Genomic DNA, 65,630 nt, shown 5'->3' with positions numbered 1-65,630 from the left:
AATTCACCATCTAACAAGACACAATACATCATTTTTTTTTGTACATTTCAAAAAAGAGTCACTATTCTAGCTAGTTTTTAATATTTTATGCTCGCTTATTTATAACAACACATATAATACCTTAATATTTGGAAAATATATTTCAATATCGTTGTTATAATGTCGTCACCTATATTTAACTACAACATTAATTTATATGACAATAATTCAATTTAATACTTAATGGGCTATATCTTTTTTATTGAATAAACTTGTTAATTTTACTTGAAATAATTTCAAATGATATGTTCTCTAATTAAATTCTTGTGATAATTTCCGACTTATGTATACATTAAGTGAATCCAAATTGTTTATAGCACGTGTGCCAGCACGGCACAGCATGGCACGTTTATTCGTGTGATGTGCCTGTGGGCTGTGTTGTGCCTAAGTTTTGACTACTAAAGCACACCACAGCACAACACGTTTAAATCGTTGGCACAGCACAGCACAACACGGTGAACCCTGATTTTGGGCATTACCAAAATCTTCCTAGGCATACAAAGCACTAGTCCTAACTTGGGTGACCTTATAAGGGGTAACCTATGGGGTGGTTCAATTACCTATATGCCCTTAAATCCTTTAAATTACTAATCTATCCATAATCCTAATACAAAAACCTATAATCAATAAGCCTAACATCAGTTTCATATCCCTAACCCCTTCTTCTCTCTCCTCCACAACAGCCGAACCCTTCTTCTTCTTCTTCCTTTTTTTTTCATCGTATCATCGCGGAAATTTAATCGTCGATTCGTGAAAATTTAGTCGACGATTAAACTCATCTATATAATGGGTCTTCGTAAGCTAGTATCTCGTTCAAATCGATCGACTGAACAACCTACTGAAGAAGAAGAAGATTTAGAGAGTGAAGAACAAACTCAAAATCACCCACAAAATCAACCGGAAGAAGAGATTGAAGAAGAACCAACTCCGGAAATGAGAATAAGAAGGTTAGTTCTACAAACCCATCTCGTATTTGATGTTTTAGATTGGTTTGGTCGATTTAATTCGTCAAAATCATGTTTATGCGGCGGTTACAGTGTATAGTTCGGCGCAAAACAAATCTTAGATGTGCGCCGAGCTGTTCTTGAAACTGAACCCTGAAAGCGCATATGAACGGCTCGGCGTAAATCTGAAATCCGTTTTGAGCCGAACTTAGTGACACAGAGACTTATATTTAGGATCGGCTTATTCGATGGTGTTAGTTTTGTGCCGAGTATGTTTTGTGAATTTCAGAAATTTTGCATGTGCATAGGATCGGCTTGTATGGTAGTATTAGTTTTGTGGCGAATAAATGTTGTTTGAATTTCAGAATTTTTGCATGTGCTTAGGATCGGCTTGTAGGGTTGTATTAGTTTTGCGACGATTAATGTTGTTTGAAATTCATGAATTCTTCATGTGTAGGATCGGCTTATTTGTATGAAACCATTTTGCGTCGAATAAATGTTTCAATTCATAAGTCTAGATTCGGCTTATTCGATAGTATTAGGGTTGCGCCGAATATCATTGTTAAAATTCCATAAATTTTACAAGTAGGATCGGCTTATTTATATGATATCATGTTGCGCCGAATACATGTTTGAGTTCATAATCATAGATTCGGCTTATTCGACAGTATCGGTTGTGAGCCGAATATATAGGATCGGCTTATAATTGTTTTGTGGTATGAGACGATCCACTCTCTGTGTAAGCTAATAAAAATTTCAAGATATGATTCTGCTCATATGTGTTATTTCGGGTAAGCCGAGCCTTCTTATTTTCTTACAAGTTTTTGGCTTTCCAAATCCCTTTGTTGTTCGAATTAGTCTTATAACTTTCATACTTGTGTCAGGACCAATGCAGCTACAAAGAGGAAGAAGATGGAGGTAACACCTTCTACTTCTAAAACTCCCGATCCTAGAGGAGGAGGTAAGAAAAAATTGGGAGCGGGAGGTAAAGGAGGAATTTTAGAAGAAGAAGCTGAACAAGTAAGAATTGAAAGACAAGAAGAAGGAATATCTGAAGATGAAGAAGTTGATGATAATCAAGAAGTTCATCAAGAAACACAACCCCAAGGAAAACCCAAGAAAGACAAGAAAGGTAAGAAGGTGGCAGAACCCGAGAAAGAGAAGGACGATGATGATCGACGGATCACTGGTTTACACATTCCTGATGAAGATGACGTAATTACACCTCGATCAGATGGTTTGCCTCATGGTCTTCCAGAAGATGGAGGAACTGTGTTGATTGGTTATGTCGATTCTTGGGCGAAGAAAATTTATGAGAATCCTGATCACAACCGTGCAGTCCGAGTATTGAGACACCAGAGGGCATCGGAATGGAGTCTTGATGAAGAGGTTCCTGAGGTGATTCCTGAGGTTTGTAACAATCGTTGCCGAATATAGTTCACTTCATTTTCAGGGGGCACCGGATTATTCCCTTCCATAAAAGGACCAAGTTGTTCCGCCGTGACGTAATAACCACAATTTTCATCGCCTTGCACGTCGTCCATTGCTATAATATGCTCATGAATTATTGGCGATAGATCTTCCAAGTAGTTATCGTATATAAAATTGATAGGCCTCATATACTTACCGGACTTATCTCTTTTGGGTCCTCTCATCCTACCAATTTCATGTACGGTCCTTTTCTACTTTATCTTAGTGTGTGAAGGATACATCTTAGCCTTCCCCTTGACATCCTCTTTACTATCCTTAGCTTGTGACGGACAATCATTATCCTTCACCTCTTTGTTACTTGTTTCCGATTTTTGAATACTTGGACGACCTCGTTTTTTTGGAACTTTGACTTCTTCCTCCTTCATCAACTTCTCAATTTCTTTATTTGTCTTTTCAAACCTTGCATCATGGTACTCAACGCCAGATAGATTACTTTTATTAGCCAATAGTTCCTTGTTGGCTTGTCTAGTTTGAAAATTATTCATTTTCTTACTCTTCCTACCTTTCGGGTCACTCTTCTCCGGTTCCAAAATATTTTCTTGGGTGAAAGGATACATGACCGGCATCATGTTGTCCCGTAGGAATTTCTTTTGAGGTCGGGACATATTCCTATACATCTCCGCCAATTTTTTCCCATTTGTCGTGTCCCATATCTCTAGATCATCCTCGTCGTCTTCGGTTGGGAGAGGATCGAAGCTTAATTGTTTCCAAAAATGATCAATATCCTCAAATGTTATGATACCATCCTTGTACCGAAGTAGGTCGTGGCGGCATGGAAGTCCCATAGATTTCTTCTTCATTGTACAAACACACTCTTCCTCCAAGGTGGCGCCTAATGTCTTAATCAAATCCACTTCTTTCATCAACAAGTCGATGCATAGATGGGAGACTCTATAAGTTAATTCGTAGCCAATTAGTACCATAATTCTTGTGTCTAAACATAAGGTCATGCTCGAACGCGGTTTTAATTCTCACAACATCACTTTTGAAATATTCATCAATTGCATCAAAAACCGTGACAAAAGTGTCAACACAACCAAAAAGGTTCTTCTTCAACCGATAATGAGCCGACTCTACCATACTTGTGGCTTGGTTGTCGAAGTGTTTGTGCCGATTTGTGAAACAACTCACGAACCTTTCTTTATTAGGTTCCAACACATCTTTGACCAAGTAAGTAATGACATCGGGGTAGGCGGTCTTCCAATGCTTAATAAGCATTTTAAAATTTTCTTCATAGACATCCTCGGTGATTGACCATATCAAAGCTTCCCATTCGCCTTGGAAAGAAGCCCACAACATCTCATTATGTTCATATGCTTTCAAGAATTCCTTCTTTTTCTTTACTCGTGTCTCCAACGGTAGCTTAGCAATATTCTCTAATTCTTTCAACTTAAGTGGTTGAATTATCGGTTGCATTTTTTCCTCACATTGCACCATATGTGAAACGTACAAAGAAAATTGAATGCATCCGGAAATACCTTCTTAATAGCATACATCAACGATGAATCTTGATCGGAAACGAACACTTTAGGAAGAGCACCCTCCCGGAAGATTAACTTCAATTGTTCTAACCCCCAAACATAACTCTCTTTCTTCTCGTTTTTCATGAAACAAAAAGCCACGGTGAACGGTGCCTTTGTCGAAGTATGCCCCACAATGTTCATCAACGGCATCTCATATTTATTAGTCTTGTACGTGCAATCCAATATAATAACTTGTGGGAAGCATAGAGCCAATTGGGCGCATTCCGGGTGGGCAAGGAAAAGGTGTGTGACTTGACCGAAGTCATCCAACTTCTTTTGGCAAGCGTAGTTATTCTTCACCCCTAACCACATTACTTGTTGCATCACCATCCTACCTTGCAAATTGAGTCTTCTAATCTTTTGTCTTGCATTGTAGATAGTTTGCATAGTCGACTTGTTATTCTTGTTGTCCGCCTTCAATTTGCTAAGAATCCTAGAAGGTGGCAAACGTGCTCGTGTCATTTTATCCACTTCTAGCATCTCGTCGGGTTTGAGTCGCGCTACTTTCGCATGTCCATGAAGGTCTTTGGGACGTGGGTGGTTATGACGACAATCCATATCTTTATTCATTATCCAATATTGATCTTCTTTGTTCATGGACTTATTCTTGAGGTTGAAAACGATCTTGAAAGGGAATTTCTTTTCTTCGTCTTCGTCCTATTCTTTATCTGGTTTCTTGCCCAGCTATCGTTTATTTAGCACTAACCTTTTAACCTTGCTAGCGCTGGTTCCACTACCCTCACAAATCATTTCAAAACGATCCCATCGGCTTTGTTGTCCTTTAACTAGTACACAATTTATCTTCATCGCGTGTTCCTCAAGCCAATCCAGAACTTCTGGTTTAGTTTTCCATATCTATGTTCATTCCAAAACAAGTAATTAGTAAGAAAAACTTTGGAATATTCCGACAACATTAAGGTAAACAAAAGGTTCTTACATACCAAATCATTTTGGAAGTGATCCTCGGTATCCTCGTGAATTTTGTCTACTGGATCAGGTTGATTTTCCATGGGTCCAAGCACGATCTAGAAAGAATATCACAAGGTTAAACACTAGAAATGGAATATAATAACAAGGTTCGGCGCATTCGATAATCACATTATTTGTCGAAATATAAACATTTACAGGTTTCGGCTTATACGATATCCTCAATATGTGCCGAACCACGAACAATATTTTAACCCAAAAATTAAAAAATTCATGTTCGGCTCAGACGATAATCATATTATGTGCCGAACCTTGAACATAAGAGGTTTCAGCTGATACGATATTCTCCATATGTGCCGAACCAGTAACAATATTTCAACCCAGAAATTAAAAAATTATGTTCGGCACAAACGATTTTGGATATATAAGCCGAATTAGTAATGATTCTATTCCGGGCTATTCAGGATGTTGTTCGGCTTACTATGAAACTTTCATATAAGCCGAACTAGTATCTAACAAAAGGGTTGGAATTGGAAATTATAGGTTCGGCGCATGCAGTAAACAGATTCAGTAAGCCGAACCGTTCATCAATTGGTAGGTTCGGCTCACATCAACCTGTTTCGCTGAACCATGATTCAAAAAACCTAACTTTTGATAATTGAGAGCTATAGAAGTGAGATTAAGTATAGGATATAAGTGTACATGTGTATTAGAAGCATTGGGTTCGTCATCAATGTCTTCATCATCTGGATTTGGCTCATAAAAATCATCATCTTAAGTTTGAGTTTGAGCTTGTGTAAAATCATTCCCATAATCTAAGAAATTAGCCATTTCTGGATCATTGTTGCAGTTGATATGTATTTTCCTAGGTTTTTTAGATGAATGATGACCCTCCTCATCCTCCATTGAATCAAGAATTAAAATTTTCTCACTTTCTCCTTCTCTTTCTCTCCTTCTTAACCAAACCAAAACTTTGACTTTTTTTTCCCCAAATTTTTCATCTAAACAACTCTTATAACTTTGAAAATTATTTTAATCATTAAACAAAATATTTAATCACTAATCAAGATTATTAATACTAATACGTAAAGGAAAAATTTGTCATTAAAAAAATTTGGGTTAAGGGGTTATCTGATTTTGCTATTTCACAACCTTTTTTGTCTTCATTCAGTATGCCTTGGAAGATTTTGGTATGCCCAAAATCATAGTTCAACACGGCACATAGCACGCGATTTCGTGTGCCGGACCGGCCCGTTTTACATCTCTACCTATCGAATTAAGAATCACTGAACTACATTTCCTTGCAGTAGACAAAAAAGGATGGATTGACCTTGATGTTGACAAAAATTAATTAATTATGAATTAAAAAAACCTATTTTCTTTCAAACAAATTTTTAATGAACTAAATTCCAACTAAGATACATACAAGTAAGAATGAGCTAAGAATTTCAACTATATACAAATAGGAAAACTACATTTTACTTACCCTGCATGCACATGAGCCTGCACAAATATTGGATCATGCATCCAATGGGAAACCTCTTAACTGAAAGTCCACACACCGACCATTAAAAACCTCATAAAGTGATTTGTTGTTCACAACTGACACTCAACAAAAAATAAAAAATAAATACTCAAAAGTTTTGACAGTTAGTTTTTCTTTGATTAATTTACCCATGACTAAAAGGAACTCAACAAAATGAATTGAACCACTTGGCTAGCCTGGTTAAGCTAGGCCATGTATCCGTGGCCTAGCTAAAAAAACTTGTTACCGGAAAAAAAAATATTGTCAGGTAAAACAAATATGTGTTTTTTATGGGAATTTACATATAAATGAAAATAGTAGGTAAAAAGTTTAAATTATAAGGATCGGAAGTCAGCTCAGCTCATTCAGCAAAGTCCCAACTTCAATCCTTGCCATGAGAATGCTATGAAGCTAATTAACATATTGGCTAATTAACATATTGCTATTGTAGCTCTTATAAGGTTTGATTCTTAATTCGCCATCAATAAACAACTGTACCATCATACTACTAGTTCACTGTAAAAAAAAATAAATACGTATTTAGTTCCATATTTACGGATCCGAGGTGGGAATTGGCTATTTGCGGATCCATGAAGGGAAGCTCTAAAGGACCTCATTCATTAAAATAATGAAAGGGGTAATTTTGTCCTCCTACCATATCCAATAATTGGTTCACTGTTCATCTTCTTTCTCAATCCTCAAGGACTTAATTAGTAAGGATGAGACATTTTCAATTAATAAAAAAAAAAAAAAAAAACAAACTTTTATTAAAATTCAAAGACTGATTACATATATTGATCATTACAGTAAAAATCAATAACAATAATAACAGATAAACAAATTTTATTAATTACCCTATAATAAAAATTATTCAAAATTAACCCAATGATAATAATTGAAATTAATTAACAATAATATCTATAATTAATACTTCTATTTTTTGTTTGTGAGCAAATCTTTGTATTGCATAATTGAATCAAGTCTTTGTAACTTCAATTGATTCTTGAATCTATTAATGAAATCATCAGCTTTAGCATCAACTTCTTCATCAACAGCTCTTTCCTCTTCATCATCTGAAAATTCTTTCTTATGATGATCATTCATTGATTGACTCTTCTTTTCTTTCGCAGTCAAGTTTAATCTCCTCTCCTCTTCTTCTTGACGAGCATCGAACTCTCCAAAATGACCAAGAACATCTGATTTTGCACTCATCAATTTCTTCTTATTCTTTGTAATCGGAGTCTTCGTCACGGACTTTTTCTTCTCAAGAGTTCTATGATCAAGAAAATCATGATCATCTTCAGGGAGTTGATCTACAGGTTGCTTTTGAAAATTAGGGATGAAATCTTGATAGAGATTAATGGATTTAAGACGTTCTAAGATCGATGGAGCTCTGGCTAACTGCGGAGGCGGCGGCGGTGCTCTAGCTAATGGAGCCGCGGCGGCCGTTGGTCGCTGTTTTTGAGCCGGTGATCTTGGTGATTGTTTCTGTTGAGTGTCATGTTGTTGGACTACTTTCACTTTTCTCTTCTTATTCTCAAGAGCTCTATGATCAAGAAAATCACGATTCTTGGAGTTTTTGGAACTAGATAATTTCTCTAATTGAGCAGTTTCCTCTTCATGATGCTCTAAATGATGATTATTCGAATGAAATGGATTAAAATCATCTGCTTTATAATGATAAAGATTGATCGATTTCAACCGGTCCAAAATCGACGGAGCTCTAGCCAATGGTTGCCGTTGTTGTTGCTGCTGCGGTGGTGGCGGTGGCTCATAGTGGTTTTGTGATGAGACAAAGCCAGAAGAAACTGGTTCCGGATCAGGTTGTTGAAAAGTATGGATGGAAGAAAATGGGTTTAAATCTTCTGTTTTAAAATGGTAAAGATTTATAGATTTGAGTCTTTCAATCACTGTTGATGGTCCTCTAACTAGTTGTGGGTGTTGATAATTAGATCCTCCTCCTCCTCCGCCTCTACTTTCTTGTTGTTGTGGTGGTGGCGGCTGAAATCCTCTGCTGTCATGTTGTGGTTGTAGTGGTTGATGTTGTTGTTTGTGTTTGGATCCAAAACTAGAAGTTACAGCAATGATTCCAATGACTAAGTTTAAGGCAAGAAAAAGAAAAGTTGGTGTAAACCAACTTGAGATCGTAGGTATTGTTTCTTCGAGCATCGTATGATTGAGAATGAATCGGAGTGGAAGAAGAAGAAGAAGAAGAGAGCTCAAGAATGAAGATCTGAGGAATGAAAAGAATGGCTTTCTCCTCTAGATTTTGAAGAGATCACAAAGTTGTAAGAATCATTTTAAGAGAGGAATATGGCCCTATGATATGGTCCATATGGGGCATCATATGGTTCCTTTATGGGTAGGACCAATTGAGTCAAATCAAGATCAGAAATAAAGTCCAGTTTTTGAATCATAAGTGTCACGTGGCGTTATCTGAATGGAGAAGGTTTGGTGGAAGGCAGATGTGAAACCAATAAAAGAGCTGAAATTGTTCGAATTTGTTTAGCGGAGATATCAACGATTGATGTCTATTGGAAAACACGCTGTCAAGTTTCTCAAAGTTTCGTCCCCAAGGAATAGGATTTTTCATTATTAAACTTCAGGTCCTCGAGGGTGGAACCTGGCGACATTTCTCCGTTATTCGATGGTAAAAGGCTTAAAGTGGAACCCGGCATTTTATCACAGTCGGGATAAATTCAACTGAAAAAGCAGCTGTATACTAATCACTTTCAAATTACTCATCCTTTAATCATTTTCGAATTGCATCCTTTTAGCGTTTTTGGATTATGGCCAGCAGTTGAGATAGGAATAGTTATGTAGATGGCACAAATAGTTGAACTCACCATTGGTGAGGGGACAAGTAAACATCTATCAGTTGGCCCATAAATTGTCGTAGCAAAAACCAATTGTGCAAGTTATTTAAGAATGATTTTTTAGGGTCCATGATTTTTTTGGGACCATTACTTGGGATATTTGGTCCAATATATCGTTCTTATTTAAGCTAATTTTCGTATGGCCCATAAATTAAAAGTGATTGGACGCTTTTTTTCAAATATAATTAATGGTAGACATCATTCTACAAACAAATCAATTTGAGGATAAAAATAGCTACCAATGTCGAGATTGTGTTATTGGTTCGGTATTTGGTTAGATACCACCATCTGATAAAAGCTCTTCAAATTTTGAGGCATGTCACTAACAAACAAAAGGATCATTAGGAAGTAATTTCCCAAAAATCCCTAACTAATTATTCTCTTACTATCTATTTTATTCCTAATTATTTAGTGTCAATTAATCATTTTAGGCATTAATTAGCCGTATTAGATATGAGTCAACTAATGTAAATCGATCTTTAAAGTAACAAGCAACTGGAAATTTTTGATTTTTGTTTTCGAGAACACTACCCAGAATCGGTTTATATTCATCCACTTGTGAAATTCTTCCAAGTGATTAAACTTGTTATCTATTGTTCAAGATACGGATTCTACAAGAAACAAGTCTTTTAATCGATCACGATTAGATGAACCTATCAACTAAGATTAAATGTGTACAACTTGTATAAATTCAACTATAAAGGTAAACAATATAATGCGGAAAAGGAAAAACACAAGACATGAGAAATTTTGTTATCGAGGAAACCACATTAGTAGAAAAACCCGGGAACCTCGTCCAGATTTGAACACAAAATTGTGTCAAACCGCTACTAACACTAGCCTACTATCAGACTTCGAATTAGAATGTTGTTGAGACTCAAGCTACCCTCAAAGCGATTAATTTATAGTCGCGCTTCTTACATCTCTTGAACCTCGCAAGGATCTACGAAATTGATTCCCTTATCTGACATCCTTTACGACGTAAGAGTTGCTTCAGCCGAAGTGAAGACTTTTGATACCACTCTGCCTACAACAGATAAGCCTATTTGATTTCATTTTTAATCAGAGATCAAGGTGAGGAAATCTGTTTAAAATAGACAAAGCTAGCAAACCTCACAAATTCTGAACTTACAACTCCCGAAGAGAAGCCTAGATTCTTAACCACCTCTCAAGAAAAATCTTCAAAAGATCAATTAAGATCAGTTTTCAGATATCAATCTTGAGTAATCAAAGTCTGAGACGAAGAGAACTTTGCGATTACTATCTATCTTTCCTGAAAGAGATTACATAAACTTCGATAAGAAAAAAGCAAAATTAGGATACAACAACTATCAAGGTAAAGAACCTGGGTTCACGAATCCTCAATGTGAAGTCTTTTAGTCGTGGACCTAATTATGTTTCTCAGAGGAAACCTATGTCTATAGAGGACGATTCTAGAATCAACTAGGACACAAAGTTTCAAGAATTTCCTAGTTCAAAGAGCATGTATGTTTATAGTTTTCAAATACCAGGGGTTGCTTAGAATTCAAGCTAAGATAATTTCACAATCAAGCAAACACTTTTAGGTTTTGAAAATACAATAAAAGAATATATACTAGGAACCGTGTGCAATGATTGTTCAGTTTAGCAAGTATGCCAAATATCTAAAGCAATTTGAGGTTCATTTTAACACCTAAGAATTTAATTATGATGCACACACAAGTGTTTAAGTGATCAATGAAGTCTAGGTTGGTGTTTTGATATTCACGAAGGAAATCAATAATCGGTTAAAATATGCGTAGATACAATCCGATTCTCATGATCTAATTTTTTGGCTTCATATATAAACCGATTGTTTCATTTTCGTAAGATTTTTTTTTTCATTCATACTTTCATTCATTTCAAATCTTCTCATTTTCGTAGAAATCAATGATGCACTTAGCACGTGCATCAAGCCTTTGAACCCCTAAGCAACCCTAGTGGACGAGTTATAGTCTCGTGAGGGTTTACATATAGAGATCTACCCACAAAACTCCTAAAACTATCAATCTTTGTCCGAGAACTCCGAGGCTGATTCACCCAACATAAAGCTTGGTGTTTTTGATACTATGAAGTAATAGATATCATCAATTGTGAATGCTTCTCCCTTTTCCTACAATCGGTATTTTGGATATTGATTGTAGGAGCACCGAGATCAAAGAAAATTACTACCCAGAATCGGTTTACGCTAATGCAGTTATAAACCAATTATGGGTAAAGTCTTTTTATACTTCGATTTCTACCCAGAATCCGTCGATGCAAATCATCCTGTAAGTTGATTCCTCTGCATGCTTTTCATGCAACGATGAACAAAACCCAGAACCGGTTGATACGATAGATCTACATAGATCGATTCTGGGGAATCAAAGATTTTCATCTTCTAAATTGACACTTTAAACATGTAAATCAATGATTAAATGTTAATAACAGAATGGGATTGATGGAGATATACCTTTTCTTCGCTGGATATGAGATCGTCGAAAGTGAAGATCAAAAGAAAAACAATTGATTAGGGCATATGGAATTCAGAAAGATTAGATGATTTTTTTTTTTTGTTTTTTGTTTTAGGTTTTTATTGAAAATGGTTATGTATTTTATATTTATATGGGCTAGTTTTTGGAATTAATTTAAGGCTAGGTCGGTCTTTTTGGCTATTTAAACACCCCATAGCCATTTCCAAAAGTTGGGAGAAAAAATCTATAGCCCTCAAATAATACTCCTTGGACTCAAACTAGAAATGTAGTAAAAGTAAAAGTGTAAAACCCCGTCAAAGTAATAATTAATAATGTTAAATCTGTGTCTGTGAACCACACACAACACATGTACTTGAAGTATGAGTCAGTGAGCGGATTATTCTCATATGTGCATTGCTTTTCCATTATAGAATACGTGACTATGGTCAAGGCTTAGTAACACTGTAAATGTAAGAAAGACATCAAATAAAATGGACATGTACAACTTTTTTTACCTAATGATTGGGGGAACCAAATGGGGATGCTACTGATACTTTTGATTTTGATAGCAAACAAGAGGGGGAAGAAAAGAAAACAGAAATTGATAGGAAATGGCCCTGGCCAACAGAACATGAACTAAAAAGGATGGAGGAGAGTCTCAGAGGAGATTTACTTCTCCGAATACAGGTGGGTGCAATTAGCACCCCCAAAAAGCTCCTAAGACTATCACTTATTACTGCTACATTGGTTTTGTCGTCAGCTCCATCAGTACTTATCTAGTTATTTACAGGAAGACGTCACCTAGATGGTCTGGTTGGGTTTGCCACCAACAGAGCTCAAGGAAATCATGGATGGACATGATTTTTTCCCAGATATACATCATATATTAGGAAATTTATCTTCTTCCGTATCTCCCATGGAACAAGCCTACCAATTCTGAACATATCTCTCAACTCTGAAATAGACAACCATAAGCCTGAAACTTAAGGGGGGCGCAAAGAGGATGGCTTGAGTAAATTGTCCTATGAGAACAGGTGATTGATGTCTTCAACTAGTTATTCCTAATTTTTGTGTTAGTACTTCTTTTACAGTATTCAAGCTTACTACAATGCTTTAAACATATATACTAAAACTTGCATTATTGTCTATTTTTTGATGAATTTTCTTCTTAGTTCATCGTGGTTTTCTTAATTTTTTTATTTTTTTTAATCTTTGAACATGGATTTTGTGTTTTTGCCAAATGGTGTGGATCTTATGTGTTATAATAGTCATAATGTCTGTATAGCTATCTCCATATTATTAATGTAAGTTGCGTGTTTATTTTCTTTTTTTGTTATATGTAAATTTTATGTTAATTAAAAGTTTATAAATTTTTTTTTCTAGAGTATAGTACAATACACGTGCTATTTTTCTTTAAGCATGACAAATTTATTAGAATTAATCATCAATTACATGAGGGTAGGTATACCCAATTATGAATCATCCATTACAATTTGATTGATGCACAGTGGGATCATATGGTCCCAAAATAAAATTATAAGGTTCTCCAGTTGTCTCTTTGTCTGCCGCCAAATTGGCCAGACAAGAGCTATTTTTTTATCGATATAACAACCGCTCCAAAATGTGTTTTTGTATATATGATCGATTAACTTTGTGTAACTGATTGTTATAATAAACGATAACTTGTCTCTCTGCTTGAATTCCTGAACATGATTCTTAGAAAATGAACAATATTTTGAAATCCGACTCAAACCCTTGTTAGGAATGTTTCTTCCAGAATTTTCTTATTCGTCTGAATTTTTTAAGGAACTTATATTTATTACAAAGTAAACCCATTCATCAAAATTATCAATGTGATCACCATTGTATTAGAAATCACAAAAATAAATAAATTGTGTTTAATTTTATTCCAAAAGAAAATTACAAGGAAAGTTTTTTCTTTAATCTTTAGGTATTTTAGATAATTGATAAAATTTAGAAAGAAAATATGAAACAACGAAAATGTAATAGTTATTTTGGGAAGTACGATTATATAGTGTTATATTTTAACAATTTAGGTTCTTTTTGGAAGTCCAAATTGTAAACAATTGTTATTTAACAATTGAGTTTTTTTTTTCTTTTTTGAGATGCAAGGAAGTAAATAAAAGCATGGATGACGAAAGAATACATGGAACGCCAAGAGATGTCATGGATTGTCCTAGTCAGTGCGAGAAATCTTTTGGATTGATTAAGTCTCCTTAAGAGAAAGTGATATGATTTCATTAGTTTTACATACTTATATAAATAGAAAAATGTTTTTTTTTGTTTCTTGTTAGACTTTGATGTAATTGTGTGGTACATTCATTTCCTCATTAACAAAATTTCCGGTGTCCTATTTTTTTTATGTATTATAGTCTATATTTATACTTAAAATATTAGAAGTGGTATGTTCAACAGCCTAAATAATTGAACTCGTGAGTAAAGATCCTGTAAAACTTCATCTGTTAAATTCGATCTTGTGACATAGATCATATATTCATCTAAGCAAAAAATCCAATTGTTTTAATATCAGACATTCATCTGATTCATCTAAGCAAAAAATCCAGTTGTTTTAATATCAGACATTCATCTGCGAAGAATATTATCGCTTAAGCGTACAAATTGATATTAAAATATGTAGATGTTAATTTATTCGTTTATTGAGGTTATATTAACCTCGTTTAATTGGAGCCCCAAAAAACAATTAGGAGCCCTGACCAATTTATACCCACCCTAAAAATTAAAGGGGGAGTTCAAAAAGCGGTGGAAATACCATTATGCCCTTTCTACTTAATAACCTATTTACCCTAAACATAAGGCCTCCAATTCATTTCCAAAAAAAAAAAATAATCATAAACTCCTCCCCTCCCCTCCCTCTCCCACCTGACTCTCTTCATATCTTCTCCCCATTGATGACCCAATCTTTTTCATCGTCGCAATCATTAGGAAGTAAGTGAACTAAAGACCATTTCCGCTTTGATATTTTCTTGTTACTTTGAGGTTTTCATCGTGAAATTGAGTTTCAGATACGAAAAATTTAAGATACAATATATGGATCGTTACTCTGTATTGTCTTAAACATTAACGATTTTTCATATGCATGTATACACGATGAAAAATCGTCAAGGTATATGATGTTTAGGTTAAAGACCCTAATTCTGCTACTACAAATTTTTGCCCTAGATAACGACCATTTTTTTGGTTTGTAATAATCCCTGATAAAATACGAACATCCCCACTGTCACAAATATTGGAAGTGTCGTCATTAGATGTATTCGAGTCGTCATTATACTCTTTTGCCCTAGATTAGAGTCGTTACTTTTTTATAGTTTCATATGACGATCATAGGTAGGAGAGATTTCGGAGAGGAATAAGTGACCGAGTCAAAATTTTATTCTCATTTCTTCTTAGGCGTGTGTAACTGTAGTGATTTTGATCATTGCGAATCTGTTGATTCAAGACAGTGTATCAGTTTCTATTTAAATCAAAGTTCTCTTTTGCAGCAAAAAAAAAAAATGACGATCCTAGGTGCAAAAAAGAACATACTCACTGTCCAAATTATTGATAGGGTCGTCACATACTAAACACGCAGTCGTCATTACTTAGATTAGGGTCGTCTCCTTGTTGCTTAGAGTCGTCATACAGTTTGTGAGGGTCGTTCGTATATTAACGATTATGATGACGATCCTTGTTCTGAAAACATGAAAAACTTAACTCATTTGTTCTTTTTTTTTGTGTTTGTTACCATTGTAGGCCAAAGAAAGACAAGAAATGCATCCCAACTCCTCTTTCCCCGGCACGGCAAATAGTTAGTTGCCGGTCCATTCCTATAATTACAACCTTTATGGTTAAGTGTTTAAGTGCGTCGTTCTTATCTATTGTATTCCATTTCCTTCGAATGAAACGCTATGCAAGATGTATGCCTTTTACGATTCAATGAAATGATTCTATGAAATCAAAAATTATAAAAATGTGTTTGGTAGGGTCGTCATTGAGTATCACTACACATATGATGACTCCAAGGTATATATTAAATGGTTGGTTAGGGTCGTTATTGAATAGGAATACATAAATGACGACTCTAAGAGTTATATTTACAGAAAGTTTGGGGTTATAGAGTCGTTTGGGTATAAACAAACCAGACTAACGACTCCAGCTGACCTAGTTTTCCGAAGTCGTCATTGTTTATCACACCACCATGACGATTTTTCATAACCTGATAAAGTTGCAGGTTTGAGTCGTCATTGGTGGTTTTAATAAAATGACGACTCCATAGAGTCGTTTGGTTATATAGCCCCGACAAAACGACTCTGATACTGAGTTGTTCCATAGTGGTGATGATTCGAATACTTGGAGCAACAAACACACAAATCAAAGGGTATACGATGTTTACCTGATTGTTTTGAGTTTGGGGTTCCTCATTTTTAGGGTTGATTCCTTCGTTTTTACCAATGGTAATTTGCACCAATATTCACGGCTTCCTCTATTAACATCGCTTCATCAAACATCCAATCCATAGGATTAGTTGAGACAATCTCACCTTCAACATAATCATGTTCGTTATTTGAAGCTTCACCAACATCATTTCCTCCACTAGAATCACTCATTTCAATTAATCCTAACTTTTCCCCAAAAAACTCAACTTCTCCTCCCAAAAACACAATTTTTCTTTTATCATAAATTTTACCCAAAATATGATTTTAATCTAACTAAACTAATTAACAAATTAATTTATCTAATTAATTTAATTAACACTAATGATTTAGGGGTAATTTAGCCATTTGAAAAATTTGGGATAAGGAATAACCCACAATTGCTATTTCATGACATTTTTTGTCTTGTAGTGCAGGGCCCCTAATTGTTTTTAGGGGGCCCCAATTAAATTAGGTATATTAATTGCACTTGTAAGAGTATCCGGTTGTTCTTTTTATATGGTCAAATATTGATATCTGGTTTTTCTTCATGTAAAATGACCTTGTATTATTTTTTTGAATTAACTTTAATCCATTCTGGGGTAGACAAAATCCTTCCAAAGTCAAAGTGGATGTTGTTGTAAACTAAGTAATCTGTTATCCATGGACACTGTAGAAGAAACTTTAAAGGGGATTTTAATAAAGTGCCACACTTTCAATTTGCAGTTTAAGAAAATGCCACCGTTTTTTTCAGAGTTTATTTAATGCCGCACGTTTGACCTTTTCCATCCAAAAAAATTGTTGCCATCAGTTAGTGCATAGGTGGAATTTATCCAGATTAGTAAAAGACATATACACCCTCAAATCTGTCACCAACTCGCCATGTCCAGTTCAACAGCATCATACCCATCCGTAATCCATCACCGATTCCTCCTTGTTCTTGGGTTCACTGCACCTGCAACATCCACCAGTAAAACTCTCCAGCATCAACACTGTCATGTCACCTGTCCTAGCATTCATCTAAGTCACCAAATACCCATGGAACTCTGTAGCAACACTTCAGTTCCATGGCAATTCATCACCAACCATCGCAGTCATTTTCTCTTGCTTCATCTCAAGAGCCTACAGCAACTCCCTGCAGCTCCTGTGACATTAACCAAGCACAAACCACCTTGTACACATACTCAACTGGTAGAAACTGAGCTTGAAGAGGTGAAGAAAAAACCATTTAGGACTTTTATCGAACACCTAATGTGCCATTCTCATCTTGGTATAACATTGAAATTTCTAGCGCTTCTAAACTCACCGAAACACCTGCAAACTCAATTCACAACAAACCCATTGAATCTAATCCCATGACAGTTCTACCATTTTATAGCCATATATCCCCTGGAAAACCATCTTCAGTTTCATTCAACACCTATCAGAAAAAATGTCACCAAACCCATGGAACCAACATCATACATCTCCATTACCACCAACCAGTTCAGTCTCTGCAACTCCTTCTTCAACCTGCCATCACCTGCAACCATGGCCCAAGCCATGGCATCACCACCAGTATCAGCCACCAATACTGCTTCATCACGACAACCATCATAATCAAAACAATTTACAGTAAAAAACAATTAGAAACCCTAATTAACATACGAAACTGGAAACAAAATGAAAATCAAGCTAAACCTTATTCTTAAAACAACCTGAATTTCATGAATTAAACATAATTTTGACGAACCCTAAAATTATTTCCCAAAACTTTAAGAAAGAATTTTGACAAATCCTGTATGTAGGTTTCACAAAACTGATTTTGATACCATCTAATCACTGTTCTTGCTTCATCACAAAATTCTAACCAATTCTCGATTTGATTCAAACCCACAATCATCACAGCATCCATCAGATCAATATCTTGATCTCTATCGGCAAATCAAACCCAATGTTCAATTTATTCTCAATTATCCACGACTGTAGCTCAGTTCAATTTCATCATTGTACCCTATCAATTCTTCTTCATCTTCTATTTCTAGAGATCGACAACAACATCAACTCCAAATGTTCATCTGAATCACCAAGAACACCTCCAATTTTAAAACAAATCCTCAATTTGAACCTTCACAATCTCAACAGATCTAATTCTCAGACCCATCTTCATTTTCTACTCGATTTCATCTCTCAATTTCTCTGTTTTTTTCTCGACCTAGTTCTCGGCAATAATAGCAGCAGCTGCTGCTTTTCTCCTCTCTCAGATTCTTTGTTCTGCTTTCTCCTAATTAGCGATTCACAAGTCTTTAAGGATTGTGAAGGGTAAATAGGGAATGATAACATATTTTCTTGACTTGTTCAACGCATATAGACCGGTTTGGTAGGCCCTGACGGAATATTTAACGGTTGTGGCATTTAATTAACTCTGAAAAAAACGGTGGCATTTTCTTGAATCGGGATTTGCAAGTGTGGCAGTTTGTTAAAAATCCCAACTTTAAATGAGCTTGAAATTAAATCAAAGAAGTGCTCCTAATTTTAACTCTAGTTCCATGTGACTCTTCTAATATGGATTGGCTACAGCTGGCATCGTTATTGCTGGTGTTGATGAAGCTCTAACGGGAAAGTTTTGCAAAACTGAACCAACCTAACAAAATATTCTAACCAAGATGCGAAACAATCTTAACCCTGGATGGAAGAATAACATCTTATATAAAATACAAAATATAATAATATTTCATTAATAGATTAAATCATACTTCATCTGTCCCACTATTAGATGAACTATAATTTTAGGTTTTGTCACATAATAGATGACCTATTTCATTAAATAAGGGGATACTTCTAAAATTATTTTGTTAATTGATTATTCTTAGTGTAAGAAATATGTATAATTTTATAGGCATGTTTATATTTGTTACGTAGGTGTTTTAAAATATTTTTCAATGGTGTAAAGTTTGTGAACATCCATGGTATGATTTGAAAGATAAAGCATTTCTAAATTTTACAAGTTATTATCTATAAGGATATAATTATGAAAAAAAAAACTATTTTCCTTTACTTGCTTTAAGAATTGTGTAAACTTGCACTAGGTCATCTAATAGTGGGACGGAGAGAGTACCATATAAGGAATATAGTAGTGGGGAAAATTTAAAATATTGTTGAATAAGAATCTTTATCAATAATTCGTACCGGTAAACTTATACGGGTATAGTTTAAGAGTGAGCTTCAGGGAAAAAAAATCGCAAGTCCAGCCATGTCTTCTTTTTCTTACGACTCATCAACAAATTCTTTCAATACCGGGACTAACACTCGTTGCGTTTCAAAAGAATGTCATTAAGTTCAGGATATTTTCTTTTCGAACTTTTGTATGTAGAACTTTCTGCTACATTAATGGCTAGTTATCGAGTAATACATGTTATCAAAGAACTTAATGACATTCAGTTCATGGTCGTTGCTGGGATGTCTTTAAACCCTTCTAACAATTTTTGGAGGATCTTTCTTTTCAGTTTTAATTAATGTACTAGCATTTAAGATGAATTTAGAAGAAAATTTTGCTAGCATTTACCAAGTGTTTGGTTTTTTGTACAGAAAAAAGTGGTGTAGTTATTTCATATAACCATAACCATTTATATTCACATATATACAATATAGAATTGATGACGAGGAGGGCTACATTTAACGGGGCATGATTCGTCCGTCAAGAAGCTTCACCCCTTGAGATTTGATAAGCTGACTAGAAACCAAGTCACAAGGAGGGCAAGGCATACGTAGAAGCAACGATCATAACAAGGCTCTACTTATGAAGCGGGTTTGGAACATCTATGATAAACCAGATTTGATCTTGGCTTCCCTCTACAACGAAAATATCTGAAACAATAACCTATATATGTAGAAACTCTAGTTAAACTCCCTTCTTCAACCAGCCATCAATGGAGGAAATTAGCATCTTTCATTCCTACAATGAAACAACATCTTTTCTACAGAATCAGAAATGCATTAACAACCCCCATCCAAGATAATTGGATCCCTCAATTCACTAATACTTGGATCCGATGAACAATTACTTTATCCAGATGGTCGCTGACCTCATTGATCCTCTCAGTCACACCTAAAACCACGACAAGCTAAGCCTTCTTCCCCTTCACATAACCCAGAGAATCGTAAATATCCACCTCCTCCAAAACAATCCCTCTGATAGAATCATATGGCCTTTCACCAAATCTGGAAAGTACACTACATCATTTGGATACAATTGCTTAGTAAGCACATCAGATCACGCCCACCCACTGCCAGCATCAAAGTTTCTCTGGAAACTTCCATTCCTCAAAAAATACAACTTTTCTTATGGAAATCGATTAATGAGGGCCTCTCAACCCTCGCCATTTTACACCATATCCACCTCACCAACACAAACATATGCCCTTTATGCAATTATCATCCAGAAATTGCTGATCACATTCTCCTTCATTGTCAAGTAGCTACAGCCGCATGGAACACTCTCATCGTGGGATTTCCTAATCATTCAAGTGTCGGCCAAAATTTTGCAAACCCTTTCAAACCCTCAAACGACAATCTCACAAAGCCTACAATTAAAGGTACACGATTCTACCAATACTGCATTTATTTTCCTTTACTGGTCCTTATGGATAGCTAGGAATGATTACATATATCGTCAAAAGCAACCAAACCCGGGAAACATAACACATATGGCTCTTAGTCATCAAAAAGAATTCTCTTGGGCACAAACAAACCTCCCTCCCGTGCTACCTGGAATGCTAGTTTCAATCAACCCTGGAAATGTACCACGGGCCTCCACTACAATCATGGTAGGATGGACAAAACCTAATTTTGGGTTGGATCAAGATCAACACAGATGGCGCAGCGAGAAGACATCCTAGAATAGGTAGAGCAGGCTTCATATGTAGAGATTCATCTGTCAACACCCTGATAGCTGTAACACAACCGCTCGGAATTTCCACTGCGTTGATTGCTGAATCTTGGGCCATGCTCATAGTGTCTAGAACAACAAAAGAACGAAGTTGGGCACAAGTTCATTTTGAAATCGACTCGGAAAACCTGTTTTCATTCCTATCTTCAGATGCTGAGCTGCCTTGCTACATTTTTGGTATGATCTCGGAAACCAAGCAAATCATGAGCCAACTACCACAATGCATCATTACGCACATCTACAAGGAAGGTAATCAAGCTGCTGACGGGATGGCGAACCTTTGCTGCAGACCTTTGCTGCGGACCGTAGCCACGTAGGAAACTTTTTAACCTTGGTTTGGGATCATATAGTTCCATATTGCATTAACCAAATTGTAATGGGTGACTCTTTAGGTAGAAGATATCCTTTGTAATCGCAGATGCCACCAAGATTACTGGATTTGTAACTACCAATTAACAACGTGAGTCTCACGTGATCCCTGTCATGTTAAATCTAGGTTCTCTTTTTTCACCAAATTGACAGAGAAAGAAACAGAGAGAGAGAGAGACTCAAAGAGGGAGAAGAGAATGGGTGCTCCGAAGCAGAAATGGACAGCAGCAGAAGAAGAAGCACTTGTCGCTGGTATCAACAAACACGGAACTGGAAAATGGAAAAGCATACAAAATGATCCTGAATTCAGTCATGTTCTTGCTGCTCGTTCCAACATCGACCTAAAGGTGTTTCTTTATTCATTTTATTTAGGGGTTTTGTTTATCTTTACTTATTAGAGTCTCGGTTCTTTTTATTTTGTTATTAAATTGAGTTGAGAGCTTGAATTTTGTTTGTCTATACAAACTAGGAAGAAACGACAGGCCCTAGCTAAGAAGAAATTGTGCTCAAAATTAGGGCTTAAACCCTAGGAATACTCTTATTGATTTTGGAAGTGTTTTATGGACTAGGATTGTGGATGTTTTTTTAATTCTGCTAATTCTATGCTTTGGACAGGATAAATGGAGGAATATGAGTGTAAGTGCAACTGGGGAGGGTTCTAGGCCAAAAAGTGTTAAGGCAGTAGCAAGCACACCAAAGGTGCCAAAGATGATTGCATCATCCATCTTTCAATCTCCTCCTTCATCCTCTCAAAACTACTACTGAGGGGGAAAAAGATAAAGTTTTGGATCCTACAAATAGAATCCCCGAATCTAATGTATCTGATGATAATAGTGGTGAAAAAGGAAGTCCTAATGATAAAGAAGATGAAGCACGAGAGAACAATGATGATTTAATCAGCAAGAAACGCAAAAGGTACGGTTGAATTTGTTAAAAAGTTAATTAAGACTTTATAAATTCGTAAGCAATGTAATTAAATTTTGGGAGAAAAGATTTTGAATTTCTGTGGTGTGGGGATGTTGATTTTGGTGATGGTGTTGTTGTCTATACAGACAGATTAGGAATAGAGATCATGCTTTGAGATCAAGAGAGAGGAAAAAGGTGTATTTGATGGAATTACAGATGCAAAGTAGATATCTCGAAAACGAATGCAAAAGATTGCAGCATGCCAGCATATACTTCACTGCTGTTATGCAGAGAATCATAATCTCCACCTACAAATCAGTGCTTCCATAGCTTCCAAGCAGGAGTCTGCCGTACCCTTCTTGGGTATGTCACCAAACATTTCTCTATGTGTCTTGTTCATTCTGTTATTTACTGCTTAGCTAAACAAAAAAGGAACCCTTCCTAGTGCAATTACAATGAAGATCCGTACATTGTAGAGATTTGATCATGTTTGGTTTGTGAGACTTCAAACTATTGTTGTGGCTTCTTTGTGTTGTACTCCTGTTGCTTGCTCTATGTTTATGTACTTGAATAAGTTTGGTAATCATTAAGTCTTAAGGCGTATTTGTGTTCACCATATGGTGCTACTCTCTTTGCATGTTGTATACAGTGACTATCAGTTCAAGGCTTCGATGCAGAATTTAGAGGATTTAGAGATGCAGAATTTAGTACATTGAGATTTGAAATTGAGTATCATTTGTCTATTTTAAGGATAAAAGTGGAGTGTGCTCTGAGCAATGTATTCTAGAGGAGCCTTGAAATCCACACATATAAGTGTATTATATCCGTACCAGTAGTATCTATGGAAACTAGCCATAATTTGGTATTTCTGCCCTTTTAAAAGAATGTAATGTGCTTATAACAAAACCATGAGAAACTCGTGTAAAATCTTGGAAGATGCATGATGGATGTCATGTCTGTGTTTTGAAAGCATTTGCTGCTGTGTATGAGCGACAGCAAGAAATTGTACCCGAACTGTATATCACTAATCGTAGAAATCTCTATTTCTTGAATACATTTACGGTTCTAGGTAAACATATATTTATCTCAATCTGCCCTTCTTTTATTTTCTTTCTTTTTTATTCTACTTTTATATGTTGGGTCATAGCTGTTTCATGACTCATAAGTTGCTTGATGCTGTTGCTGCTTCATTCACAGGTGCGATGCAATGATCCTTGAAGCACTTTCTAACATTACAGATCCCAATGGAGCATAAATTGGTTCTGTCAACGACTTTGTTGAGGTTAGAGAGACATCTGTTGTCATGTCACTGCTTTCAACATACATCTATCTGTTTTTGCTCTTTGAAGAAACATATTTTGCTATATATCCATGTGTACTTCTATTAGATCAGTGGAAAACACGTTGAATTGAAACATCTAGAATAGAATAGGATACACGTTTAAACATTAAGATGGTTGCTTTTACTCATGTTTCTTAAAAACAGATCTAAAGAATGTTTGCTGAAATGCATTGCATGAAGTGCCGTCTACCTTTAGAAGATTGTTAAGTACAAAGTTGAGAAGGTTTGTGGTGCAGGACAAACTTGAAAAGGAGAAACTCCTTCCACATGAATCTAAGGTTGGTTTCTTTTGACTATTTGAATATGCACTGTGTTATCTTGTATGTTTAAAACTTTTATGTCCCTATAAAGGCAGAAACTCCTTTCACATGAAACTTTTATATTCCAGATCTCTGCATCAATGCTAGATCCTGATTAGTTTATGTTAAATAAATTAACCCTCGATATGTATCCCTCAAAATACCGGGTCTGGATTACATGAGTCAGAGACTCAGAGACATGCCCAAGTTCACTAAAACCTTGTTTGCTAGGAATGTCCAATCCATAGTGGAAATAACATCATAATATATGAAAATTCTAGCAGATATCATTCTTACCTCGCCAAATAGTGGAAATAACATCTCTTTTCTAGCTACAGTTCCATTTGATTCTTTGTGTATGCTTTGGGGATTCACTTGCACCATCGTCATAGTTTAAGAGAGGAGGGGGATGCCAATGCAACAACATGTTTGACTAACTTCTTATTCTAACTACTTTAAGAAAGATAGCTTTTCATTTGAAAGAAACAGGAAAATTTCAGTGAACGAGTCCGGAGAATAGCTACAGATAACTATATGAACAGATCAATTCTGAGTTTTTCCAGGAAAAGACCCAAATTTAATCACATGGATAGAAGGTTAACCTGCCTATTTTCCAATCCGATCTTTCTTCCTTTTTGGTGATGTGCAGGTCCAAAATTACTACATGTGTACGGGAATGCGATAGACGCAAACTCTACATGTTTAATTTGAGTGTAAATTTCACACTGTTTTTAGTTATATCTCTTGCATTCTACCTTGTTATTTTGTGTGTTCGTATTTTGCAGCATTTGTTAGGATATATCAACAGAAAAAGTGGAAATGACTTTAAACGAAAAAGGAAGGGAAGTCTGCTAATCGAGAAGAATCAAAGACTAGTAACTCATTCAAACTCAGGATTTATTTTTATCTTCTTGAAGAGAATAAAAAGATGAAGACAACTCAAGAACAATGAGGTGAGATGGTACGAATTAGGAAATCACTGAAATCAACTTCGACTTGGTTTTTGTTCGTTGTTGGGCCTTATTGGCCTGGACCAGTAGAAAAGAAGAAGTGGCGTTTTGGACTCCAAAATCAAGGAAATTTAGTCCCAATAGATTTACAAACCCTAGAAAGAGAGGATATTTGAGGGCCAAGTAACGAAGACTATATAAAAGACATATAAAGCTCAAATGACATCTGACCACCGGAGAGAAAAAAGGCACTCCACAAGGTTGTTAGTGACGTATATGGATAACGATCGACTATGATAATTTTTGATGTGGAATGTAGTATAGGTCCAAGCACAAAACCAATCCTCTTTCTGTTGACAGAAAGATTACCTCATACACAGATACTTGTTGATGCTTTTTTGTGTGTAATTCTAGACATTTTTTGGTGTAAACATCGTTGGTAACCATTGTTGATCAGTAAATCAATCATTGTTGTACTATATATTATTTTAATGTTGATATTGGTTTGTGCAATAATATTCTAGTATCCTCCTTTTTAATTTGGGACGCACATTAGTGTTCGTATTTTATATTGTATGTTGCATATGAGCAAATATTAGCCACGTCGAAACAAAAATGTTTGGAACTATAAATCGTGCATTGGTCGTACATAAATGCACTCCATGCGTTTAAATGATAAGGATGACCATGAATAAATTGAAACCACGGGACTTTAATTGCACTATGCATGTAGACATGGTTGAATATTCAGTGTCTGTGGTGACTTTAGTGCCATGATTTACTAATTCATTGCATCTAAAAGATACGAGTAAGTAAAAGCCCCAATGGAAGATATTTGTGTGACAGTACCTCATGAAGATAATGATAAAATAAATTTTGAGTGTTTGATTGATAACATTTTTTTTTTTGTTTAATCAATTTATTTTATTACTCAAATATTGAAAAAATACAAGGATAAAGCCCAACTAAGGAACTCAAAACATAAAACTGAAAAAAGAAAAGAACGACTTTTTGGGACCATGATTTTTTTTTTGGGATCATGGTTTTATTTTGGGTAAAAACATCAGAAGTAAATCTAGATCACCCATTATCTAGATATTTATATTAATACCTAAATTATCCTCCTAATTAATTTTGGGTGATGATTAGTTAGTGTAATGATCAGTGAGATGATTAAGTTAAAGATAATTAGTGAGATTAAAATATCAGATGGTTTTTTTTTTTTAAAGAAGTAGAATTATTGAGAGAGTAAACACTACAAAAAATCCGAGCATTAGCAACGAGACTAATTTAGTTGCCTAATACTAGTTTTGAGTTGCCAAACAAAAAGGCAACTAATGGTAGTTGCGGGGCCATAGTTGCCGTATGGGGTGTTTCCAAATGCAAAGGCAACTACTAAAAATTTCTAGTTGCTATGTGCGCTTTTGGCAACTTAGTTTGTAATATCCAAATACATTCTTTGTTAAATGCAATAGCTTAGACCCACTAGTTTTTGTAGTTCTCAGTTAGTTGCCAAACATTCTAACAACAAATTTTATAGTTGTCAGGTAATTGCTAAACATTATGGCGACTACTCTTAGTCTTGTTGTGAATCTGTTTAGCAATTAATATCTTGGTTGCCAAGTATAGTTATCAAACTGTTCAACAACTAATGTTGATAGTTGTCAGACGGTTCCCGAATCATTTTACAAATAACATGGGTCGTTGCCAAACGTTTTATCCAGTTGCTTTATGTGTTGCAATGCAACTTTTATTGGTTGCCGTGCCAAACCAATCTACTTTTCATTTGTTGCAGTGCCTAATTAATTTGTCAAGTTATTACTCCAATGCAAAACCTTTTTAGGCTCCCGTGCTGCCGCCCAATTTATATTAATACAAAATTATTTATTAATTGGTCAAAATTTTAGATTGCCGTGCGAGAGGTGGTTGGAATGTAAACCACCAATAAAGTCAAATAGAAAAATTATCTTAGAAGGGACTTTTTTTTATCTATAATTAATAATACATTTATTAGTGATTTTTTTCATTTCGACATTACATTTATTATTTGAATTACAACAAAATAAAGCATTTCATAAAAGGAAAAATAAAATAAAAAATAAAACAGAGCGCTGAACACAGTGTGATAGTGCAGTGCTGCAACTTATATCACTGGACAAGATTAGGTTCATGCTGATGCGACCTAATCGCATTCACGCCGGACAGGATTAAATTCCTACTATTTCATTCTACTTTATTTTAGCTCTGATTTTGTAACAACTAATCTTTCCGGATCGCTCCCTCCTAAAAATGATAAACTTGGGTCCTGCATATACAAACAAATGAATAAGGAACATAGAACATAGACTGTACCCTAAATTGGATATACAACATAAAGAACTGAATCAAAAACCAAATAATAAACCTTGTGAATTGAGAAAAAATAGCTTTCAAGATCAGATCAATTTGGAGTAAACCTCACCTGATTAATTCATTCCAACAACAAAAAATTTAAGCAAAAATAGGATCCATATGGAAAAAAAAAACAAAGAAAATTAAGAAATTGAGAAAGAAGATGACAACCATATTTATAAAATTTCAAAGTACAATTGGATGTCATATTGAGAAAGAAGATGACATCCATATGTATTTTAAAGTGTCTTACGGTCCGAATCTAGAATAAAATTTCAAAGTACAATTTGTGTAGAAACAAACTCCAGATCAAAATTATTGTTTACACATCAAAGCTTAGTCTTGATTATTCACGAATCATCAAGGAAAACATGATTATAAAGAAAAAGAGGCACACATATAAGAAAATGCAGAGTAGAAGAAACTTTAATTTAAATTCATTATACTTTAAAAAAAAATGATATTCGAGTTCGGCAACATATGTTTACCTTTGAGTAAGAACTGAGACATGAATCGATAAAAACTACCCGCAAAGACTCTAAAAACATCAAAACACTTTATTACCAGTGAACATAAACATCAACCAATCTTCACGCATCTTAAATCACATATTCCCAATGAACAACACCTGTCAAATGCAGAGCACATCAGTTAGCAAGACAACATACCCAAACATGAACTTTCCAAATCATACAAAATCAATAGTAACCTAATCAAAATAAACCCAATTCCCTCTGATCCCCAAATTAAAACCCCAAAACCCTTTAAAGGAATTAGCCTAATAAACCACTACAACCCAAAACAAGACCAAATTAACAGCATCCAAATCATAAAAATCCAAACTTTAATCAAGCCCAACATTAATCAATCCAACACAAGCTATAAACTAATTAACAGAGGACATGTGGTTTGGTTCTTCGATCCATGGCTTTTTCAAGCATTGATCAATCATCATCATCAAATCTTGAATGCTTTTCCTTTCTCCTATCATTGATCCATCAGCGAGATCTAGCAAAGCAAAATAATGAAAGAATCAAAGAGAGGATAAGAGAAATGGATACAGTTTCTGAGCCTAAAAGGGAGGGGGAGATAGAAAGAATTCAAAAGCGGCCACTTGAGTTGAAGGGAAAGATTAGGGTTTCTGTAAGTTTTGCGGACCGTAGGATTAAATGTAAAATTAATAGTTAAGATTAACTTTCTAGATTCTTCTTGTTTCATGTGACCCATTGTAGTATTGTACCACGACCTTTTTTTCTTGTTGACACGAACACGAGACTAGTAGACCTGTTCAAAACATGGCACTTTTTATGTAAATGTATTCGTTTATCAAAAATAGAAATATGTAAATGCATACGAACTTGGATGTTAAAATGAGCACAAATGATCTGTTAAAAAAAATGGTCCACAAAACTAATCTTTTGGTAGCATATACTAACGTGTAAAATGTATCCTTCAAAAATAAATAAAAAAATACATATAGTCCATTGGAATGTGACACATTCAGTCGTTCTAAAATTGTCAAGGATGCTTTGTTTATTACTCATTTCATAAAGCTTGAATAACATCTTAACCAACTTTTCTATGATGCATTCATCTTATTGATTTCCATTAATGGATGCAAACTAAATCTACACTGGTCAATTTAAAATAAAAATACGTATTTTTTAGAATTTCTGTGACTGTGAAATACGAATAGCAGAACCAGAAAACTTTTTCCTCCTCTCTCTTTTCTCCATTCTAGACAGCGATGATTTACGTCGAGGGGAAAAGATTTCCGGCGAGCTCTAAACTACTCAGATTTCTTAGAGCAAATCTGAACAGTATAAGTATCTAGATTTTATTGTTTTCTTTTGGATTGGAAGGTAGGGTTTAGATTTGTGAAGGTTTTTGTCGTTTCCCGACCATATATTCTTCCAGTCATCTGTAGTTTGTTTGCATCTTTATCGCATTTCTATTTACACTTTTAAGTGTTTCTCCTCTAGCTTTATTAGTTATCGTACTTTAGTTACTAGAATTTTGAAGATCATCAATATGGAGCTCAAGTCTACGGATTATACCTTTTTTTGGTCAAAATTTGTGCAAACTACTCCATTGAAGATGGAGCATATTCTTGAGAAGAAAATACATCAAATGGCAGGGTTTTGTCCTAATATCACCCCTCACTAGTTGAAAAATGATTTTTAACGACTTCCTAGGTTTTAAAGAAACGACTTCCATGGACTGGTAGTACTTATATGAGCTGTGAGAAAAAGTAGCTTTTTTGATAAAAATTAAACAAGCTTCAGCCACAGTCGTTATATTGGGTGGTATTTTTATAATAAAACATGGCTCTCTTATCGAGTATAAGAATAACTGTGGAAGCAACTACTTTCTACAATACCCATACATATCTTTTCATTCACCGGTTTCTTAACTCATTCACAGCACACGAGATCCCCTTCTTCTTCATCCACAGATCATGTCCCCAAATCATAAACTCTTCACTTTCATCACCACCGACAACTCAATCTTAACAAGTTTTATTATTATTTTGTTCCATTAATCAAATTCAACAAAAACTCCAAGAACCCTAGATTCAAAATCCAGTTCGTTTATCAATAATTAGAAATCAAAGTTAGAAATTGAAGACGAATCTCACTCTCATATCAAAGATCGAAACTTACTGTCCCAAATCATAGCTTCGTCGTAACTCCTATCTCAAAATCAAAACACATGTATCAATAGAAATCTAAAGAAAACTTTGTAACCCTAGATTAGATTTCTGCTCCTGAAATCATCAGGTATTATCAATCTTGTCCTTGTTTGCTAAATGTGATAGAATTTTAGTATCATTAATGATTTAATTTATGTTCATCTTCTCTCGATTTTGCAGAATGATGTTTCCTTATGTATTTTCCCTGCAAAAAAGTCTTCAAGTGGGTTGAAGATCTCTTCTCCTAGTGTAAGAAATAAAACCCCTAAATCTGAAATTGAATCTTCTCAAAAACCCTTCACTTTATTTGATGGTTAAAGTTAGAGAAGATGAAGAAGGAAACATGAAAAATGATGGATTTTACCAACCACAACCGAGGGAAGGGTATTTGGGTACCCAGGTATGCTTCAAATTTAGATAATGTTGGTTGAATTGCTCCAAACTTTCAAAAAAAAATGAAATTTTTTATGTAGATTTGGGCCATTTCGGTTATCATATGTCAAGAACATGTAACCGAACACACCTGAAAATGTAGTTCGGTTACGATTTCCAAACACACAGGTTACCGAACTCGCTCGTTAATGGAGGTTTTGGTCGTACAGTGTAATGTTCGGTTTCCTAGGATAAAATGGTAGGTAACCGAACTTTGAACTTAACAATTTATTTGGGTACATCTTGTGTGTTCGGTTAGTTTGCAAACTTCAACGCAACCAAGCTCCCAACCGAACTGCAGGTTAAAAGTAACCTCGTGTTAGAAGTTCGGTTGGTTCGCAAACTTCAACATATTTTGCGAATCAACCGAACTGGGATTATATATGCATATATGCAATTAGGCAAACGTTCGATTACTACGAAATTTATTTCTTGGCGAATAAGGTAGAGTTCGGTTACGAAGTTTCAAAGGTAGAGTTCGGTTACAAAGAAAACTTAACATTTTTGCGAACGAACCGAACTTGTGGACTTCTCGTTATTAAAGTTCGGTGATATCCTTATTTTGCGAAGGAACCGAAATTATGGACTTGTGTTGTTCTAATACAAGGAGTTCGGTTAAAAGTATTTTTTTGCGAATCAACCGAACTCTGAGTTCGGTTAAGAAAAATTAATTCGTGATAACCGAACTTTTTTATGAAAAAAAAGCCCTCCATTAAACCTCTCTGCAACTTCCATTTTCAACTCATTTTAATGATTACTTCTCATTTATTCAACCAAAAACGAATGACAAGTAATGGGTTTGTGAGAATATATTTGTTAATGTTTTAAATTAAGATATATATATATATATATATATAGTGGTGGTGGTGGTAATCGGAGGTGGTGGTGGTAATCGGTGGTTGGTGGTGGTGATAATCGGAGGTGGTGGTGGTGGTAATCGGCGGTGGTGGTGGTGGTAATCGGTGGTTTGGGGTGGTGATAATCAGAGGTGGTGGTGGTGGTAATCAGCGATGGTGGGAGGTGGTTGTGGGAGGAGGTGGTGGTTATATATATAGGTGGTTATTGGGTTAGTTTTAAATTAAATTAGGTTAAGGGTAGGTTAGTCATTTCAATGCTTTAGGACACCCCTTATAACTATAGGGAAGGTGGCCTAATAAAATCATGGTCCCCTCAAAAAAAATATGGTCTCTAAAAAATCGTTCAAAGAAAAACAGACTCAACTGGACCGTAAACCCAAGCCCATAACTAACAAAACCTGTAGTAACATTTATCAGGAGATTCCATTGCAGATATGTTTGATTGATAACATAGACCATGGTCAAATTAAAATTCATGTGGCTTTAAGGTAAAATATAGCTACATTTAAATCAAACTGTGTGACTGTAAAGATATTATGGCCATGGTGATAGGAAAAACTCATGATTTATTTTTTATGAAATACTCGATTGTTTGAAGAAATAAAATCTTTATTTTCATTCATATTTCTGATCCATACAATGATGATGTCTTATTTCTTCAATATTCTTCTACATGGTAACTACTTATCTTAAACATAATCTTGTCAAAATAAATATTAGTCTTCTAACAGTTGTTACATTTCTGCCTCTTTCCGTTTAGTTGTTAAATCCTCGCCCATCAAGGGACGATATTTTCGGCGCCTTCGTTTTTCTTTACTGCAGTAATTCCATCTTTCTGGACTTCGATGTTGTCGCCTTATTTTTAATATTACTCATTTCTCCGCCTTTTCTTATGACATCAACAATTATCCTTTCCTTTCTTTTGCCTTCCTTTATCTCTTCTTTCCAGTTTCTTTTCTTATTTGCAAACCCTTAATTTTTCTCAATGTTTATTTCATTGCATGTGTTTCTCCTATGTGGAGTCTCCCCTTATTATTCTGAAGCTTTGAAGTAGTGGAAATTTGATGCATTGATGAAAGGTGGATGCAACTTGATAAGATTTGGGAAAACCCTATATGTGATAACCGCAATCACATGGTGTCTAGCTAGTAGACAAAGGAAAATACGGGTCAAATCCACAAAGAGCGGTGGAAATACCGTAACCAATAATTCTGATTGGCTAACCAGAGATGTGGTTTTTGGATTTTTGAAAGAATTATGGAATTAAAAGAATGAAAATAAAAAAAATTAATTAAATGTAATGAGAAAGATGCTAACTAGGGAATCTGGTTTCAACCAATTTTATCATGTAAAACTCATATTCGATTTATAAACTGTATACTCCATTAAATTGTTTCATCATTTTAATTTCCTCCGCTTCTAAGTTGATAGTTCAAGAGATTTATTTATCAATCGCAAAGCATATGCCATCATATTACTAAGCATGGCACATCAATTTAAAAGTATAAATAAACAATGGAGCTATCCAACCAATATAAAGTTTCAAAGAATTAAATATCAATCTATAAGCATACCCCGTCAAAGACCTAATCCAAGCACGGGGTATCAATCGGAAAGCATATTTAAGCAATTCAACTATTTATGCAATAATTTACCAAGCAAATATTGAAGAAAATTACTAAACATTTAAATCATTATTCATATATGGAGAATTAACATTTGAGTCCACGCAATCAAAATGGTTTCCACCGAAGAACCCTAGTTACGTAAAATCTAGCAAGACATGGAGAAAAATAAAGTAATACAATAAACTCTTTTTTCTGTTTTTGGCTCTCCCAAAAATAGTTCTCACTATCTCCTATATAGACATGCACCCAAATGGAGATGAAATCAAAAATATAGCCACCTTAAAATCTTCTTATCTCACATAAAGGCAGAAACTATCCTTATCAATCAAATTCCGGTGTACAAGAAAAGAAATACATATGCTACCAATTATCCTCCTCCACTAATGGTAAGATTATCAAGTTATTTGTTTATCCTTTGACGTTGACATTTTTCATTTTCTTAACACCACTCACTTTCCATTAAAGCTCCATATACATCAAAATATATTTTGCATGAGAGATAAACAAAGTATCTTGGTGATTAATTCGTTGAGAGAGAAAATAGTGATTTCATCACTTGGACTCATAGATGATAAAATTTAATTCTTGTAGCACAAATGATATCTTCCACCTTATATAGCTTCCAATCTAGCTATTTTTATTCCCCGTGATCAAATTCGCTCGTACTTTCTACAAAAGCACTAAAATAATATTATTAACCGAATTATCGAGTTCTAACTAATATAAATATGGGTATAAAAGGTAGCACTTACTGTCAGGATTTTCTTAGGAAATCACTGACAACCGCGGAATAACGGATCTTGAGATATTATGATGAATAATAAGTAAACCAAGCACAAGCAACTATAATAATACGAGAAAGATAAATCAACTCACAAGATTTATAATGGTTCGACCAATACATACAACTTGTATATATTGTTTACGTCCACTTTGAGCCGCACCAACTCAAATCCAGTATGAAGAAAAACGATTACAACGTCGTGTGAATCCCAGCAAACCCTTGGTTACACCGCAACAATTACCCGAGACGATAACCTTGTCTCTTGTTCCTCACCAATATGCTCTCGCAACGAAATCCTATCTTTAACCCTAAAATCTATACAAGAAATCTCTCACCGATCTCTTAATCGTTTTCTACACAATGTAATTCTACAAGGCCTAATTACCTATTTATATAGGTTACAAACTTGGCCACCAAGAATTCTAGCCGTTTTAGGAAACCCCTTACCTAAATTACCACGGCTAACTTTAGGAAATAATTAATTAGTCTTCAATAACTAACACTTCCGTGCTTATCAACATACCCACACTTATATTTTGCTAGTCCTCGAACAAAAAAGAAAATTGACCCGCTCCACAACTGGTCATAAAATGATTAGAAAAGAATAGACCCGCTCAACAGCTGGTCAACATTTTTTTTAAAGACCCGCTCTACAGCTGGTCATAATATGATAAGAAAATGCATAAAAATAGACCCGCTCAATAGCTGTTTATAAGAAAATGATAAGAAAACAAAAGAATAGACCCGCTCAACAGCTGGTCATAAGAACCCTATAATAGACCCGCTCAACAGCTGGTCATTATTTATTTTATTATTTATGTTTTTTAGACCCGCTCAACAGCTGGTCATAATATGCATACAAACCTACCCGGTCAACATCTGGTCATAAACTGTAAGAAAAATCTTGAAAAGGAAAAGTAAAAATTTAACCACTCACCCACACTTAAGCTTTACATTGTCCTCAATGTAATTGAGTCATCCAACGTAAATATTAAGATGGAAAATTCATAACAAGCGAAAATAAACAAATAAAAATAAAACAAGAAAATAGAAACCTACTGAATTATAAATAAAGGATCCCCATAAACTAATAACCTGAAAATTTGGGGATCAACCCAAATACGGTATTTACATATGACAGCTTCGCACTCATGTTATGATTCCCTGAAGAAGGTGAAACTATCAAAAAGAAAAAGTTACCCCCAAACTTGTCTTTTACTTCTCAATGAAGTACATAAAGAACATCATATGGGGATACTCTTTGGACTGGGAAAATATCAATTGGCAAGTCCTCTGCGTATTTGGATGCAAAGTGATCCAACAAAATCTTAGAAGCACACAATTTTAACCCTAAATTAGGTAACTTTTGGAAGTTTAGGGGTCCAGAAACAACCTCTAAGTCGGGTGAATGATCTTGCGAGATAGATTCATATATGGAATTATCCAAATCATCTACACAATCATCCACGAGATCATCTATATGTTCTGTCTGGAACGCAGAGTCACTACAAGACTGATCGTTATCATCATCATATAATTTTTGACATTCCAGAATTATCAATTTTTGTTCCAAACTAAGTGGTGTGTGTTTGTAATACTTCTCATATATAGTTAGAGTTTGTGGAGCAAAAAATCCATATCGTTACCTATCCATATATTCACCAAGCGTCATCTCCGATGAGGTTGCCTGATAATTTTAACTTCTATGCTTATATTCCGCCAGTGTCATCCTAGGTTACGTCTCCTAAGAAAGAGTCATCATCCTCAAAAAGGTACCTGGAACAAAATTCTAAAACAAAAACTAGTCAAAAGGAAAAATAAATCCTAAAATAAAAATACTGTATAAAAATAAAAATAAATAAAATAAAAACCTAACTTTTTACAAAATCAAATATACTAATTACAATATTCCTTAACAGCTCCCCGGCAGCGGCGCCAAAAATTGATAGGATTTGGAAAAATCCTATATTTGATAACCGCAATCGCACGGTGTCTACCTAATAGACAGAGGCAAGTATGGGTGGAATCCACAGGGAGCAGTGGAAATACCGTAACTAATAATTTTGACTGACTAACTAGAGATGTTGTTTATGGATTTTTGAAAGAATTATGGAATTAAAAGAATAAAAATAAAAAGAATTAGTTAAATGTAATGAGAAAGATGCTAACTAGGGAATCTACTTTCAACCAATTTTATCATGCAAAACTATTTGATTTCTAAACTTTATACTCCATAAAATTGTTTTACCATTTTAATTTCCTCCGCTTCTAAGTTGATAGTTCTAGAGATTTATTTATCAATCGCAAACCATATGCCATCAAATATTACTAAGCATAGCACATCAATTTAAAAGTATAAATAAACAATGGAGCTATCCATCCGATATAAAGTTTCAAAGTTTTAATTTTCAATCTATAAGCATACCCCGTCAAAGACCTAATCCAAGCACGGCGTATCAATCAGAAGCATATTTAAGCAATTCAACTATTTATGCAATAATTTACCAAGCAAATATTGAAGAAAATTACTAAACATTTAAATCATTATTAAAAATGTTATATGGAGAATTAACATTTGAGTCCACGCAATCGAAATGGTTTCCACCGAAGAACCCTAATTATATAAAATCTAGCAAGACATGGAGAAAAATAAAATAGTAAAATAAACCCTTTTTCTGTTTTTGCCTCTCCAACCGTGCTCTCCACAACAATAGTTCTCATTATCTCATATATAGTCATGCACCCAAATGGAGATGAAATCAAAAATATAGCCGCCTTAAAATCTTCTTATCTCACATAAAGGCAGAAAATATCCTTATCAATCAAATTCCGGTGTAAAACGAAAGAAATACATATGCTACCAATTATCCTCCTCCACAAATGGTAAGATTATCAAGTTATTTGTTTATCATTTGATGTTGACATTTCTCATTTTCTTAATACCACTCACTTTCCAATAAAGCTCCACATCACAAAAAAAATAGATTTTGCATGTGAAACAAAGTATCTTGATGATTACTTTGTTGAGAGAGAAAATAATGATGTCATCACTTGGACTCATATCTGATAAAATTTAATTCTTGTAGCACAAATGATATCTTCCACCTTATATAGCTTCCAATCTAGCTATTTTTACTCCCCGTGATCAAATTCGCTCGTACTTTCTACAAAAGCACTAAAATAATATTATTCACCGAATTATCGAGTCCTAACTAATATAAATATGGGTATAAAATGTAGCACGTAGCACAACTCCCAGTATGCTATGTAGCCAGATTCAACGTCGATTACACATGACCACCACTTCTGTAGTATTGGTCTTGAGAGGGATTCGCATTGTTATTTCTCCTTTCGGTTTGTTGGATGATCCGTTAAATCCATAGATTTTATAAGTAGAAGGGATGAGATCTTCATCTTTGCGGCCCACAGTCTTATACGCATGGTAAAATAAGATATCGATTGAACTTCCAGAATCTATCAGTATTCTGTTTATTTCCTATGCGTTTGCATCTTATTATTCTTCTTCTTCCATCCTTGATTTTGGTATGATTTCTAGTTTGACAACTAATGGACTTTCATGCAGTTACGCACCTCCTGGTACTTCTTCTGCACTGAAGGAAATTGATTTCTACTACCAATCTTTAAGCGGTGACATCTTTTCCAATTTGAATATTTCTTTTCCTTCCTCATTTCTGGCATGAACTCGACTTAGGACATTTTCATGGAAATCCTACATACTTCTGAATGAGTGAATTATTGAATTAAAGTATAGGTTGTTCGCATTTGCTCCTACTTCAATCAAATATGTATTCTTTCATGTTTCCATACCTGGTGCTGGTCCCTCATGCGGTGGAGGTAAGTTTGGTTGTTGTGCGGCTAGGAAGTGGCTCAGTTTTCCTTGACCGATAATTCTCAGTATAATTCTTTGCACGTTTCGGAAATTGTTTGTATTGTTTCCATAAAAGCAGTGATATGCACATAATTCTCTGCTCCTTCTTCCTGATGGTGGCTCCACTCCAAGATTTGGTGGTTCTGGTATTTCTTCCATTAAGATTACTTCCTTCTAGATCTTGTCGATTTCGGTGTTTAGATGCGACATTTTTATCTCTTCTTGATTTCTACCGCTTCCTCCTGGCCCTTGATTATAATATCTTGTTTTGTCCTCCATACCCTTTTTCCTTGGTTATCAAACCTTGGGATCTTGCTATTACCTGCATGGTTATTGTATTGTCTTTCTCTATATTCTCTTTCAGACATCTCCTGATCTCTGCTGCTCATTGCTACTTTCTTCTGCTTATACTCTATTATTGCCTTCTCCTGACTTCCTTGGGAGGTACTTGCAACCGCATTTGTTGTCTTTGGTAATAGGCTTGCATTTCCTTCTTTTGCATTTGCAAAAACAACCGGATATGATTCCATGTCTCTTTGCTTTTCTTCGAGGGAGATATATCCTCTTGGTACTTCCGCAATTCTGTCATTATTATTGTATCTTTTAACCTGAATATCTGTGTGTACAACAAATCGGTTTGGAAAAGTGCGTTAATGAATGCTAGGATGAAATTCCTTTCTTCCACTCTTCCTGACGTCTCACTATACATGGTCCTCCACCGCGTTGTTAAGTTGCGTAAGCTTTCATTAGTTCTTCTCCTTAGGATGAATACCATTTTAATTCCTGGGCGTAACATATTATTTCTGATGTATTCCCCCAAGAATATGTTTTGTAAGTGATGAAATGATATGATGGATCCCACTGGTGGCCCATCAAACCATTTTAGAGCCTCCCCTATTAGGCTGGCTGGGAAATATTTGCATAGTCTTGCATCGTTATCCTCCCATTGCAATAGAGCTAGGTTATACGCCTTAATATGCTGAACTGCACATCCATCCAAAATATTAGTAAATATAGGTAACGTGCATTTTGTTGGTATCCCTGCGTGTTGTATCTGCCGCACGAATGGTGATTTTTATGCTTCTTCAATTGCCTCCTGTAACTGTCTCCTTCCTCCACCTCTTCATGTTGTCATCATTGCCCTTACTTCTGCTAATTATCTTAAAATTGTTTCGTTGATGTTCTGATCCGCATCTTGCTGCATATGTCTTTTCAACTTCGCCTGTCTTACTCTGTTTTCATGTCTATTTTGCTGCACCGCTTCTTGAAATTCCTGCTCTTTTGCGTCTTCCCTCTTGCGTCTTTCATTTCTTTCACTGTCACGTGCTCCATTATTCCTTTCTTCTTCCTACGCGCGGTTATGTTGGTTACGTAGCATTTCTCTTCATTCTAGGATTATTATCGCCTGCTATGCATAATCTTCTTGCCTTTGGTAATGATGGATGCGGTTATGTTCCCCCTTCATCTCATGTCGATCATTTCTGGGGTGTCTTTGTACGCGGTGTTGTTCGCCTTCTTGTTCATATCGATCATCCATGGGGTGTTGCTCTATGTGATTGTGATCGCGTTCTTCCTGCATATTGTCTCCTACATTAATATGTTCAACAAAGGTTATTTAATGGTTGTCTCCTACCCCGCGTTCTTCTTGTTCATATCGATCATCCATGGGGTGTTGCTACGCCTTGACGTACTTCTACTTGTCCTTGATCTTCAAGTTGCACGTGTTTTCCTAGATGTGGTTCGTTACCTTTGTTCTTTTAGCCTGTTGTTTTCCTCCCTTAGTTCAGCATTTTGCCTCATCAGGTTCATCCGTGATTCTTCTTCTCTCCTCCTTTCTTCAACTAGTCTTTATCTGAGTTCCCATATCGTCATGTTTTCTTCGCTTTCTTCAACTGGTACTTCCTCTAGGGTTCTTTCGTCGTTTTTTTTCTGTTGAGTCTGTATCCAGGGGAGGAACTGCATATAGATTTGGGTTGGATTAAGCCAGCCCAAGGTCAAAAATAACTCACAATTTCACCATGGATTTGAGCTTGGCAAAAAAAAACCAAGCCTAAAAAATAGGCTTAAGCCACCCCCACCAAATCCAATTAGTTTTCAAGCCACCCCCATCCTTATTTTCCAGTTCCACCACTGTCTGTATCCGATGTATGGAAAGTTACCTCATCATAATTTCTGCGGTTATTTTCCTCCTCTACTTGTTGGATTTGAGACTGAACTTGCCGGGTTTGGTTGTTTCTTTCTCCCATCCTTGATGATTCAACAATTTCGCCTCTTCTTCTTCCTGCGATTCTCCTACTCCTCCTGGTTGCAATCACGTGCTCTGCTCTAGATGCTATCCTCACCATGTGTTGTACCTGGACTAATATCTTCTTTTGAAAAAGTAAAAGGTATCCTTTAAAGATCCGAAAGAGGCTATCAACGAAAACTATTTTCCTGAGATGAAAACATTGGCTTCGTTTTACATATCTCAAATTAGAAACTCTCAAAATTCAACCAAAATAGCAGCAAAACTTTTTGTTTGAAGACAAAATCAATAACTATTAAGAAACCCCTCTAAAAACCTTCACAGGCAGGAATGATCCCTCTTACTCCAAGCTGTATTCTAGCGCCAAAATGTAAATGCAGGAAATCCCATAACTACACCGGAAGTAAAACTATCTAATAGCACAAAGAAATCATGGAGAAATACTCTAAGTCATTTTATTAAAAGTTAAGAGCTAATGCAAATGAAATGGACGAAAACCCTAACTTGGAGAATAATGCAACTTTCTCTCTCCTAAATTCCTTGCTAAGCACTCAAAAAAGATCTTTCTCTCTCTACAATGGCTACTCGTCCTTATTATAGGGGCTTACATGGTGGAGGACGGCTAATAAAGCCCCTATTTTTGGATCTGAAGGGCGTCAACATCGCCCTGCTTTCGTTGTTGCCGCGCTAGTCTTTTAACTACTGCGTTGATCTTCACACTTTTGGTGTGACTTGGTGACGTCATCTCATTCATCAGCAGGAAGATACTGAGCACGTGATATCCGCCTGTTATCAAATTGCTTCTTTCGCGTAACTAATAGTTGTGCGGTATTTTCCACCCACACATCTGTTGACATGTTACCGCTTTCTCTTTATAATTCTATCTGTTTTTTCTCTTTGGAAAAAGCATATTTTGCTATCTGTGTGTACTTCTAGTAGATTAGTTGAAAACATGTTGAAGCATTTAAAATAGGATACACATTTAAACATTAAGACGGTAGCTTTCACTCATATTTCTTAAAAACAGATGTAAAGAATGTTTTCTTGACATGCATGTATTGCAGCAAATGCATGAAGTGCCATCTAACTTTAGAAGATTGTTAAGTTCAAAGTTGAGAAGGCTTGTGACGCCGGACAAACTTGAAAAGGTGAAACTCCTTTCACATGAATCTAAAGGTAGGTGTCTTTTGAGTATTTGAATATGCCTTGTGCGTATCTTGTATGTTTAAAACTTCTACGTCCCTATAGACAGATCTCTGCATCTATGCTAGATCCTGATGAGTTCATGTTAAAAAAATTAAGCCTCAACATGTATCCCTCAAAATACAAGGTCAGGTTGGCCCGAGCCAGAGGCTCAGGGACATGCCTAAGTTGTGGAAATAACATTAGCATTAACATTCCCCTCCTCTCTTTTCTAGCTACAGTTCCACTTGATTCTTTGTGTTTGCTAATTTATTAAACTTGGAGTCAAACGAAACGGTTGTATCCGTAAACTGGAAAGAAGTGGCTTTATTTACTTTTGGTTTCAATGTGTTAAGAGAAGATGAAGACAGGTTAGTTTATGCACGAACTTCTTGGAATTGGGACCTTCTTGGCTTTATTTACTTTGAGAACTCAACCATTTCTAGTAACTTCAGGAACATAGAGTTAAGTTTTTTCTTTTGAAGCATAACAGAGAGTAAACCTATTCTAAGAAAGGTAATCAATATCATGAAATTCAAAGTTGAATTCGAATTCGAGTTAAATGTGAAATGAAATTGAAATGAATTTTTTTTATGCATTACCATCTCTCTATTGGCCATTACTAGTATTTTTAGTCCCCACTAGACTCGTGACTAATTTCGAGCTTCACTTCCCTTGGTAGTTACAAAGCCTGGAATGTGTGTGCCAGTCTGCATTGGCATTGGTTCCAATTGTGGTTCATCATCATGAACTCTGCTCCTCCCACAAAAGAGTAGACTTTCAATTAATTAGCAAATTAATTTCATTGTTGTTAGGTTCAATGTGGTAGATTTACTTGCTAAGGGTCTTAATGTGTTAGGAGAGACTTCCCGGAAGACACAGCATAAAAGAAGCCAACAAAAATTCTGTGATGCATAATTGATGCCTGTCAGTCTCTCAACACCAAAGTAGCCTGATAGGCCCCATGTGAACAGAGAATAAACCTTTTTCTAAGAAGGTAATAATCAAATTCAAATGAAAGTTGAAATTTAAATTCAAATTTGAGTTAAATGTGAAATAAAATCTGTTCTGCATCACCATCTCTCTATTTATACATGGCCGTTAGGCCCATTACTATTACATTCAGTACCATTCTCATTCTCTCTATTAGCAAATCTCTCTGTATAAACTTTCTCAAGATGTCTTAACATACTCTGTGTATCTCTTAACACTTTCTCAAGATCTCTTAATAGATTCTCAAGAACTCAAGATCTGTTGACAGATTCTCAAGAATAAAGATGATGAACCGCGTTAAAAATGAAATCAATGGCGTTATCAGTATAGGGTTGCGAGTCGGCTTGCTGTTAGGGTCTCTCGGCTTGTCCCTTTTGATAAATCATTATCTTTTAGTGTTCTCTGGCCAAATCATCATGGCACAAGGCAAGATTTATCTTGCGTACTAGGTTCACAAGTCTTCAATGACTTGATATATTCCTATGTCTTCTCAATCGTTGCACCGTCCTTGGCGGTATTATTAGCTGTAGGCTTAAAAGAAACCCTCTCTTGCACAAGTCTACATGAGATTGTTGTCTCTGCTTGGATGTTACTTTCTAATGCTATTCTCAGTATCAGTTGCCTGTTCTTCATTCAAACAATGGGTTATAGTTTGCGGTTGATAACATTTTCTCTTTATTGTGCAACAAAGAACAGACGACTAATAGAGCTTTGGTCTTGCTGTTCTCCCTGAGGTCATGTTCGGTTTGGTATTCATATATACCTCTACCATGTTTTAAATCTATTCTGAATTCTCTGTTCTTTAGATATCTTTTTCTTCTTTTAAGAACTACTAGCAAGGTTTATGTATGAAATGGTTTGGTTACTGTAGTGGCATAAAACTACACACTACATCCCATGGAGTATGGGGTGATTCCACACAACATGAAGAAACATAAACAAATATAAACACAAAGATTTACGTGGTTCGGTATGATTACCTACGTCCACGGGGTGAAAGGATGTGTATTATTATTATTCTTCCTTGGTTACAAGTTGTACTCTCTCTCTCTCTAGTGGTGATGTTCTCTCAACTCAAGTAGGATGCCTTGTTTTCTCTCTCTCTCTTCGACCTCCCTTTCTCTCTCGACTAGCCCTTATATTTATAGGCCAAAGTAGACATACAACATAATTACAATGTTGGTCACATTACATCATTTTAGCTGTTCTCTATTGGACCTTCACTGATCGCCCAACTTCCTGGTTTGATCGATAGTTCTGCACCCGAGGCCGTGTCTGTATCGCCTGGTTAGCACGATGTCGCCCTTCTTTCTTCTCGTTCCTTTGTTTGACCATCTTTCTTCGTCTGACCGAGTGCTTTCTGATTGTTCGCCCGACTTGTCAGAGGATAAGGGTCACATCACATCCGACACCTATTGGGCCATCACGTCCGACCCACGTGATACCTCGCTCTTTGCGCCGTTTGGTTCTATCTTGTGCTTCGCCGCTCTTTTTTCTTTGGTGTATCACAGCTTAGGATCTTGCCACCTAGCCCTGTGGATTATCTACACCTACATTTAGGCCCCTTCTTTCGCTCGTGTGCTTGACACGAGGGAAAGAAAATCGTTCCATCTTCCCACGTCCTCGAGCGTGCAGGGAATTCCGCCATGCAGTCTCCCACTAACTCTCCTTTATTACTTGAAACCGTTTCTATACGGTTGAGGCGTTGTACCCTATAAATATCCTCCCTTATGTTCTCACTCCCTTGTTCGCCATTTTTGAGAAAAATGAAGTGCTATTCATCTTTCTTCTCTTCCTCCCTTTGTTGCCGACGCCATTAATTCCGGTGACTCTCTTCTCTTTTCAATCTTCGTCTTTGTTGTTTATGTTGGTGATATTCGCGAAAATTGTGGTTAGTTCTTCCTTTTGCTTTTCTCTTCATCAGAGCTCATATCTCCCTGTTCGTTTTTCTTGCCATGGCTTCTTCTTCTCCATCAATGACCGAAAAAAGGTGCGTGAGTGATACCTTCTCCGAGGGCGATGTTGTTTCTATCGATTCCCTGTTTTGGCTTGTGAGTCCATCCCATCACATTATCGTGCTATGAATTCCCTTTTCCCTGATGAATCTCCTTCTTTTTCATGTAGGTCTGATAAGAGAGTCTCAAAAGACTTGTCCGATGATGAGTTTATTGAACAGTTGAGGGAAGAATTTGGCCTTCAAAACTACGAGGTATCCCTGGTCTCGGGCCATACGGGTGTATTGAGAAAGTCCGATGTCGACAGTTATGATCAGTCATCCGAGGCGGTTATCGTTACTCGTGGGCAATTAGAGATCGTTCTTCGCTTTCCTTTGTATAACCCTACTAGCCCTTTCTACTATGAGATGTTGTCGCAGCTTCATCCGCCTCGGGCCTTGACCCAGTGGAATGACAACACTTTTCGTCTGATGAATGAGTCGAGAGACCGGGGCGAGGGTCATGGATCTACGGCCGATTGGTCGACCTACATGCCCGAGGATGCTCCCAAATATACTGTCGCCAATTTCCTTGGAACTATCGGAGTGGGACATCTACCAATGGTGACCTTGCTGGTTTTGCTGCCATCCCTAATCGCTTGAAGTCTATGCCCAATGGTGTTGAACGATTGATGTTGGATGCTGATCCTATAGGGAGAGGTTCCAACAAGCGTTCTCTCCATACTAATGACCCATACTGGGATCGGGTTCCATTACTTGTTCGCGGCCAGATTTTGCATGGTAGATTCCCTCCTCATCAGTTTCCTGCGGAGCCTTACTTATTCTGCGTGATTAATGATGACAGGGTATGTTGTTTTCTTTCCATTTTCTTCGATTCCTGCTTTGTCGGCTCATGGTATTGATTACTTTCTTGTCGTAGGTTAAGCCTCAAGGCGAGCCTACCAATTCGGCTTCTATTTCCAAGAAGAGGAGCGCTTGCACAAGGGTCGAGGAAGACCAGGGGAATGTAACAAACATATAGCTTTTAATCTAAGTACATGTACTTGCCCCTGTTTTGTGCCTTCACGTATTCTGACGCTGAACCTTGTGCAGAAAGTCCCTAGGCGCGAGGATGAAGATGTTGGAGGGTCCGATACTGTTGGTGATGAAGGTTTGGTTCCAAGGCGTAATCCTCCTCGGGGGAAACTGGCGGCGAAGGGAGTGATGCTGAAAAGTTCGGACATCGTGATCGACATCCCCGATCAAGATGATGAGGACGATATATTCGGGGACGATCAGCTGTTTGATGAGGATGGTGGTGGGAATAAAGAAGGGGAGGTTCCCTTGGAGACTACTATTGTGACTCCTACCGTGCAGCCTGGGGCTCAGGGGGCGACCGGTCCAAAAGAGGCCCCCAATGGATGTTGGTGCTTCCTCGAGTGTTCAGACATATTTTACCATATCGGGCCCTCTGTGTGATTCTCTTGGAGCATTATACTCGGAGGAGTTCGTCTCTTATACTGATAAGAAGATGATTGCTGTCGTTCCCCTGTATCCTGACATTGCGCCGGTCTTTGATAATCTGGTAAGTGGTTTGTCTGAACTCTTCGTTTTGATGTTTTCAGGCCGTATTAATCTCGTCTTCGTGTGAAATTTGTAGGTGTTGAATCGGTCGAGGTTGGAGGTTGTGCTCCGCCGACAAGAGATTAGGAAGTTGGAGGCTGCTCTTCAGCAGGAGAAGGAACGATCTCGTGACCTGGAGATCAAACTCTCCAATGCTCAAGGTATATTGTTTACATAGTTGTGTTGATTGAGTTCTTCGTACCAATATCCCGAGTCAATTATTGTTCTTCTAGCCGAAATATCTAGTATAGATCTAGATCCTTCTACAGAGTATATGCTTATGAAGAGAAAATGAGATATCGAGAAAGATCTTGTGGAGAATCTTAGGCAACGAATTTGCAATAAGGATGGGAAGATAGACTGACAGAAGGCCGAGATCCAACAACTTCAAGAGGAATTGGACAGATATCGCTTGTTTGAGTATGTCCCCGAGGAGATAGATAACTTGCGGGCTCGCTTGGGGATGTTTCAGAGACTTGCTGGTGATAAAACGTTACTAGACGATAATCTGGAGAGTCAAAATGGTTCCCTTAGTCTTCAAAATCGAGATCTTCATGAAGATCGGCGACGAATTTTGAGGGAAAAAGTTGTGGCCGAACAGTCCAACCGAGATCTTCTTGAAAGGACCAAGGTCTTCGATAAGCTTTCCAGTGACCTAGAGTGGAACCAAGCTCAGTTATCGATGATACAATTGTCCTATAATCGTCAGAGGGCCGAGTGGAGCGATCACAAGAAATATTTCCCTTCGAATGAATTCAATGAACAATACTACAATGAGTTAACTTTGAAGCTTTCTAAGGCCGAGGATGAGAGTTCCAAGTCCGTGGAGTCGTTAGAATCTGTGTTGTCAACCCTATCAGGTCTCTGGGGTGTATGCTGGGGTGGCCTTAGATCGAGTTAATTTGTTGTTCTTATTCTGCGTTCTGCTATTTGATAGACACATTTTTGTGTCTAATTTGTCCTCAATGCATGTATTGTTGGAACTCTATTTTTGTACTAATATTGTGTTTTTATGTTTGTTTAGGTGTTTTTGGAGAAAATACCCTTGTATGGAAAGAGTTTCTCAAAAAGTGATGATTTACACCCTGGAGAAAAGTACTAAAGGCACCCCAGAAATGTACCGGAAACGTCCCAGAAATGTACCGGAAACGTCCCAGAAATGTCCCGGAGGAAACCAGAAAAATTACTATTTCAACCTAAGAATTACTATTTTAGCCCAAATTCCTAAGGGGACACCACTGTTTGCTAAGGGGACACCTTTTCACGATTTGAATTTGAAAATGACGGGAGAAATCAATCACGCCTGCATGAAATTTCTACTCGATTCTTGGACGTGGTTTTGGAAGATTCGATCACTGGAAATTATTGGGATAAGCCTGTTAAGGCTAAACATGCCGAATGCAAGTGATTTTAGCGATCAAGTTGGGCTGAAATGATCGGGAGAGAAGATCAAAGTCCAAACAGGGGAGCTGTTTTCACGGGAGAATATTTTGGAAAATATTGGATTCTGTTGGAGGATATACGTGCGTTATCTCATGGGATTCGAATATATCTAAGCTAGGAAAGATTGAGAGAGCGTCAGAAGCCAAGAGAATATTTGGTAAACACGATTTCGATTAAACAGGAAAAAAATCAAAAATATTATTCTCGCGTCTGCAAATAATTGAAGAGAAGATTATATGGGTATAAATAGCTCACTGAGGTCAAGGAGAAAGGGTGTCGAGAGTTGGGAGGAGATAAGGAACGCTGCAGAGTCGAGAACCATGATTTCTCTCTGCTGCTGCCATTGATGAAGACCAAGAACACGAAGAACGGACTCTCGAGGGCAGTCGTTTATCACCAGTGTCTAAGATGCAAACTGTGGGTCGCAGCGCAGTCTAAATATCAGCACCACCTGTCTCTTATCGTTCTTTTTGTGACGCCTCCTGTAGGTCGTACATTCACTGTTTTACTCATTTTTATCATTTTAATCAACTTTTGAGCAACATACATGTATTTTGAGATTATGATTAATATGAGAAGCTAAATCCCAACACTGGGGCAATGGAGGAAGCCTTATTTCACACTTGGGTAATTATATTTAATTCTTTTCATGACTTTTGCATTAATTTTAATTGAAATTATGATTTAAATTAATTAGTTGTGATTTGATTTGATGGGTCATGCTTAGCTTAGATGATTTGATGTCCCATGCTTAACATTTACACCTAATATTTTGAGAATCAATCTTGGCAATAAATTAGAGTCGATATATTTAATATATTTTTTGAGCTATTATTGATAAAATAATTATTATTTGAACCTTAAGAAATGAAATTGGCGGAATCCTAGTCCCAGTACCTCTCGCCCATTGTGACAAATATTGTGTATATTTTTTTATTTTTAAATCTTTACAAGTCCGAGCAACGAACTTTTACTACCACTTTCAAAACTACAACACTATACTGTTACATGCTTGTGATTCTCTGTTACACAAGCATCCTTGTCTAACATGCTTGTGATTCTCTGTTACAGCCGAGCAGGGTCGTGTTAAGGATCTGGAGAGAGATGTGCACAACCTATGGAAAGAGGTGGAGCAGTGGAAGAAGGCTGAAGGTGAGACGAAGGTTAAGATCCAAGCCGCCGAGTCGAGGTCTGAGCAGCTTTCTCAGCAGATTGTGGACGAGAGAAACACTCATCAGAGCGAGATAGCTGAGGCGATTAAGGCCGGTGTGAACGAGTACATCGTGCAAAAGCGCCGCGAGGTTGCTCAGAGGAAGGGAGGGGCCAGTGTTGTTCCATCCAGGAGTTGACCACGCCTTTGTAGTGCTGCGCCACTAATTTGCCCTTTGTTGCGGGTTGTAATTCGTTCGGACACTTGTCCCATGCTTCTTTGAACAACTTCTTTTAAATGGGGTGCTGCGTCGCCAAGCTTTCTTTTTCTTTTCTATTTTCCTTGACAATTTCCTCCTTTTCCACTGTGTTGACAATTTCTTGATAATTTCAGCCTTATCTTGTTGTTTATGTTACGCACCTGCATTTAATGTCACATGTATTGGTTATTAGTACCTTTTCTGTCGAACACACTCAATAAGGAGGGTCATCGGGCATGATGCCATGTCCCAACTGAGGTATCTCATCACTATCTCTTAGATTCGGAGGAATGGTTATAGTCTCCCTAGGTCTAGGCCCGATAATCCCGAGTGGTTATCGACCAACCAACTCGGGCAAGTGGTCACGGCCACCTGCGATGGGGGTAACCTTTCAGATGTAAGTAGGTTACCTGGCTGAGAAGAAATCATATCTTAACAACCTTTGGTATCTATATTCTAACCACCAGTACCCTTAGGCTACCTCGGCACTTGCACACTGCCACTGCCCCGAGTATTGAATATCCAGTCGACTGTAAGTCACCTCGGCACTTCCACACTGGCTTTGCCCCGAGTACGAATGACCATTCGAGTGTAAGTCACCTAGACACTTCCTCACCGTCTTTGCCCCGAGTACGAATGACCATTCGAGTGTAAGTCACCTCGGCACTTCCTCACTGGCTTTGCCCCGGGTACGAATGACCATTGGTCGCTCATGTCATATTTCCTACCCCTCGCGGTTTTAAAGAAATGAATGACAAGTATGTTTTCCTGTTTCCCTCGAACCCCTCATGGGTAATAGAGTTTTATATGTTGTGTGTTCCACGGTTTTAGCTCGGGTTTGCCGTCTGGTTTGAGTAATCGATAAGCTCCCTCACCAGCTTTAGACACGATTGTGTATGGTCCTCCCCACCTTTCCGCTAGTTTAACGCCCCTTTTGTCACGTTCCCAATCGGCTAGATATTTCAACACTAACTCCCCCGGTTGAAACTCTCTTGGTCGAACTCGTTTGTTGTATTCTCGTTGTAATCTCCTTTGGTAATTCTCCATTTTTTGCAACGTCATCTCCCTTGTTTCCTCCAAGTCATCGAGCTTGGCCAATATTAGATCTGACGATATGTCTCGCCTCAAGGCTTCAGTTCTTGTGGTGGGTATCATTTCTTCAGTTGGTAGTATCGCTTCGGTTCCATAGGTCAGCATGAAAGGTGATAGCCCTGTTGCTTCCCTTCGAGTGGTTCAATAGGCCCATAAAACATTGTAGAGTTCTTCACACCAATTACTGTACTCTCTATCTAATTTTTTCTTCATATTATCGGCGATAGTTTTGTTTATGATCTCGGCCTGCCCATTACTTTGAGGGTATATGATTTTTCTGATGTTGTAGGTGTTAAATAGGAGGTCGATGTTTTCTCCCTGGAGTTGTTTTCCGTTATCCGAGACAATGGCCGCCGGTACTCCGAAACGACATATGATGTGCTCCCAAATAAACCTGAAGACGTCTTTGTCACGGATATGTCTCAGTGGTGCCGCCTCTACCCATTTAGTGAAGTAATACGTCGCTAGTATTAAGTATTTCCTCTGCCCCGATCCCACATGTAATGGCCCCACGATATCGATCCCCCACTTGGCAAAGGGCCAAGGGCTCACCACCGAGTTTGGAGTTACAGATGGTGCATGTATCTTCTTACCAAACCGCTGACATTCTTCACAAGCTCGTGCTATTTTTTTTGCATCATCATTCATGTATGACCAGAAGTATCCCATCGTTTTCGCTCCCGCTGACAAACTTCGTCCCGAGCTGTGATTTCCGGCTGCCCCATAGTGTAGTTCGTTCAGTATTGTCTGGCCTTCTTCCTTGCTCAAACATCTTAAGAGGGGCCCCAAGTACGATTTTCTGTATAAGATTCCATCTCTTAACTTATAAGCGGCAGATTTGCTTTTGATCTTGTTGATATCGGGTGTCCCCTTGGGTAACTCGCCTGCATCGCACCCTAAGTGGGGTATCTTCGGACCGAGTGCATCATAGTAAGGACTTGTCAAGAGTGGCAAGGTACGCTCCAGATGCCCCGGGAACTCTTGACTCAACCGTGTACCTCGGCGCCCTGATCGAGTTTCTGCACTCCTTAGGAGAGCCTTTCTCACCTTAGTTTCTCAATCTAAGATTGTTATCTTAGACTAAAAGTTTAAGGTATCTCTCCCGGATGGGCATCATCGTTTTATTCTCACCCAAATTATCTCCACAACTCAAGTTCCGGGGTCGGTGTAACCTTCCCTTGAGTCATGCCTTCTAGGTCTTTCCGACTATGACGCGCGATAGGTCTTACTATATTTCCTCTTGCAAATAAGCAAACTAGGGTGCACGCCACATTCGGATTCCTAGCCAATCTGATAATAAATATCATTTCTGGTGCCTTTTATTAAGGTTTTTTCTGAGGTGTCACTTGTGCCTTATATTAAGGTCTTATTTTTCCTTTTCTTCTTGTTGTAGCTCTCTATTTCTCTTGATGTGAGTTTCTGTTGGTGCGTTGAAATCACCCTTGATATCTCCGTTGTCTCTTTTCTTCTTAGTATGCTTCGCTATGATGATAACCCTTTCTTAGAAAAATTCTGCAAAAATATGTGTAGGATGTAGGATTTGAACTCTGGATCTGTAGCTTGCATATTCCTTGATTGACCATCTGTGCATCTTTTTCTGTGCGAAATTCACGCTCACTTGTTGAAATTTGTCTTCATATTAGCGTTTGTCAAGAACATGTGAGTATAGTGAGGTTCGATCCTGGTTCTTTGCTGTGCGAAATATTGGTTGTATAAATATTTGATCATGCTTGGACTCTATCATAAACTTTACCCTTAGTTTCTCTTAAAATGTGCCAAAAAGTTTGCATGATGAGGGATTCAAACCTGTGATACTGAACTCGTTAACCTCGCTCGTGACCAATTGGGATGGTTCTCTTGTGCGAAATAAACGCAAAATGCTAAACCTTGTTTTATATTTTCCTTTTGTTGTTCTGGAAAAAAGATGTCAAAAACATGTGTGGAGTGAGAATCGAACGCACGACTTCCTCCTTCTCACTTCTCCTTCGACCATCTGTGCGATGTCTTGTTTGTGTTGTTTGTGTGCGATATCTGTGTCTTTTCTCTTCTTCTGCTTCTTAGCATGTTAATTGTGTAATTCGCACAGTCTTTGAAGAGCTATTGTTTTGGCAGAACTTTTCTTGACCTTTATTCGTTATTTTCCCTCTTTCTTTCTTTGGGTCAGATGTGTGTTGTTGTTCGCACAAGTTATTGATGACGATTTCTTCGTCTGCACCTGTAGTATTACCTCACCTTCTCTGTCATTAGCTTCTCGTAATTGGATAGGTTTCACCGTCCTATTTGTCCTTTGATCTTTGCACTGTTGTTATCTTTCGCATGAGGGATTCTTTCTATCGTTGACTGCTTATGAAAAGAGTGATTTTTGTAGTTGCAGGAAATCCTACACTACACCCCTCATATGATTTCATTATTACTCAACTCATTTTTATATTTACACTATTAATTATATTGATCAATCTTTGAATGTTCTTACAATAAAAGATAAAGGAATCAAGAATGACCTCTATTCTAGACTTTCTCTGTCCTATTTACTTGTTTCTTACTCAAAAAAGATCTCTCTCTTTTCTTTACAACTTGAACGACTATTTATAGGGAAATGCATAGTGGATGACAGCTAATCTGTCCTTTATTTTCAAATATGACTTGCGACATTCTCGCAATCTTACAAATGTTAAACTCGCAAACTCTCTAATTTTCGCAGGATCATCACATCTTTCTCATGATTTTAGCTGACGTCATTTATTATATCCTTCCCGAAATTGTTTCGCGACTCTGTTGTGTTGTGTTGTTGATAATTTCGCTGAAATATTGTCGTTGCGAGATTCTGATCCTACATCTTTCCTCTTCTCATAACTTTTCTGCGAAGTAGAGAATGATGTGAGAAATGCCGCAGCTGTTCCTCTCTTCATATTCTGCATTTATCACACGTATTCTTTCTTCCATATGTTTCTTGACACGTCTTTTGTAACCGTTGCTTTGTAACCGCTTAATCGTGTTTATTTTCTCGAGGAGAAATTCCCTATATATATTCTTTCTCACTCTCTTTTTCTTTCTTTTTATTTTCTCTGCAACTTCATCGTTCTTCTGCAAATTCCTTTATTGCAACTTTTCTTCTTTCTTCTTCATTCTTTTTAAGTTCTTCTTCATCTTCATACTATTTCTACTGCAGATCTTCATCGTTCGTAATTTTCTTCGAAATAATCTTCCTACTATTGTTTTCCATGGATTCATCAAGGTTAGTTTTCTTTTTTCTTCTTTATGGGTTTTGCTGAAATTGATCTTGTTTATTGCCTTATTTGATGTTGTTTATGTGATTCCCATACTCTTGTTATTTCAGCAAAAACGCCTCCAACACTAGATTTACAGTTCAGAACCCTAATATTCCCAAATCGCAGTATAAGGTTGTTGCGCATAAAAGAAAGTCTGCGAATGAGAAGGTAGTAAGAAACACTATCCTTTTCTAATAACAATATTGTTTCCTCGGTTTCTTATCTGGATTATAATTCGCATGGTGATAAGGATGTCAATAAACCTCTCAAGAAATCTCGCAACCTTAAAACTATTCCAACTTCTGTTCCCTTCCACTTACTCATCTCTTCTAAATCTCATGCGACATCTTCGCAAGATAAACCTTTATCTCCAATTCGCGAAAAAGCTTCCTCAGACTTCATTTCTTCAGCTGACCTTTCAATGATTGAAACCCCCCTTGTTAATCCTTCTGTGAATGAAACCTCTTCTCTTCCTATTGAGAATGTTTCTCAACCTTCTATCACTGCCAGTTCTCTACATGAGTCTCTTCCTCTTTCGAAAGAAACCGTGGAAGGAATAGATATTGCTTTCAATATAACCAATTAGAAACCGTGGAAGGAATAGAATCTGCTGTTGAAGAATCCCGTGTTGATAAAGAAATTTTGATGGATCAATATAACCAATTATATAACCTCTATTCATATTCTATTGAAAGCAATATTTATTCCTTCCACGGTTTCTTTCGAAAGAGGAAGAGACTCATATAGAGAACTAACAGTGTTAGAAGGTTTAGAAACATTCTCAATAGGAAGAGAAGAGGTTTCATTCACAGAAGTATCAACAAGGGGGGTTTCAATCATTGAAAGGTCATCTGAAGAAATGAAGTCTGAGGTAGCTTTTTCCCGAATTGGAGATAAAGGTTTATCTTGCGAAGATGTCGCAGGAGATTTAGAAGAGATGAGTACGTGGAAGGGAACAGAAGTTGGAACAGTTTTAAGGTGGAGAGATTTCTTGAGAGGTTTATTGACATCCTTATCACCCTGCGAATTATAATCCAGATAAGAAACAGAAGCATCAATATTGTTATTAGAAAAGGATAGTGTTTCTTACTACCTTCTCATTCGCAGACTTTCTTTTATGCGCAACAACCTTATGCTGCGATTTGGGAATATTAGGGTTCTGAACTGTATATCTAGTGTTGGAGGCGCTTTTGCTGAAATAATAGGAGTACTGAGAGTCACATAAACAACATCAAATAAGGCAATAAACAAGATCAATTTCAGCAAAACCCATAAAGAAGAAAAAAGAAAACTAACCTTGATGAATCCATGGAAAACAATAGCAGGAAGATTATTTCGAAGATAATTACGAACGGTGAATATCTGCAGAAGAAATAGTATGAAGATGAAGAAGAACTTAAAAAGATTGAAGAAGAAAGAAAAAAAGTTGCAATAACGGAATTTGCAGAAAAACGATGAAGTTGCAGAGAAAATAAAAAGAAAGAAAAAGAGAGTGAGAAAGAATATATATAGAGGGAATTTCTCCTCGAGAAAATAAACACGATTAATACGGAAAGATATAAATGGTTAAAAAGCAACGGTTACAAAAGACGTGTCAAGAAACAGATGGAAGAAAGAATACGTGTGACAAATGCAGAATATGAAGAGAGGAACATCTGCGGCATTTCTCACATCATTCTCTACTTCTCAGAAAAGTTATGAGAAGAGGCAAGATGTAGGATCAGAATCTCGCAACGACAATATTTCAGCGAAATTATCAACAACACAACAACGTCGCAGAACAATTTCAGGAAGGATATAATAAATGACGTCAGCTAAAATCATGAGAAAGATGTGATGATCCTGCGAAAATTAGAGAGTTTGCGAGTTTAACATTTGTAAGATTGCGAGAATGTCGCAAGTCATATCCGAAAATAAAGGACAGATTAGCTGTCATCCACTATGTATTTCCCTATAAATAGTCGTTCAAGTTGTAAAGAAAAGAGAGAGATCTTTTTTGAGTAAGAAACAAGTAAATAGGAGAGAGAAAGTCTAGAGTAGAGGTCATTCTTGATTCCTTTATCTTTTATTGTAAGAACATTCAAAGATTGATCAACAAAATTAATAGTTTAAATCTAAAAATGAGTTGAGTAATAATGAAATCATATGAGGGGTGTAGTGTAGGATTTCCTGCAACTACATAATAGAGAAGAAAGAAATAAATAGGAGATAGAAAGTCTAGACCAAAGGTCATTCTTGATTTCTTTATCTTTTCTTGTAAGAACATTCAAAGATTGATCAATAAAATTAAGAGTGTAAATCTAAAAATGAGTTGATTAATAATGAAATCATATGAGGGGTGTAGTGTAGGATTTCCTGCAACTACATAATGGCGCTAGAAACAGGGATGAATTGAAGATGATTCTAGAAAAAGATGAAGATTAATATTGAGATTTGTGAAGATTTAGAGTGATTGATTAAGAATTTTACATAATTTCTTGCAATATTGTTAACATTGAAGAAATGGCTAGAAGAAGAAATACATCAGAACAACCGACTACTGTTAGAAGAAGCAAGAGAATTGCTGGGAGATAAAGAAGTGAAATGGGAGAATCTACTAGAATGAGAAATAACGGAGAAAATCAAATTTAACTACCAATTCAACAAACACTAGTACAAGTGAGGAATACATATTATGATAGGGTGAGTATACACACTTGGCAATCAAATTCGGTAGAAGAAGTAGAAGAAGAGCAACAAAACAGAAACCATAGACAGTTAGAGAGAAATCAAGAAGCAGATGAAGGAATAATTCATGGAGATGAGGAAATTGGAGCGTTAGAAACGTTGAGACGAAAAATATATGAAGAAAGAAGAGCTGAGGCAGAAGAACGTGCAAATCTAACAAGGAAAAATCACGAATTAAGGATGAAGAATATAAGACTACAGAATAGAAGATCGAAAAATATTATAAAATCATATTCAAGATCGACTAGAAGAGAAATAAGGAGAAACTCACCCACAATCAATGCTGGAAACAATATTCAAGAAGAAATATCAAATCTTAATGAAAAATATCGCGAAAATAGAGAAAGAGCTAATGATCGTTACATTCCACAAAATGAAACTTTTGATGATGGGAAAAATGGTGGAAATCAGGAGAACGGAAAACGTCAGGGACGAAATGACCAGGATGGCGAAGGAAATCGAGAGGAAGGAAGAAGAATTTTACATGAAAGAGAAACTCAAAGAAATCAACAGACGATTGAAGAAGAAATTGAAAGACATTATGCTGAACAAGCACGTTTAATCTGCGAACTTGAAAGATTGAGAGAGAAAATGGAAGAACAAGAGCTTCAGGAGACAATTCGCCAGAACAATCACGACAATCGAGAAAGAAGACGTATACAAAACCGGAATAACGGTAATCTCAATGAAGAATATGATAGAGTACAGAGGATGGCTGAAAGACAACGAATGGAATTGATAAGAAATGAACAAAATCATGGAGGGGAAAATGAAAGGCATCATTATATGCGAATTCAAGATAAAGATGAGGAAGAGAATCACAGAAGCAGACGAGATGAGGATAATGAAGAAGAAATGCAAAATTTCGCGAGAGAATAAAGACATGAACGCAGAAGAAGAGAGGTGAAATTAAAAAGACCAATGGATCAAAATTCAGGTGTAAATAAACAAATCTTGAAAGAGATAAAAGAAATGAGAAGAATGCTAAATAATAGAGGAGAAGTAGGCATAAGACAATTGGATGAAGCAATAGAAGAAGCTGCGAAAACTCCATTGACAAGGGAAGTACAATTAGGATGAATACCACCGAAATGCAATTTGCCCACATTAACCAGCATTTTTGATGGAACAACTTGTGCAATTCAACACATTAAAGCCTATGTGAGGTGCATGTTGCAATGGGAAAATCATGATGCCGTACTGTGCAAATATTTCGCATCCAGCTTAACAGGATAGGCATTAAAATGGTTTGAAGGTCTTCCAAAGAATACAATAACATCCTTCAATCATTTGAAGACTACATTCCTAGGGGCATATATAAGTAATAATTCTTCGCGACCTGGTATAAAAGATGTGTTTGGATTAAAACAGAGGATTGTCGAAAGTTTGAAACACCTGACTAAAAGATGGAGAACTATGTGTAGCGAAATGGCTGGCCGTGTAGATGAAAGATTCTTGTATTATCATTTATCAATGTTATGTTTACGACAAACCTACTGTATGTCCAAGTCAAGAATACGATCATAATGACTGAATTGCAAGAACTTCAAGAAGAATACATTGCTCTAGAGGAAAGGAAAAATGAAATGGAATCATATCCAATTGAGAACACCAACTCACAAACAGCGAATGCAAGCTTATTACCCAAGCTAATACATACAGTAGCAATACTTTGCAAGTACAAAAAGAGAAGGTGACAGGTAACAGTCAACATAAATTAGTGGCTGTGGGAAGCCGAGATCAAGAGGAGTATGAAAGAGAAAGAAATATCTACAATCGTGGTGGAAATAACAAGATTCAAAGACTCGATCAACCACAAGAAACTTATGAAAGTCAAAGACAAAACCATAATAGAGGACAAGGAGGTCCAAAGGTAGTATGAGAAGAAATCGAGATGCCACCTCTAAATGCAAGTGTGGAGAAAATATGGGAAGCTATAATATTGATGGAGAATATACCAACACCATGGAACATGGGAATGGAACCACCTCCAAACCACAGAAGCCATGAGTTTTGTTCTTATCATCATTTTCATGGACATACAACAAATGATTCCAGGAATGTAAAAAGAATTATTTTGAGAATGATAGATCAAGAAAAACTAAACCACTTTTTGGTAAGGAACCCACAATCTCAACCACTTCCACCACCACCAGAGCATCACAAAGTGAACGCGATGAAAAAGAAGGAAACATTCTTCATAGAAGTTGGTGCAAAAGAAAAAAATCTATTCTGTCACTCTACCGTAAATTCATATAAGACAATTGAAGATCTTCATGATGTTTTGAGTAGAATGTTCGCAAGAGATAATGATGGAATAGAAATTATGAATATTGCGAAAATCTCGCCACTAGAGGAATGGCAGAAACATATCATTTCTTTTACCGCAGAAGAAATTCCCGAAGGAGAAGAGGTGATCCATTGGTAGTAAAATTAGAAATTAATCCAAAACCGAAAGAAGATGAGGATGATGAAGCTGAAGGTTCATGGGTAATTAATAGAATTCTAATCGATACTGGAAGCTCTGTGAACATCTTATTTTATCATACTTATAAAACCATAGGTGGAAGAGATGATGATCTTATACTATCAACATATAAGATATATGGTTTTAATGGTACTGCTATCAAGCCTAAAGGGGAGGTTACTATGCGAATTCCATTGAAGGGAATATCTTCCGAAATCTTATTTTGTGTCGTTGATTCATTACCTCTAGCTATGTATCTCCTTTGTCTTTCATCTTCTCCTCTTTTCTTGTATATCTTTTCTCCTGCGAAGCTGTTTGCCTGATATTGTTGTCTCGTACCTCCCTTATCCTCTAGCATCTCCTTCGAAGTAGCTGCTATCGTTCTGTGTGCTGAACTCGAATTCTCCAGTACGAATTTGCCGCACTCTTCAGTTTTCTTGTACACTGTTATTCTCCGGTTGCTGGGATGTTCTTCTCTTGAGCGATGCTATCGCACGTTCATTGTAGAAGTCATCCAATCATCCAATTATCCGTTGATTTTTCCTTTCCAGTTTTCGTCTCTTGATTTTTCATTGTAGAATAGCGATGTTATTCTCCAGTTTTCATCTTTTGATTTTTCCTCTGTCCGTTGATTTTGCTCGTGCAGAAATCATCCGATCATCCGTTGATTTCTTTGTTGTCTTTGCATATATCTCTTTCTTTATAGATTTAACTTCACATGCTAGCTTTGAAAAGCTTTTCGATCTCCTGATTACTTCGTTTAGACTTTCTGCATCACTAACAGATCACAATTTCTTCCGTCAGTTGACGTAGATTTTGCATCTCCGTCTTTTTCTTTTACTTTCCTTAACTGCTGTTGATGTTTGCCGCTTGAACACACAATTTCTCCATTTAAACTTTAACTTTTCCTCTCAAAATTTATAGATCCAGTGGAATTCAACACCAATCAGTAGCCAATTTTACTAAACTTTCTTGAACCAACAAGATGAGGTAGTGTTTCTAGTGCCAAAATGTAGTTGTAGGAAATCCTACGACTCACCCCTTGTACTATCATGATTATGATTTCTAGATCTAAACTTATTTGATATGAAAATAAAGATAAAGATAATGGAAATATAAATTAGGATGTAAGATTTACGTGGTTCGATCAATATGATCTACATCCACGGGGTTAGGTTTCACTATGATTGAAGAAATTACATAAGGATTACAATTGAGACTCCATTAACGAGTATTTTGAGCTCTAGTTTTTTATGGAGGAAGAAGAAGAAGATAATACTAATAATAATTCTACCTTCTCTCTCTACAAAATGTATCCTTATATAAAGTGTGTCTCTTTCCTAAAGTGAGTCTCTTTCTTAAAAGTGTATCCTTCTTTTCTCTCTCCTGTCTTTCTCTTTATATAGGTATTTACATAGTGGATGACAGCTCACATGTAGTGGAGTACATCTCATCTTGTCGTATTCTTGTGCTAACTTCTCTCGCACGTGTGCTATGTTCTCGCATGCTAAGGAAATGATTGCATCTCGCACACTAGGAAATTAATGAACCTCGCACACTAACAAATGTTGTGCGATATTTTGGTCCTACAAGAAAGAAGAAAATCCTTCGCCACACGACCATAATAGGTAAGTGACACAAGATTTGGTGCATTAATTTCTAGAGCACAGTATTGTAAACCGTCACTTTCCGCTGTGGCGTTATTAATAACCAAGAGCTTCAGTGTAGGAGTTGAGATACATAAATTCCTCGCATGATACCAAGTGCAGTCTTGCAAAAACAAATCTTCAAGGACAAGGCAGTTAGAAAAGTGTTGCGCATTCCAGCAATCATTAGTAAATCGGGTTCCGCAAAGTGTAAGGATCTTGAGTTTTGGAAAACAAAAACTTCTAGGAAGATGGATAGTACTTATTGCACTTCTTCGATGATACACCTTGTTAGATTTTCGATCCAAGATCGAACCCGAGATGCGTTCATGTCTCTCCTTCAGATATTCCGGAACTACGAAGGGTTGTGGGAGTGTTATACAACGGACGATGACGAGTCTCATCGTATACCACCTGTCTGCTAGATTGGATCATCCAGTAAGCCTCCCCCGCAAACTTGCGTAACTCTACCTAAAAATAATAAAAAAAAATTTAAACATTTTTATTTAACAATAAATAATCTTCAAATGAAGATGAAAATGAGATATAAAAGGACTAACCTCCGGGACGTTGAGATCAGAAAAATTGTATGGGTTCTCTCCTTCCCTGGGGACTGCAACTAGATCTTCAAACGAATCTTTGTAGAAAGACAAGTCTCATTGTAGGTTTGGAAGTTGCGTCATGGACTGTCCTGCTTGGTTGTATGTGTATGTCTGGGATGACATGGTAGGAGGTGGGAATTGGGGCATCAAACTACGGGGAATACCTGCGTGACCAACTCCGATATAATCACGTGTGTCTTTGTGAGTTGTTTTTCCCCTAAGAGCTCCCACTCTATGAGTTTTCCAAAAATGGGAATACACTTCTGCCGCGACAGGAAGGTAGTGGTCTCCTGGATCAAGCATTGTACTATCAGATACATCCTCCAACCTAGGGGGTTGCATGGGATAACTACCGCACCTAACACCTGCCTCATACACCTCTTGGCCAGATAAGCAGAAGCTCTTGTGCTGTCCTTAACACACTTGAAAAAAAATCTCCTACTAGACATCTCCAGTGCAGCTTGGAATGCATTAGTGTGTTGGTAGGCACTATCTCTGAACCAGGGGTCCCAAATAACCGCATCTCCCATCCTCATATCTATCTGAGTGCGTGCATCAGACATATAGTGTTTGTGAAAATCTACTTGTCCCCTATTCTTAATGTTTGTCCCAGCAAATAGAAGAATATCATGGTGTGTATCAATTTCATCTTCTTTTAAGCCTTCCTTCAAAACCGGTTGACAATTACGGAAATATAAATAATACCAGAATTCTAAGATCATTGACATGCCACCTAAATCCTTTTGTTTGCACGAACTCCAGTCATCCAGATGTTTATACAAAACACCCAAAGATGGAGTACCCCAATCATAAGACCCAACAACATCTAAATTATCCAACACTACACACCATCGTTTATCCACTCTAACACTACAGTCTGCAAACAAAAAAGCACCAATACACCAAAGCAAGAAGATCCTAGTCAATTTATCGGCAATGGCTGTGTTGTCAAGATTTTCCCTACTTCTTATGTAATTAGCCAAGTGATAAACTCGCATAGTGCTGGCCTTGGAATCATAATCTCCAGTTTTCAGACCCTGATTTTTTCTTTGGACCATAACATCTAACACACCACGGAAATACCTAGCATCCATAGTTTCTAATTCTTGCGGCGTCATAGTTTCGTTTGGTAATTCTGGGATTGGCTTACCTCCCCCGTTTGGAATACCAGTCAACCGGAAGAAATCTAGAGGGGTCAAACCTATCTCAAACTCACGGAAGTGAAAAGTTATGGTCTTCTTCCACCACCTCTCACATATAGCTTCAGTTAATGCCTTATCCGCATACTTAAATTTAAATTCAAATATGGACCCAAAACCACACACTTGAAGAAGTACACTTGCACGGGGGTTGTTATCAACCACTATCTGGTAAAATTTATTTACCTCTTTCCAACTACTCCTAAATTTATGTCTCTGTTGTCATCTAAGTTCTCACATTTATGTTGTGGTGGTCCAACACCTCGAGATAGTTGGGATAACTTCTCATACCTAGACCAATCGACATGATCCATTATCTAAAAAATCAAAGAGTGAAGGGAAGCACAATCAACACGTGAATAACAAACAATCAAATTCACATCACATTGAGGTATGCACATTGCTCATATGAAAACCTCAATAAAAATGATATTAACAACATCAATTCCGCCCCTCTAATCATCTAAACATCAACTCAAAACAATACATGAGTTCATCCTAAAACTAGTTGCAAAATGCTCTAATGAAAACCTCCATCAAAAACATATTGACCACATCAATGTCACCCATATATTCATCTCAACATCAACTCAAAACAACAAATGAGTTTATCCTCAAACTCATTGCAAAATGATCAATATAAATTTTTTGACATGCTTTTCAAATTACAAATGACAAATACATTACACCATGCATATAATAACAGTTTAATCATTCTTCAACAATCATACATTAATAAATCAATTCAAATTCAAAAATTAACCCAAATCGCCAAAACCCTAAGTTAACATTCCATTTTTTTAAATCAATTCAAAAATTTCACTACTGCTCAATAACAATATAATCAAGTTTTTACATAGAAGAGGATCAAATTCAATCCTTTATAACTAAATTCAAAAACCCAAAATCAATGAAAATTAAAATTTCATACCTTGCGTTGATTTGTTAATGAAATATCCCAAAAATACCACCAATAGATTCCCCACCACTTTTAGAACAAACCCTTGAAAGATTTTAGGCTAGAAAACACGAAATCATCTTCAATCAACCCATGGGAAGTGAGGTTCTACGGGTTTAGGTTGAGGAAGAAGAGAAAAAATAACAAAAGAGAAGAAGAGTGCGGCGTCTGTAACATTTAGGGTTCTCCTGGCCACGCAGTTTGAAATAGCGGATTGACCGGTCAACAAGGTCAATACGCTGTTAGAAACTGCGCATTTGAGTTTACCAATGAAACGCGGTTAGAAAATGCGTGTTGCGCATGTTCAAAACGCGGTTCCACTAGGAATCTCGGATCCCGTGGCGCCCGGTCGAAGTAATTTGGTGACGTGGATCCAAGAAAAACCTTGAATCCTGGATTACCATTAGAGCCAGCCTAAATGGCCAGCTTGATCTGCACCTAACCTGCGTATATATTCATTTTTATTTTTTCATTCAGTTGTCACTTGTTGTGTCATGCTCCATTACTCGTGTTAAATCACACATGAGTCCGAACAGTCAATGGGGTAAATTTCTCGGAAAATGGGTCATTTGTCCAAATATTTTTAAATCACGGTTTAAATGGACGAGTAAAAAATAGTTTGGGTGAAATGGCCAAAAAAAAATTTAGTAAGGATGAAACTGGTTTCATCCTAGCTTAAATTTAAAAAATAGCAAGGATGAAACTGGATACATCCTGTATAAATTAAAAATAAGAAAAAATATTTGAAAATGGGCACGATGAAATTGGTTACATCCTGCTTATTTTTACATTTTTATCCATTTAAACAGTATCAAAATCTAACTGTCAATTTCACCCAGAAATTGTTGATTTTGATCTTTTTAACCAATTTTGTGTAAATTTCTTTAGATTTATCCTACGAGGATAGGTCTTATTACTTCTTGTATCTCTATTTACGTCGACACCAACTTATTATTTAGTTGGACCCTTGTTTAGATTTTTTCCCCCACCGATGTATTAGGCCATTATCCATAAGTTCCAAAATTCGAGTTGAAATAATTGATTTAATCTAGCTACTGAATTTATTTATATACAAGCTCTATAAGTCCAAATGGACGGGCTTGTTCATAAATGCACGGTCTGTTCTCATGCGTATAGGTAGATTAAGCAGAATTAAAATACATCATGACTGAATTTTTACTGGCTAATGTTCATCTATCCAGATGATACAGAGAAATTGAACGTTCTTACCGACCCGCAAATGACCGAAGCTTCTTCTGTTTTTGACTTAATCAACTCTTCTTCCTTTCACCAAATCTTGTTCTTGAACGTATCGGCCTCATTCAGTCATTCTCACATTACAAACACATCCATCACTTAGCAAATAAAATACACATGTTATCCTTCCCTCGATACGGCAACACTCATTTACGAAATTCACACCAGGAAAAACTGACTCGTCTTCTTTTAATAATTCCGAACACAATCAACTATTTTTTTCTCACCTATCTCAAACAGGTTTCGCACCTTTTTGTTTTTTTTTTCTGTTTTCTCACCTATCTCAAGCAGCACAACGGGGGGAAATGTAAAGTATTTGTATGTACACCTTTCATCATCCTCCACGTGTACATAAAGAGACACGTGGAAGGAATGCGAAGCGAGACATCAAAACATGATAGCAAGCATCTCATCAGAAGATACCATCGGTCAGCAGATCTGACGGTCAGGGACAGAGGATCACAGAGATATGATGGCTCAGAGGAGCACCAGATAATACCCCTTGGGTGTTAATAAACCCAATCCCGAGGAAGATCCCAGATCAACGGCCGAGAGGAAGTTTGGCTGACACGGATGTGACCAGACAAAGAGACACTTGTCTGACACGAGCAGACATCCATCTACCCGCATTAAATACCAAAGAGATATACACGTGTCGATCAGCTCGTGGAAGACGCGAGGATAACCCTTCGTATTCAAGCTCAGGCCGCGGCATATGCCGAAGACTTCTGCGTAAAAGGCACAAAGCACAAGAAGATAAGATTATAACGGCATCTCAGAGATGGGACCCGCATTCCTTCCCTATAAATACCCCTCTCCACTAAGAGAGAAGGGGCAGACCATTTGGGAGAACAATTAGAGGAGAGCATAGGAGAGAGAAATAGGAAGAGTAAGTAATCCCCCTACTTCCGCAGACCTATGTATACTCTAAAGTCATTCGACTATCTTTGTAACCATTCAATACATAGTAAAACACCAAACCCCGTGGATGTAGGCCTTAGTGCCGAACCACGTAAATCCGTCTCATTTACATTTCAGCACCTTACATTCAGCGTTAAGCTTCATATGCTTTATATTTATACTTGATTCTTGATTTATTTCTTTATACGAACATTATTTATGATAGTATCCGACTAGAAAATGACAAGCCCGTAGGCTTTGAGTCGATGAATCGATATAATCATCCCGTTACGCATACAATGTACGGTTCTACAATTAGGACGTATGCGAATACTGTTTGCGAACACATGGTTGGCCTCGTAATTTTTGTGTTCACAATTTGGCGCTAGAAACAGTGACTTTGTCCCGGTAAAAGATTTATCTTATCCTGTGATTTCACCTTAAAACGCGGATCATGGTTGTACCCTATTCTGGGTTCAGCGTGCTTTCAAAACCTTTTTTATTTTGGGTTCATGTTCTTCATTTTCACAAACACCATTTCAAAGCAGACAAACCCGCGGCTATCTATCACAGATTTGCACGTGAGGTGTTTTCCTCAACTAAGATTTAATAATCCTGATTCATGAGTCCTCGCGACGGATCTGCCTTTTCAAGAGTTCTTTTTCAAAAAGTAGTCTGATTCATGATCATTTATAATAGGTTTGTATTTCAAAAACTAGACCATTGAAGTCTTGCGGGTACGAATGGCGCTAACCCGATCCTCATGGATATCTTTGGTTCTCCTTATTTATTCCCCTATGCAGAAAAGGATTAAAAATGGAGAATATACTAGAGGCAGAAAAAATCAAAGCCTCATCAAAGGAGACACCGAGGGTTACCTCGGTCATGACCCGAAGCAAGCAGAAAGGAGACAAAGCTAAAACAACTATTCAGAGGCAGGATGCTGCGGAAATCACTTCACCTATGAACACTAACTCCATTGCAGCCGCGACT

The 65,630-nt window shown here is 36.8% G+C and overlaps 1 protein-coding gene and 1 pseudogene across 1 annotated transcript; one reads left to right on the top strand and one right to left on the bottom strand.

Annotated features, from left to right (window-relative positions):
• Positions 1 to 7,225: 7,225 nt before the first annotated feature.
• Positions 7,226 to 8,786, bottom strand: LOC113319319 (bromodomain-containing protein 4B-like). Its single transcript, XM_026567579.1, has one exon. It carries the CDS (start codon positions 8,616 to 8,618, stop codon positions 7,383 to 7,385), a length of 1,236 nt encoding a protein of 411 aa, XP_026423364.1. The 5' UTR covers positions 8,619 to 8,786; the 3' UTR covers positions 7,226 to 7,382.
• A 12,926-nt stretch (positions 8,787 to 21,712) lies between these two features.
• On the top strand, positions 21,713 to 25,450 carry LOC113316801 (annotated as a pseudogene).
• The last annotated feature ends 40,180 nt before the right edge of the window (positions 25,451 to 65,630 follow it).

This window comes from Papaver somniferum, chromosome 10 (assembly GCF_003573695.1).
Source record: "Papaver somniferum cultivar HN1 chromosome 10, ASM357369v1, whole genome shotgun sequence".
NCBI classification, from domain to species: domain Eukaryota; kingdom Viridiplantae; phylum Streptophyta; class Magnoliopsida; order Ranunculales; family Papaveraceae; genus Papaver; species Papaver somniferum.
Note: the sequence above shows the minus strand (reverse complement) of the source record. Positions and strands in the feature narration are given on the sequence as shown.

What these genes read in the sequence shown, in the direction of transcription:
- LOC113319319 (XM_026567579.1), bottom strand. Translation starts at nt 8,618, where the DNA reads ATGCTCGAAGAAACAATACCTACGATCTCAAGTTGGTTTACACCAACT.